Source organism: Lolium rigidum, chromosome 5 (assembly GCF_022539505.1).
Source record: "Lolium rigidum isolate FL_2022 chromosome 5, APGP_CSIRO_Lrig_0.1, whole genome shotgun sequence".
Lineage (NCBI taxonomy): Eukaryota > Viridiplantae > Streptophyta > Magnoliopsida > Poales > Poaceae > Lolium > Lolium rigidum.
In genome coordinates, this window is record NC_061512.1 from 77,544,762 (window position 1) to 77,616,850 (window position 72,089).

The following is a 72,089-nucleotide window of genomic DNA, read 5'->3' on the forward strand; positions in this document are numbered from 1 at the left end:
TAAATTCCTTTTGTTCGTGCTCATCCCACACGGGTACACCTTCGTCACGCCACAACTCTAAAAGTTCTTCAACCAATGGCCTCGGGTACACATCAATGTCGTTGCCGGGTTGCTTCGGGCCCTGGATGAGCACCGGCATCATAATGAACTTCCGCTTCATGCACAACCAAGGAGGAAGGTTATAGATACATAGAGTCACCGGCCAGGTGCTATGACTGGAGCTCTGCTCCCGAAAGGATTAAAGCCATCCGTACTTAGACCAAATCTTAAGTTCCTTGCGTCATCTGAAAATGACTTGAACTCTCTGTCGATTTTTCTCCACTTGCGACCCGTCGGCGGGGTGTCTCGAGCATCACATCTTTCTTACGGTCCTCTTTGTGCCATCGCAACAACTTGGCATGCTCTTTGTTCCGGAACAAACGTTTCAATCGTGGTATTATAGGAGCATACCACATCACCTTCGCAGGAACCCTCTTCCCGGGGGTGGACTCACCCTCAACATCGCCGGGGTCATCTCGCCTGATCTTATACCTCAATGCACTACATACCGGGCATGCATTCAAATTCTCGTACTCCCGCGGTAGAGGATGCGATCATTGATGCATGCATGTATCTTCCGCACCTCTAATCCTAGAGGGCAGACAACCTTCTTTGCTTCGTACGTGCTAGAGGGCAACACGTTATCCCCGGAAGCATCTTCTTTATTATTTTCAGCAACTTTTCAAATCCCTTGTCGAAGTACCATTCTCTCGCCTTCCACTGCAGCAATTCCAGCGTGGTACCCGGCTTTTTCGACCATTTTCGCAATTTGGGTACAACAGTTTGTTGTGATCCTCTAACATTTTCTCCAACTTCAACCTCTCCTTTTCATTTCCGCAGTTCATCTTCGCATCAAGAATGGCCCGACCCAAATCGTCATCCGGGTCATCAAAAATCGGCTCATCGAAAATGGGCTCTTCTTCAGCTTCGTCTTCCCCCATTCTACTATCACCGTCTTCAGTGAATAAGGGATAGTTGTCACTATCCTCTTCTTCTTCGTTGTCTTCCAATATAACCCCTCTTTCTCCGTGCTTGGTCCAACAATTATAGCTGGGCATGAAACCGTTCTCCAGCAGGTGGACGTGAAGGGTCTTCGAGGTAGAGTAATCCTTCATATTCTTACAGGAACTACATGGACAATACATGAAACCATTCGACCGCCTGTTTGCCTCAGCCACGTTGAGAAAATAATGCATGCCATTAATGAACTCGGGATGGCACCGGTCACCGTACATCCATTGTCGACTCATCTGCATTTTATATGTATATCAAAAATCATTAAGTACACAACATCGTGGATATATGAGTGACCAACTTAATTAATATTCAAGTTCATCACATAAAACTAAGTTTTTTTATAAAAAAGAAGAGGCTCACCGAGGTTGTACGGTGCCGGCTAGGGGACGACGCTGGCGATCGACGGCGGTGAGGACGGGGATGATACTAATTAAAACCTACAAAATATACCATAATTTCAGCTCAAATTGATTATAAAAAAAGTAAAATCCCTAACTTAGGCATTTCATCAAACACCTTGCTAGCACTAGAAAAATAGTACGAGTTAAACTACCAAAGAAATGAGCTAAATTAGGAACGCCGGAAGAAAGGATGATATTGCTAACCCTTGGATAGATGGAGGTCGTTAATCTTGTTAAAATGGTGGAGAAAAAATGAAAATTTGTTGGAGTGTGAGAGGTGCAAAAGTTTTAGAAATGTGAGAGAGATGAAAAAATGAGAATGGATCGGGGGCGGGGAGGGGCAGTGAGCATATGAGGCACCCTTTAGTACCGGTTGCTAACACAAACCGGTACCAAAGGTCCAACCTTGGCCCCACCCTCACCTGCCATTCTGGCCGAAGACCTTTCGTACCGGTTCCTAACACGAACCGGTACGAAAGCTCGTAACGAACCGGTACGAATGCCTGAGCGTTCGAACCGGTACAAATGCCACCTTTAATACCGGTTCGTAAGGAAACCGGTATTAAAGTCTTAGATGGATGAGAGGTTTTCTACTAGTGCATATCCACCCTTATCATTTCTAACATGGAAGTGTGCATTAATTGGCAGCCTGCGACACCACAATAGTGCTTCGTCATGGACACTTTTCTCTAGTAACCCAGCGGAAAAACACCCAACACCCCATCTCCTCCCGCACTCGCGCGGCGGCGCCGCGCCGCACCGGGCGGTCCCCCCAGCGACTCCCCTCCTCCTCCTTCCCAGCGGCTCCCCTCCTCCCGCCGCCGCCGCTTGAGGCGCCGCCGGGCAAAGCCCTGGAGGCGTGGCGGCGGCGGCGGACTTCCTCGGCCACGACATCCGTGGGGCGCGGATTCGCGTCTCCAGTGGCGGCATTCCGCATCGGGCTGTCGACGGCGGTGCCATGGAGCAGCGGCGACCAGAGGAGGGAGAGGATCTCCATCGTTTGGCGGGCGGCGGAGGTGGTTCGGGTCCGATCTGGGTCCTGGCGGGCTCGGGTGGGCTGCGATCTTACTGCTACGGTCACAACGATGCCGGATTCGTGCAGGTTTCTTGGTTCGTTCCGAGGCACGAGCACGCGATGGGCGACTATCCTTGGCATGGTGGTGGCGGCCTCCTCCTTCACCGGAGGTGGTCAGCTGGTTGCTGGAGTGGCTGATCACGAGATCCGTCTACTCCGGCGATGAAGATCTAGTCGACGACGAGCTAGCGGTGAAGGGGCCACCGGTGAAAACCGCGCCTTGACATCGTTCTTGGCGGATGATGGCGGCGGCTATTGTCGTCATTCCCTTGCGAAGGCATCATCTTTGCTGGCCTATACGTTGGCTCTTGCCGAGTTGGGGACTAGCGGCTGTCGGTCAAAACCGTTCCACGATTGGCGGGCGATGGCGGCGTTAAGCATCGCTTCCTTCTTGAAGGCATCGTCGTCGCAGTCTGCGGCTACTCACTCGTGCTGCTCCGGGGGAAGCCCTAGATCCCGGTCTCCCGGATCGGATGATGACGGTGCTTCCTGCGTCGTTCTACCTCTTGGGGCATCATTTTTGGAGCAGCGACTGAATGGAGGTGGATCTTTGGTGGAGTTGTGTTCATCTACCATGTTGACGTTGATTATTCTCGACGGCGTGGAGCTGTAGGGTATCGAAGACGGGCGCGGACCACAGGACACGTGCAGGATGGTGGAGCTGTCTGGCATCATGGTGACATCGACGGCAGGTCTGACAAGGTCAATGCGGTGATCCCTCTTGAAGATGGGTGCGAGGAAGACAGCGGTAGCGATTTCTATGGCGTATGTGTTGGCGTGCGCTGAGAGTCTGCTTGACTGGATGTGCTTCTCAACTACTATTGAGCGGATTCGGAAGGCATTTGGTTGTTTCAATGATGTGAGTTGGTGTATTGTCACCCCCTTATCCATCTGTAGGTTTAGCGAGGTGGCTTCGAGTTTGATCTTCTGTATTGCTTTTGTAAGATGTTTCAAATAAACTAATAAAAAAGCCGTATACATCCTTTGGATGCAGAAGCTGAAACGATTTTTCCCCATTTAAAAAAAAAAAAAATTGGCAGCCTGCTGGTCTCGTCCTACATCTCGTTGGTGTCTTTGGCAAATATTTTTTCAGCGTCGAGGCTAGAAAAACCTCGATCGCCACTAGTGCAGAATGAGTCTGTTGACACGGGTAACTGATGTGATGGGCTCTTGAACACGAAGTTAATATGTGTTTCTGATGAGGCCATTATTTAGCAACGATGTTCCGCGTTTCTTTGTTTTATTAAGAAATAGCTCATTAGTTACAGTTTTTCTGGGTCTATCGGTTGCATACTGTGCTTTTTTCATGTGTCCATAGCAGGGATATAGGTGCCAGTTCACATTAAAATCTCAGAGCACAAGCACTTAAACGATATCAAGTTACATTCATAACATATACAAAAAAAAAATGAATTAGTGCTAGGAGGAACTAGACACTAAATGATACTCCCTCCGTTCCATTCTATAGTGTCTATAGTTTTTCGGCACGGAGATTAGCGCAAGAGTATTCTTTACATAAGACCCCACGTCTTAACGATATAAGATCAGAGTAAGATGAGGGAAATCGATAACTTCCTAAATTAACATAACAAATCCCACAAATTTCTTTGGTTGACTCTCCATATATGTGCAGCCAGATTCTACTATTAAGGAAAAAAAACAATGCTTCCTAAATCTAAGGAATCGTTGGGGTCATGCATTAGGAATCTCAATTAATTGTTTTCCTTTTGTATGGATTTTTTTTCAAGCATGTCGTGTGGGAGCTGACCGGTAGAGGTGGTAATTGAAAAAAAAAGCCAAGCTACAACCTTATATTCTGAAACAAATGCTAAAAATCTATAGGTATTATAAAAAGGAACTGAGGGAGTATAGTAGAAGCGGGACCTCGGTGTGAGAATTCCAAAAATTCGTTCCTAATAGGATTCGAACTCTGGTCGTTGGGGTTCACCACTGCAACCCCAACCACTGGGCTATGCCCACGTCCTCATTATATCTCTACCACAGTATGACAAACTACTATTTATCATGGCTCACAAAACCTATCATGCAAAGAAGATGTGTCATAGCTTTGTTTAATCTCACTATACATCAATCATGCAAAAGGGTTAAAATATATATTGTATTCTTCATTAGATAAGGATATAGCCACGAAGGAGTATGCTATACTAAGAACATCCAACATTGTAGATCCCCGCGACTCTATGCATCGATCAGAGAATAAATAATAAGTAAAACATGCTTAGAAATATAATCAAACTGAATTTATGTGGATTGAAACAAGAAGAAGTCAGCTCACTCACGATACGCGTTGACGACAACAAAACTCTCCATGGGTACCAACATTTGCTCTAATATTTTTTGTTTTGTCACCAAAATCTAATCTACTCCCTCCCTCTAGTAGATGTCTTAGATTTATCAAAATTTGGATATATGAATAGAGGTAGTAATATATATCATCACTAATGTGACATTTCGGTACACTGCAGAAAACAATCTTAATTAAAATTTAGTTTATGTAGTGCACCATAACATCACAATAATGGTGGATTGATCCTTATATGGAGCTCCGTGTAGGGATAGCTTGGTATCCCTGTTTACATGCAAATAAAGAATTAAGTTAGTTCTATGGTAAATTTGTTAACAAAAAATCAAAAATAAACAATAACGTTGAGCTCCCATGTAGCCTAATTTGAAACAAGCACCACTGAAGTAATCACTGGAATGACTTCATCCGACCAATCATTGATGCCTTTCTCCTTTACTTGAAACAAGGAAGTCCATGATGGCTCTAGCTCCTCTAGATAGCAATTCTGGATGGCCGATACGTACGTCAGACTCCTATGTCACCAAAATATACTTATTTTTTAAAAACTTGTTTTAAGTTAGCCATTAGAACTAATCGCATTTAGTGAAAATGTCAAAACAAAAGATCGCTAGGACTAGCAGATCAGAAGTAACACCGTGACCACAATCACCGTGACGTAGGTTGCTTTGACCCCTCTTTCTCCGAAGAATAGTGCTTTTATACGGTGTAACCGAAGTGGAGTTCTATATAACCACATAATCTAATTAATCAGATTGACCACTATACCAAATTATTCTAAACAGATCATTCACAATAACGTAAACATAAGATTGATAAAAACCAAAACAGAAAAAACAATGACAATACCATAAATAGAACATATCAGATTAAAGAATAACTCTAACTACGAGGAAATCCTAGTTTATCGGCACCATGGCCGGTCACAGAAGATTTATACCTTCGAGTTGGCGGAAGTTTGTCGTCGTTGTCGTCCTCAGGTACGGACAGTTCATCATTGGTACCACCTCGATCAATGTGCCATGGAATGTAGTATACCTTCGAGTTGGTGCGAGCCTCTTCCATGCGGATGAGCAGGCCGAAGGGGAATCCAAATGCGCCCGAAATCAGCCGAATCCGCCCACATTAGGCGGGTTTCTTCTTCGATCTCTACTCCTGGTCCACCTCCTACCAGGCGGAACTAGATCTGGTTAAGTGGAAGAAGGGGATGACCAGGATCTGGCGTGGCTTGAAACTACGCATGTGCTCTCTCGCACCAGATGGGATGCGAGAAACCCGCAATGTCTCCTCTGTGTTGCGTCCATGTGTGGGGAGCAAGTGACGAGAGAGGGTTCAATGCTTTTTTGTAGAGGCCATGAGCCATTGGCAACAAGATAGAATTTCTACCGTTAGCATAGAGTTAGATATTATGAATAGAGAAATATTTTCCATTTGCAATATAATGGTAACGACCATTTTAAGATAACCGCAACCATGTCAGCTCCAATTTTGCCAGGCCCTGTTGGCCACATACGATTACGAATAGCAATAGGCTTTTTGAAGTAGTTTTTAATACGAGTATCAACATTGCTCTCTATTAGTGTTCATTACCTCACATCGTAGAATCGAGACCAACCTGAAGAAAATCAAGACAATCACACATATGGAGTCACTACCAATATCTTCTGAGAACTACAGATTCATTTCACTGTTGGGAACTGGATATTGGGCTTCCTTCTTCAAGTTTCTCTAGTAGCAAAATGGTTTCATGTGCATGAAAGAGGTAGAAACATTTTGTGTAAGAACTTAAAAAATATGTGATGAACCTGCCTATATATTCTAGTCGCCCAGAACCCAAGAGTCGCTCCTGCTCTACATGGCATGCATGTGGCCCACCAGATGTGTGCACACTACTTATGATCGAGTCATCTGAAGAGGGAATTCATAAAATTTACTATACATCCGTGAAGTCCGTAATGTTCCAAAAGAACAGTACCCGGATGACGAACCCACCCGTGCTAGCTATTCACTCAAAAATTGAACTTAAAAGTAAATCCTGAGAAAGCAAAATTGCATGGATGTCAAACTCACCGATCAACCATCTTCGCACTCAAATGTTGTTCCTGGAATTTTAATTGAGAATATCACAGAGCCAACCGCGTCAGTCATGGATGAAGCCAATATGTAACCCTCCCTACAGGCAATAAGTTGGAGGATTGGACCATTGGTACTCAACATGCCCGTGGGACAAGCGGGTGAACTAATTGTTCTACTGGAGGAAAGGGGGATACATGGATGGATCTCATCGGAAATTCCTTATATCCACCAAGTAGCCTGGAGAGGAAGCACAAAAATCAAGTGCAAGGACCTGCACTATAACATGATCGAAGGCAACATTTATCGCAATGGTGGCAACAACGTCATTACAGGTATCACCCTCGAGCAGCGAAGAGAGTTACTCGCGGATATCCACAACGGCGCCTGCAAGATACAAACATCCTTCTCGGTAAGGTATTACGGCTAGGATTCTACTAGCCTATAGGATGCCGTTACCAGAAATCCTGCCTTTCACCTCGGCAATGATAATTCTCGGTGTGTTTTGTGTCTATGAACTTGGCAATCAATTTACCGTGTGTATTATGCTGTTAGTCGGAAGAAAAAAAGGGATTTGTGGAACGGTTGGACTAACGGAGCCCCATACTTGGCCGTGTGTTGGTTCAGAGCACACGGAAATATTTAAATCATTCACATGTGTTTTCTTCTCCACTAGTGCATCGCGGTGTGTCAATTATTCAACATGAAGATGCATTAACCAGCGCAGACCTTACATGTGATTCCATTGTCCCGGTCATTGACAACTCGGGGAATCGACTTGTTCCAACCTTTCTCAACTGCCACACATGCAAATTTGATTGAAGCGGAGAGACCCTCCGAAATATCACCGTAGTACCGCAAAGGCATTCACAACGAAAAATTTATTGATTTGGCGTCAGAAAAAGAATTACGACCAACAACGGCGCGCAGTTTGGAAGCAAAAAAGTTCATGTGATTTGATGAGAAGATTAAAATATATCTAAAACTTATCTATTGGAGTATGATGAAGTATTTTGTAGCAAACTGGGCGCCGTTGTTAATTCTGCCAAAATGTTCATGTGATTTTATGAGAAGATCAAAATATACTCCAACAAGAAAATGCAATAAAACTTATCTATTGTTGCACTCGATGAACTTCCACAACTTCATACCAACATGTAATGTCTATGGGCAACATGTCTAAAATATAACTATAGGACCTTCGAAGAAATATCATAAATGAACCTGTGAAATACTAATTATTATTGAATTGACATACTGCAAGTGCAATGAAATATTTATCTAAATATTTTGTTTAATGATATAAGCTTAAGATATGAATCTATCACCGACATGGAGCTTCAGTACAATATTATATCAACAATGATAGTATCACATTAAACACTGTAATTCTAATTGGAAGAATTCATCTTTAGTACATACAAACCGTAAATAATTCTTCTGATGTTTCAACGTGGTGCCATGAGATTATTTACAGAAGAGGCCATGTGAGAGGGAACAGATGAGAATCCAGAAGCCTTATAGAATTCGCAAGACAATTTTTTTTTAAGAAGAAGAATCTACAGCAGGTTTCCCCACTACTTATTTTTGTATTGATTTTTGGGTTTATTTTTTTGCTAGATACAACAGAGACGGTGCTAGAGAGAAGCACCTAAAAAACCAAACAAAACACTATATAAAATTGTCCACCCATTACTTCAGACCAGAGAACTTCTTTCTCTTGGCTCGGTGAATGAGAAGCCCCATCTCCATTTTGGAAACAACACGAGCCTTGTACTAACTTGGAGAAATGCCCTTGTAGATGAAGTTGTTCCGAACAGTCCAAATAGCCCAACACACTAGCATAATTACTTCAAAGATGTAACTTACTTTCAGTAGGAAATCGTCGAACAAACTTATTATCTCCCCCTGGAGCTACTGTGCTACATCTGAAAAGGACATATAATATGATGAAACACATGAATTGGAAATTTAAACCTGCCTCATGTGGATTACGTACCATACTTCATGTAATTGGACCATAATATGAGCAATATTTTTTTCGAACCATGCAGGAGGACTGCATGTAATCATATTAGAAGGAAGAAAAGGCCATAAAGAAAGGCCAGAGTACAAATTTCATACAGCTAGACGACCTAAAAGTCGACCCAATAAAACAACAAAGAACCCAAAAAAAAAAGTAAACATAGGAAACATGGCTCCTAACAACCTACAGAAACTAAGACCTGTTCTCAGGTAGAAGAAAACGACCCCCACTTGCAAAAGCCCACTGCCTTGCTTCATACTTTACCTTGTCGATGATTTGCTGAATAGGATTGTAGGTACCTTAAAAAATTCTCCCATTTCTCTCTCTCCAAATGCTACATGCAGTTAGCATTATAATTGAATTTAAACGCTTCTGCTCCTTGCTCTGTAATGGTTCTCTCAATTATTGCCACCAGTTGCGGAAGTTCAAATCTACCGCATGAATATTCTGGGAAAAGCCAGCCCCGTAAGGATTGAACACCAAATAATCCTCACTATCGTGCAGTTAACAAATAGGTGCTTAGAATCTTTTTTGGCCAAATTGCAGTAGACACAACGTTCATTGTGCGGGAGGCCTCTTTTTTTCGGTCGATCCGCCGTCCAGACTCTTCCGCGCACATTACAATACATGGCCCGCCAACTACTGGTCTATACATTTTCTTCTCACATTCATGCCGGATATACCTGCAATATTTGTGCTATACCTGCTAACAGCAGAAGGGTTGTAGAGCTAATTAGATCAATTAATTGTCTTATCCGTGTTAAGACTTTAGATGGTATGTACCAGACCTTTTAGTCAAACCACATAACAGTTTTTTTTTTCTCGAAAAGGGGGAACACCCCAGCCTCTGCATCATGCTGATGCACACGGCCTTTATTAATATGTTAGAGTACGTCATGGGCCTGGACCCGTTAGTCTTATGGTTTGCTTAGGGAACAAGTAACTCTTGCTTGGGAGTCAAGTAAACCTATCTATATATGGAGAGGAGATGTATCAATCTAATCAAGCAAGAATTAAAAAGGAAATCTCTTCCCTCTTGCCACCGGCCGTGGGCAAGGCCCCCGGCCGGCCCTCTCGCGCCATCCCTCCATAAGACTAACGGGCCCAGGCCCATGACATACTCTAACATAATAAGTCTCAAAGCATAATAGTACTTAATACAAGAGTCACGAATTGCTCATAATCGATACATATATCAACCAGCGAAACATCAAAACTCGAAAACAAAGCCAGCTAAGCTTCATGTAGTCGACTAGTGTGACACCATCCAGCCTGAGATAAGATATGCTGAGCAACCGTCTGGAGATGGTTGCATCCAGTATCCATAAAATTCCGTTGGTCCTGAGGTAGGAGCAACGCCCAGAGCTACACCCAATGGACCACCATATGAATAACCTGCAAAATATTGAAAGAAGTTGATCTGTTAAACACAATATTATTTCGGCACCTCCATATTGACCAGCACAAGGCCGACACACCAATGCGTATCCGATCTTTTGTTTTTTTCAACTTCATTCAACCAATTGCCAAACATATTAGTAATATTAGTTGGAGGTGGGAGATCAAAAGCGAAGTAAACCATGCGCTACAGTAATTTTGCGCACCAAATTACAACAAAGGACAAGGTAAAAAAGGTGTTCAATAGATTCTTGTGCACCACAAAAACAACACTTTGTACACCATTTTCAATTTCTTTTTGCAAGATTATCTTTGGTTAACAACACTTTATTATTAAGAAACCACATAATTTTTTTATCTTGAGTGGGATCTTTAGCTTCCTTAAATATTTCCGTACAAAAAGAGTGTGGTCATTCATCAAGTCCTCATATATAGACTTAACAATGAATATTCCTGAGGTTATAAGATTCCAAACAAAATTATCTGGTGCATTACCAAGATTAACAGTCATTAGGCGTCTACGAAATGCAGCCAGGCCGTCCATTTGTTTCCATTTAACACTCTTCTAAACTGAATGTTCAGAGGTGACTGAGCTAACACATCCGCAACCACGAGCGCTACCCTGAGTTCTGACTCGCAAAAATCTGGCTGCTTGGAGGCCTGGACATAAGTCAATGGCCTCCTCCCTGCCCCGTCCAGGCAGAATCCAGCAGCTTGGACACCGCGGCTTGTAGGCAATCTTGAGGCAGCGACGATGCTTCTCGTGGCGGCAAAGAAAGGCTCCTCAGTGTTAATGATTTCTTGCACAATGTAGACGGGCGCACGGACATCGCTGACATCACAGAGAAATCAGAATCACAACGTTCTGCGGCTATGGGAATCATGGGAAAAGTAGCTGAAGTTGTACAATTAGATCACATCTGTTAATTGTCGACGTTTCCTATGGTTAGAATAGAAACGATTATTTTTCGTGGGCATCCATCACATAGGTGTTGTTACAAGATTCTCGCATACAGATCGTGCTAAATAGATAGGGTTAGAGCAGAAATGTATTTTCGCACGAACTGAAAAAGATTACGTTTTTTTTTTTTTTTTTTTTTTAGACCGAAGGCACAAAGTGCCCGACTTTAAATTAATAAAGCCCTGAGGCACAAACAGGTACAAAGTTTAGGGTACACCCCACATAACACATAGGACGGAAGATTTAGGCCACACTGGTCACGAAAGTAGCAAATTACAACCCAGGACGATAAAAAGCGAACAGCTAAGTAGGCCTGCTTGGCTGGCGAGGTTGAGGTGGAGGTGGAGCACAGGTCTGATCAAAGAGAGCTTTAAGCATTGCCTCCAGCTGGGTCAACAGTGGTTCGTCCTTGTCCCTTTGGAGAGGTCGCCATAGCTGCAAGTTAAGTCTGGTTAGAAAAAACAGTTTGCTGGTTGTTTGGGAAAAACAGCTTCGATTGTGAATTTATTTCGGATTTTCCAAAGCGCCCAGCAGATTGCCGCGAAAAGAACTCGCAGAATGCGTTTAGACTTGCTATTCAAGTTTTGAATACAGCTTTCCCAGGTGGTAACACAGGAGGGGTTCCATGTCACTCCGAGCATGTCCCTAACTCCAGCCCAGACAAATTGCGCCAAGACGCATTGGAAGAAGATGTGATTAACGTTTTCGGGGAGCCCACACAGAGCACACAGCCCATCGGAGGGACCTCTGCGCTTAAGGATCTGGTCATTGGAGGGTAGGCGGCCTCTGGACAACTGCCACAAGAAAATTTTAATTTTTGTGGGAATCCTGTCTTTCCAAATCGCCAAGCTCAACGGCGACACTGGACCCTGCACCAAAGAGTTGTAGAGGGACTTGACCGAGAAACGGCCAGCGGCTTCCAGTTTCCAGAGCACTTTGTCTCCTCCTTCCGACGGAACCACGTCCTCTAATTCCTGAACCAGTTGTAACCAAAGGGTGGTTTCTTCCTGACCAAAAGAGCGCCTAAAGAAGATGCGCCAACCGTCACCTTCATAGGCACGCTCAATTGTGATCTCTGGATCCGCACAAATTTGGAACAGCCTAGGGTACCTCACACTGAGGGCGTCTTCCCCAGTCCAGTGATCAGTCCAGAACCGGACATCAGAGTTGCTACCAGGGAAGAATCTCGCACCCTGTTTGAAGACAGCCTTAAGTTTGTGTAAACTGTGCCAGAAGGGCGAACCTCCCACCGCTGAAGACGAGAAGAACTGGTCCACGGGGTATTTGGCCTTAAGCAGCTGCAGCCAGAGCAGTTTGCTGTCATCTTCTGTGAGCATTCTCCAGATCCATTTTGTCATAAGGGCGAGATTCAAAAGTTTAGTGTTTATAACGCCAAGTCCACCTTGGGCCTTGGGTTTACAGATGTCCTCCCAGGCCACCATGTGGTATTTCCTCTTGTTTCCTTGTCCTTCCCAGAAAAATCTGCATCTGTGTCTGTCAAAACCATCATGTGTACCATCCGAAAGCAGGAACAATCCCATGGAGTAGATCGGGAGGTTTGACAGACAAGCGTTGATTAGAGTTAGGCGGGCGGCGGACGACAAAAACCTGCCCTGCCAGGGTTCCATCTTAAGAGCCACTGCGTTCACCAATGGCTCCATCTCAGCCATAGTAACTCTGCGATCACACAGCGGGAAGCCGAGGTATTTGAAGGGAAGGGTGCCTCGTGTACAATTCAGCAGGTTGGCCACCCTGGCCTGTTCAGCATGTGGCGCCCCCAGCACCAGTACTTCACTCTTGTGAAAGTTAATCTTCATGCCAGAGAGCAGCTCAAAGCAGATGAGAAGGAATTTCAGGTTCGTGATGCCCAACGGCGTGTTCTGAATGAGGATGATGGTGTCATCCGCGTACTGGAGGTGGGACACTCCCCCCTCAATCAGATGAGGAACAACCCCTGCAAAGTGACCAGCTTCCTTTGCCCTGGTGAGCATTCCATCAAGCGCATCTGCCACCAGATCAAAGAGTAACGGGGAAATTGGGTCCCCCTGCCTTACTCCACGCTTATTACGAAAGAATGGGCCAATCTCTCCATTAATCGAAATGGCAGTCTGGCCACCACTAACCAGCTGCAAGATTCTATGCATGTAGGCCCCACTAAAGCCTTTCCTAAGGAGCACTTCCTTCAGAAGTCCCAGTTCACTCCTATCGTAGGCCTTCTCGAAGTCCAGTTTAAGCACTATAGCCTGCAAATTCTTGCCGGTGATCTCATGAAGGATCTCATGGAGCGCAAGGGCTCCATCATGAATGAATCTTCCTTTAATGAACGCAGTCTGGGTTTGGGATACAATCCTGTGCGCTACAGGAGAGAGTCTTGTAGCATACGCCTTCGCCACAAGCTTGAAGATTACATTGATCAGCGCAATCGGGCGGTACTGCTTAATCGAGTCTGCTCCCACTACCTTTGGGATAAGAGACAGAACTCCATAATTCAATCTGGCAACATCCACCGTTCCCAGGGCAAAACCGTTAACAATCTGTAGGACCAACCCTCTGAGTCCAGGCCAGAAGTGTTTGAAGAAGCTCACAGAGAAGCCATCTGGGCCTGGGGCTGTGTCAGTTTTGGTGTCCTTGAGCACTTGTTCCAGTTCCTCCATGGAAAAGGAACGAAGCAACGCCTCATTCTCCTGCTCCGTGACCCTGGTCCCTGCTGCCCAGAAATCTTGCCGTAGACACAGCATTTTTGGCTCCTCAGCCCCCATCAAAGCTCGGTAGAAGTCATACACGTGTTGCGTGATCGCCTGCTGATCAGTAATAACCCCATCCTCTGTTCTCAGGCTAGAGATGTGGCACCGGCGCCTTCTGCCGTTGGCCACAGCATGGAAATATTTGGTATTTGCATCCCCTTGGAGGATCCATCTCAATTTCCCCCTTTGTCTCCAATATTCCTCTTCCTCACTGAAAAACTGGATCAGTTGGTCCTCCAAGTGGTAACGCAACGCCCAACCCCCTTCATCCAAACCCTGCTCGTCAGCAATTCTATCCAGACTTTGAATGCGGGCTAGGACCTCCTCCTTGATCACCCTTCGCTCCTTTCCCAGGTTGGCACTCCAGCCCTTCAACGCCTGGCGCATCCCACTGGCCTGCCCATGCCACATGTCGATAGGATCCCTAGGATTCGTATTGGTGGCGAGCAACTCCGCCCACCACAGCTTCACCTTCTCCGAAAAACCTGGCACCGCGAGCCAGCTGTTCTCAAATGCAAACCTGGCCGTCCTGCGAGGCGATTCTCCCCTGAATCCAGAATCAGCGGCGTATGGTCCGAACCGATCCTGGTTTCAGCGGTTAGGCGTGCCAAAGGGAAACGAAGTTCCCACTCAGGGGCGACAAACGCACGGTCCAGGACACTCCTCACCGGGTTTGTTTGCTTATTAGTCCAAGTGTAGGCAGCACCCGTTCTTACCACTTCTAGCAAGGCCCATCTGGCGATCGCATCATTGAAAAGGTTCACCAACGCCCAGTTGATATTGCTATTATTCTTGTCTTGGGCATGGTGGGTAATTTTTTCCAACTTTATTGTCCTAAATTCTGTTATTAAGATCGAGCGGATTGTAGCTCGCTGATACTTCAAATAAAGGGTAGGTATTTTACATTATCTAAGAATTTCTAGCGTATATATTTAATTTTCATCCCTACGTTGCGTTTAGTATACAATAGATAGGTAGTACTGTTACGGTACCAGAATGTTTGCAATCAGAACAGAAATTAATTAAAATAGTTGTCGATTAAGATATGGAATTAAAATTTACTTTAGAGCTGCACCTTCTCAAAGATACAGATATCATGACCACATGTGTGAAGAATCAGCCTTCAGAAAAGCGTGAGATGAGTTTCATATATGAGTAGTGAAAAGTATGAAACTAATTTGACACAACCAATGAGAAGCACAGAACACTGATGATGCAGATCCATATGCACATATGAAATTCTTAGATAAGACACGAAACACAGCATATGAAACTGGTGTAAGTGAGTAGAAAGGCAGAGTTTTCATTCATGATTGAAACAGGTACCACATTCACAAGAACTAAAATAAACAAAAGCACTGCAGCGGTCGATCAGAATCCTGAATTTGAAGCCATATATGATCGGATGCAAATCATACGATACGGCCGAAATTTATTTATTATTCCCCAATAGTTGTCACTAGTCGACCTTAATACCCCAGGGTTCATGGAGATAGAGGGGGTGGCTGCAAATTACCGTCCAGCCACTGGATATCTATCTCTTCTTGGGGTCCTGGAGCGGGATCGACGGTAGGTAGTCCAGTGACGAGCTCGTCGAGTGCCGCCATGATCTCGGAGCGTGGCACCGGGGGCACAATCATCAGTTCCAAGTCGAGCAACGCTCCAATGGCCTCCAACCTCTGCATAAGTGGGTCCGCGTAAATATGACGACCTTTTCGGTAGGCCCAAGCCAATGCTTCTCCTGCGAGTGGATGTTCATGTTCTGGTAGAGAAGAAGGCGCCGGCGGCGCATCCGCCGTAGAGGCGTTCGTCAGGGGTGCCGTGTCCACCTTAACCAAGGCAGACGCATACAAGCAAGCATCGCTGGACAACGGTGGCAACGGTGTTAGGAAATATACAAAGATCTGATGAGAGAAATAAGAATAAGTAACTTAATTTAGCCAACCTCTCGACCTCAATCTCAACGTCGGCGCCGGAGAGTATAACCTCGAGATTGGCATCGGCAGCAGCAGCACCGAGCCGTGGCTTCTTTCGGGGATCCATTCCAAAGCTAGCATGTGGAACGGAACAAATCAGTCAACAGGCGGGACAAATCGGGGAAATGAAATCAAGAGCAGGAGTATTCGGTACGGCAGCTAACCTCGAGGTCCTCGACATGCCGGCGGTTGAGACGAAAGGCGGCGGCTGGACGCTGCAGATGGAATAGAAGAAGAAGACCACAGCGAATGCGGCGGCGACCGGAGGTCTCATGGAAAACTCGGGAGGCTAGGGTTGGCAAACGCAGCGCAAGGAGATTTATACTAGAAACGTACGCAGGAAAAGGAAAGGAGCTAGCTGCCCACACCAGAACTGACGAAGAGATTTCACGCAGCCACACAGGACACGACAAAACGATTTAGACAGGATTTAATGTGGCTACAGCTGTGTGTCAATTCCTGTGCAGTGTGTGTGCATATACAAATCGGAAAGAATACCAATCAAAGTAGACAGCGCAGAGCATTTAATATCGTATATATTTGGAAAGAAATGCTATGCTTACATTGCCTGGGCGCCTGTACATACTCGGTGCAATGTACAGGTTCACTCGCTGGGGCGTCTCGCTAGGACGGCTGCACCAGGCTTCGTCGTACTTGCCTCCCTCCGTCCTGTCCCATTCTTTTTTTTTAATAAGGTTTTTTGAACAAGGTGCTACAATTTGGTCTTGGGCCTTAGCCCATATCCTAAGTACAAATTCTGAAATTTTCTTATCCCATTTAGAAATAGCAACGGTGCGACTAAAGTTTAGTCCCACATTGTTAGTTTAGAGAGAGTTAGAGGGATATTCATTTTGGCTCATAGGAGTATTTGCTCTTGTTATGTGAATCTATATTTCGAACTATCAAAAAAATTCTAAAATAAATTTTCCCATTTACATCTACATATTTTATGTTTGTATACATACAAGTTTTCAAAAAAAAAATTAAAAAAATTGTGGCTCCTTAAAAAAGGCAAATTTTGATGTTATAACTCGACTACGTACATGACATTTTTTTTGTCTTTTTCGTACATGCCACGTAAAATGTTGTTTCTCCACGAAAATTTATGCACTAACATAGAATGTCACGATGTACACCAAAAAATTTATGTCATAATTTTTTTACATTTTAAAATTATTTTTTAATTATTTTGTATAATAGGAGCATTTGCTCCTATGAGCCAAAATGGCACCTCCTTAGTTAGAGTGCTATATAAGGTGAGTTGTTTTACTCCTTGTAAGTGAGTGAGAAGAAAGAGAGCCCTCGTGCACTTCTCCTCCTCCGACGCCCACCTAGTCACGCACGACCCGACGCGGGAATCTCGCCGAGCCGAGCTTATAATTTTGTTGTTCGGGAAATTAATCGTGTGATTAATTACGATTCATTAACGAACGCGTTAACTCAGTCATTTCGTTTCAGTTTTCCTGGATCGTGGTTGTGCTTGTGTGGACTTGGATGTGCACTGCGCCCCACGACCTTACCAAACCGCACTATATAAGCGCGGACGTGAACCCTAGCCTGCACAAGACACCATATACGACTACCTCTTTCCAGTACATTACGTCGCCGCCTTCGTCTTCCTCATCCCGTCCTTCGGCGTGCACCGAGCGGCGGGATAGTAGGCCTCTGGAACCCTGCCTCTCGTAGGCATGTACGTGTGAGGGGCAATCAGGTTTTTGGTGAGCGCTTGTGCTCGCCTACTGCCAACACGACATTGTCCGAAGACGAGTTCCCGAACGACGACTTCTTCCCGAACATCGACGACCTCTTTGGCAATCTCAACATGGGGACACAACGTGGATCCTGCTGCTACCGCCAACATCGCTGTTGTTGCTGCAGCAAACGCTGGATAGTATGTGTTTCTGTTATCCTTGTTTCAGATCTTGCTAGAGTAGATATGATAGGTTTATCTTGTCTAGATGCTATATGTTCATCTACTCTGTTGATCTGCATGATTAGTTCATCTGTTGTTTATGTAGTCATAATTTGTCAACTAGTAGTTCGGATTATTTCATATGGTAATTTTCTTATATATTCAATAATCCAAAAACCTGGTTATAGGAAAATGAATTCAAGTGGCATTGCCGCTACTACTAGGCCGCCTCTCTTTTGATGGTTCGCACTATAAGAGAAGGCGCACGAGGGAAGTTCTCTGGTTTCAAAACATGAACTGTGATAGCGCCCTTCTTGGCAAACCTGAGGGTGATCTTCCTCCTACTCAGGAGGAAGCTTACAAGAAATTCGATGATATGTTTAAGGCAGCTCTCTTCTTCTTTTTTTGAGGTATAAGGCGGCTCTCTTCAGTATTCTTGCGGACAACATTGTTGACTCGTACATGACTTTTGAGCATGGTAAGGATGCGTGGGGTGCACTAGAGACCAAATTTGGTGTCTCGGATGCTGGCACTAAGTTGTATGTCATGGGGCAATACTATGACTACAAGATGACTGGTGAGCGCTCCGTTGTTGAGCAAGCTCATGAGATACAGTCGCTTACCAAAGAACTTGAGCAGTTTACGTGTACCTTTCCGGACAAGTTTGTGGCTGGTGGCATTATTCCTAAGCTTCCTACTTAATGGAGGAACTTCTCTACTTCTCTGAAACATAAGAGACACGAGTTTTCTGTTTCGGATCTCATTGGGTCTCTTCATGTGGAAGAAAAGGCGATAGCAAAGGACACACATGTTTGAGGATTTGAGGGAGATTCTAGTGCCAATGTGGTACAGAAGAAAAACTTCCAATCCGAAAAGTTCAAGAACAAGAACAAATCTAAAGGCAAAGGCAAGTTTGATGGCAAGAACAAGGCCTCGAATTCAACCAACTTCAAGAAGAAGACTAATAAGGAGAAAGGGGCTAACCATGTCTGTGGTGAGACTCACCATTGGGCTCCTAATTTCCCTAATCGATATCATAAGCGTGGGAATGGCGGGAAGACCGCTAATATGGTCATTGGTGGTGATACTAAGAGGAAGGACGATGGGTACGGTATTTTTCCTATTGTCCTTTCAGTATGTAACTCTCCTTATTGTTGGACTGATACGGGTGCCAATACACATGTATGTTCTGATGTTTCCATGTTTTTCTTATCAGGTCGCAAGGACTTACTCCGTGCTGATGGGAAACGGCTCACCGCTTCGTTCATGGTGTTGGTATGGTAAATCTGAAGTTTAATTCGGGGAAGACCATCCAGCCGAAGAATGTGCAACACATTCCCTCCATCAATAAGAATCTCATCAGATCGCTTTTATGTCAAGATGGTTTTAAGTTGGTTTTTGAGTCCAATAAAGTTGTATTTTCTAAGTATGAACAATTTGTTGGAAAAGGTTATGAGTGCGGAGGCTTATTCCGCTTATCTTTATTAGACTTATGTACTCAAATTATTAATCATGTTTGCAATGTTAGTGAGTCCAATATTTGGTATTGACGACTTTGTCATACTAATTTTGGGTGCATGATGCGGCTAGCCAATATGAATTTAATCCCAAAATTTACTATTGTCAAGAGTACCAACGGTCAAGTGTGTGTGCAAGCTAAGCAAACCCGCAAGTCTCACATAAGTGCTGAGGTAAGAGATTTGTCACCGCTAGAACTCATACATTCAGATCTTTGTGAGATGAATGGTGAGTTGACAAAAGGTGTAAAAAGATACTTCGTGACATTAATTGATGACTCCACTCTATATTATTATGTGTACCTTCTAAAATCTAAAGATGAAGCTTTTAATCACTTCAAAATCTATAAATTTGAAGCAGAAAGTCAACTTGATCGAAAGATTAAACAGTTTAGGTCCAATCGTGGTGGAGAGTATTTTTCCAATGAGTTTGATTCTTTTTTGTGCGGAGCATGTATTATCCATGAGTGGACGCATCCCTACTCACCTCAGTCTAATGGGGTGGCCGAAAGAAACAACAACACTCTAATTGATTTGGTTAACGCCATGTCAGATACATCGGGTCTATCCAAGGTATGGTGGGGCTAGGTGATAATGACAGTGTGTCATGTCCTAAACCGTGTTTTCACAAAGAACAAAACCATTACTCCATTTGAGGAATGGGAAAGGAAAAGTCTCTCCTACTTACGTACTTGCGGTTGTTTGGCGAAAGTGGCCAAGAAGCGCAAGCTTGGACCAAAAACCGTGGATTGTGTTTTTCTGGGATATGCATTTCATTAAATTGGCTATAGATTTTTGATAGTGAAATCTGAGGTATCCAACATGCATGTTGCTATAATTATGGAGTCGAATGATGCGACTTTCTTTAAGGACATCTTTCCCATAAAAGACATGGATAGCTCATCAAATCAGGAGATGCGTAGTTCATTAGTTACAATGCCTGAACCTACAATTGCGATAAAACACTATGATAATCATGTGGAGGATGACAACGAAGCTCACAAAAGGAGCAAGAGACAGAGGACTGCAAAGTCCTTTGGTCATGATTTCATTATGTACCTCGTGGATGATACTCCCACTTCTATTTCAGGAGCCTATGCATATCAGGATGCTGACTACTGGAAATAAGTTGTCCGTAGCGAGATGGATTCCATCTTAGCTAATGGAACTTGGGAGGTTACTGATCGTCCTTATGGGTGCAAACCTGTAGGATGCAAGTGGGTGTTCAAGAAAAAGCTTATGCACGATGGTAGTATTGAAAACTACAAGGCACGACTTGTGGCCAGGGGTTATACTTAGAAAGAAGGCGAAGACATCTTTGATACATACTCACTTGTAGCTCGACTAACCACTATTGGAGTACTACTTTCCATGGTTGCCTCACATGGTCTTCTTGTTCATCAAATGGATGTTAAGATAGCTTTCCTAAATGGAGAGCTCGATGAGGAAATCTATATGGAGCAGTAGATGGTTAGGAAGGAAAGGTGTGTAAGTTGTTGAAGTCCTTGTATGGTCTTAAACAAGCACCTAAGCGCAGTGGCATGAGAAGTTCAAAAGAACCTTAACCGCTGAAGGTTTTGTTGTAAACGAAGCTAACAAGAGTGTATATTATCGCCATGGTGGGGGCGAGGGAGTTATCCTTTGTCGCTATATTGATGACATATTGATATTTGGGACCAGCCTTACTATTATTAAGGAGGTCAAAGAGAGTTCCTATCTCGCTGCTTTGAGATGAAGGACTTAAGAATAGCTGTTGTAATCTTAAACATCAAGCTTCTCAAGGATGACGATGGTGGGATTACATTGCTTACATACCACTATGTGGAAAAGATATTGAGTCGCTTCAGGTATAGAGACTGCAAGTCTTCTCCAACGTCTTATGATCCTAGTGTGCTAATTTGAAAGAACAAAAGAGCTGCTAGAGATCAATTGAGATTTCCTCAAATGAGTGGCTCGCTTATGTATTTAGCAAGCACCACGAGGCCTGACATCTCTTTTGTTGTAAAAAAATTGGCTCGATATCTATCAAGACCAGGATATGTTCATTGGCATGCTCTTGAGAGAGTGTTGCGCCATTTGAAAGGCACTGCGAGTTATGGTATTCACTATACTGGGTATCCAAGTGTACTTGAGGGTACTTGAGGGTTATAGTGACTCTAATGTGGGCATTACCCTTTGTGTAACCAATATTAGGCTACCTCCACCGGCCCAACTGGAGGCCCATGAAGATTGCCTAACATCCGAGATGGGCCCGCGCGTCGACGTTGGAAAAGGAGACTCATCCGAAGGAAGATTCTTGATGAACAAGGCAAGAAGATGCGATAAAAGGAAAGATTAGACTATACCTCTTTATACCATAGTCGAGTCCGGACAGATCTCTTGGACCTGGTCTGCTATATAAAGGCTAGGAGAGGATCTGCCGGAATAGAACTTACACACGTAAAACCACCGCACGATCAAATCTAGAGCTTAGAACCCTTGCCTCTCGGCGAGACCACCACCATAGCCTATCGGCTACCCCATTGTAACTTGATACACTTTCGATAATCAAGATGAGATAAGTAGGAAGTAAGGATTTTTACCTCATCGAGGGCCCGATATTGTGGGCATTGCCGGGGAGCACCCTCGACAATTGGCACTGTCTGTGGGAAATCTGCTGGTACAAGGCACTTCATCGGCTGTTCCGATTTTGTCGGCTACCTCAGGGCCGGCATCGCCGGCATCGCCGGCATCGTCGTCAACTCCTTCATCACCAAGCTTGGGGAACTCGATTCGTTTTGGGTCCTTCGAGTTTACTCCGCACACTGACTCATCGCGTTCGGCCTTCTTGGGCTTATGCGATGGGCTAGAGATGGCGTCCGGGAGTGTGCACTACTGCGTCAATGCCGAAGGAATCCTTCAGCTGCCCGATCTGGTCATCCCAAGGGCATCAAGGACTGTAGTTTCATCGACTGTTGCATCATCTGCTTTGTCCCCGATCACAGTTGATTATCGACTGCGATATCGGGGCCATCTCCAACATCTTCGCCATCAACATCACCGTTCTGTTCCATGTCGTCCATGTCCGTCGGATCTGATGACTCAGGATCATCGGATCTAACTTCGTACTACTGCCTCAACTGTGACACCAGGCACGGGATGGGTTTAGAAGATACACCTTTTTTGCAGCGTCGGGTGCTCCTCTGATGAAGAAAGTATCGGTTGTATCGCCAGGGCAGTCACCTGGGAGGCGGCCCGTCACCAAGTTTATGATATCGTCAAACCTGTCACAGGAAACGAAATCTCAGAGGGTGAGCACACCCCGCACGTCAATCGTAGTAGACGTCGCAACGTTGAGACTAGCGCCAGCAATGACGATAGTGCGTACACCATTACCAGGGAAGAGTGGGAGATAGCTCGCAATGTTATAGCCAATCGTACTCCAATCCCCACTGGTGCTTCGCCAAGAACCCTCAATGCGTAGCACGCTATTCTGGATAAAAATCGAGATCGGTTATCCAAAGAGCAAACTAACCTCGATCGACATCGGCAGGCAGCCGATCAATCAAGCGAACGGCGAAGGGGGCAACCCTCACATGGAAGCGCGTCTCGAAGCAACCAATGGCAAGGAAGATTTAGACCGCGAAAGCCTCGCCTTTTAGAAGACAATGCGAGGGAAATTACTTCGAATCTCTCCAATTCTTTCATGACCATGGACACCGCAGGCATGATCGGGCCAAAGACTGTTGAGGGGGCAACCGCAAATCTCACAGCTTATTTGATCAATCATCAGCCGACACCTAATGATCCGATGGCGCAAGCTCACCGAGGCACTTTGGAAAGCCTCGCGATACTTGTAGAAAAACTCACCCCTAGGAAGGAGAGGAGTACACATCAAGGCAGTGGATCTAAATATCATCCGAAGGATGCCCGCGATGATATCACACAGAGCAAAATCGACAAATCTCATCGTCAGCGCGCCGCAATAGAAGGCTAAGATAGCGAGGACTCTGAAGAAACCCAAGAGTATGATGGTTAACTACGAGGTGTTGATTGTCTAAGCCAAAGGATTCGGGAGTCGATGTCACCAAAGAGATTCAAGCCTACGCCCACCGACGCTGCCAAGTACGATGGTCAGCAGGAGCCGAGATCTTGGATAGACGATTATCTGCAAACGGTGATCTTACACAAGGGAAACCAAGTAGTAGTAATGCAATGCTTGCAGCTCAAAGGCCACTATTAATTGCAGAATCAAAAATCTTATTGGCAGCAGAGGGGCAAGATTAAATGGGTCAAGCTTGGAGATGCAAACACAAAATTCTTTCACTCAAAGGCCACTATTAATTACAGGCATAACTACATCTCAGTGTTACAAAATTCAGACCAAGTGGAAATTGCTGATCATGAAGGAAAAGCATCAATTATGTGGCAGGCTTTCAAAGACAGAATGGGTCAGTCTGATAACCCTGCCATGCAATTCAATCTTCAAGATTTCATTGGGTCAACTGTCTCTGAGGAAATGAACAATATTTTGCAAGCACCTTTCTCTGACAGGGAAATAGAAGATATTATCAAGCATTTACCAAATGATAAGTCTCCTGGGCCTGATGGCTTTAACAATGAATTTATTAAAAACTGCTGGTCCATAATTGCTTTAGATGTTAAGAAATTTCTTTGTGACTTCCATGCTGGGAATATTTCACTGGAGAGTATAAATTCTTCTTTCATCACCTTGATACCAAAGACAGACAATCCAAGCTCTCCAAGAGATTTCAGACCCATATCTTTGCTGAACTCTGTGCTAAAGATCATCACAAAATTGCTTGCAAATAGACTTCAAGATATCATCCTTTCCTTAGTACACAAAAATCAATATGGGTTTCTAAAGAAAAGATCTATACAAGATTGTCTTGGTTGGGCATTTGAATACCTTTACCAATGTCATCAGTCAAAAGAAGAGATTCTAATATTGAAGCTGGATTTTGAGAAAGCATTTGATAAGATTGAACATTCAACAATTCTTCAAATTCTTAAGAATGTGCCATTTGCTGTTGAGATTATTATGTTGACATCCTGGTCCATATGGATTGTCAGAAACAGGAAGATCTTTGAAGGACAAGTACCTTCGATTGTTGCTTGGAAAACAGTATTCAAGCAACAACTTCATTTGCTTTCCTACAGAATGAAAAAGAAATGGGCTGCTCAATTCAAAGTCTGGGTTCAACTTTTCAGATGATGATGATGGCTTAGATTAGGTTTTGTTTTCTTTTCCTTTTCTTTCTTTCTTTCTTTCTTTTCTTTCTTTCTTTCTTTGTACACCTTGTACAACTGTAACCTCTTTTATATATTAATAAAAATTGCAGTGGGGATTTTTCCCCACTGTTTGATCCTAAAAAAAATGCTTGCAGCTTTACCTAAAAGATTCGGCACGGGCTTGGCTAAGGGGTCTGCCGAAGGGATCCATCAGATCCTGGGACGACCGAGTCGACGCTTTTGTCAAAAACTTTCAGGCCACGTACAAAAGGCCCGTTGAAATCGAAGAACTACGACAGTGTCATCAGAAACCAAAAGAATCGATTCGCGCGTAGATTGGGCATTTTACTAAACTCCTGAATGTTGTCGAAGATGTCTTAGTCGATAGGGCAATTGATGCTTTCAGCGACAGCATCCGATGAGAATTCTATATCGAGGAGCTTGGCTAGAAGAAGCCGAAGACCATCACTAGACTTATGGAGATCGTCAACAGTTGGGCTGATGGCGAAGACCCATAAGGAAACCATGTCCATGAAGCGACGACGAAGACGACAACCAGAAGCATGATTCGAGCCATCGACGTGATCGTCGGAAAAAGAGAAGAGACCGCGGGTATGGAGACACCAATATTGTAGCTGCAGGATATTCCGATCAACGTGATGATCGGTATGATGATCAGCGCGGGGACAAGCATGATGATCGACGGGATGGAAACCGCAGTGGCTCTGGAGGAAATCGTGGCAACTACAGGGAACGGCCACCTCGGGTCCTAGAGCTACCGTTCGCCGAGCAGTTGAACGCTCCTTGCTACATACACTCATACTTCGACCCCAATGATAACATCAAAAAATCAATCCATCTTCTCAGGGACTGCCGACAGTTTCTTGATATTCAGAAGTTCTACGAGTCGGGGAAGGGGCAGGCACAGCTCCCGAACCCACCGCCGCCACCACAACATCAAGTTCAGCAAGTTCAAACTCATGCCTCTAATGAATCTTTTCCTCCACCTCGAGGACAGATGAGCATGATCCATAAAACTGGCGTTTCTAGAAATGAAGAATCTTACGCAAGAAATAAACCTTGCAGAGAGTACACGTCCTGGTGTTCCCGTGCCAAGCAATCCAGAAAAACATCCGGACTTTCAGAGGAGCAAAATTCTCCCAGTTGATTTCCGTCAACGGCATGCCCACGCCCGAGGAGTGGATGACGCGATATGCAGCTGCCGCGGTGAACTTAGCTCCCCCCGGGTGCAGGCGCGAGTCTGGCTCCTCAGCCAGGGCAGCATGCCGGAGGGAGGCCTCTAAGGCGCCCAGCTGTCCTTGTGCTGTGATGGTGAGCTGGTCCTGCAGCGGGAGAGAGAGTCGAGCATGACGGAGGGCGTCCGCGACGGTGAGCGCCGGGTCCGTGCAGTGGGTCAACAGTGCGGGCACGCAAGAGAATAGGGGCCCGCAGTGTGCCAGTTGTTGAACCAGAACGAGGTGGTCACGCCATCGCCACCCTGGCGTTGGTGAGCCCACGGTAAATCGCGAACAACCGCTTGAACCCACAGCAAGCCGGAGTGTCTGTCGGCGACGACGGGCTGGAGATGCCGCTCACGCCATACCTGCAGCGATCCCACTGTGTCCAGGGCGTGTCGTCGCCACAGATCAACTTGTGGATAAATTTTAGAAGGAGGCTGACATTGTGACAGTGGAGGTCACAGACACCCAGCCCACCCTCAGCACGAGAGTGGCAAACATCGTGCCAATCCACCTGACAGTCACCACCCGAGCACGACGATTTCCCCTTCCACATCAGGCCTCGTCGCGGCATGTCCATGTGGTCAATTGTTGTCACCGGCATCGGAATAACGCTCATGGCAAAGGTGGACAAGGCAGTCAGGACGGCCTCGGTAAGGGTTAAGCGAGAGCCAAGGTTTAGGAGGGAGCTCTTCCAGCCCGGCGCTCGTTTCTCAACCTTCACAACAAGATGTTGGAGATCCTGAACGCGAAGCTTGCGCGCCGTGAGTGGCAAGCCAAGGTAGGTTTGAGGGAAGGCCGCAGGTGAGCACCCAATCAAGGACGCAAGCATCGTGGTGCAGCCATCAGGGACATGGATAGGCACGAAGGCGGACTTCTGGAAGTTTATCTGTAAGCTGGTTGTACGCGAGAAAGAGTCGAGGAGCTCCTTGGCACGGATAATTTGGTCTTCATTCACACGCAGGAGCAGGAGGGTATCGTCAGCGTTCAGGATTACCAGACAAGATAGGTCATCAACGAGCGGGTGGAGCAGCCGGCGGGGAGAGGTGTTCCCCGCAATGAGCTCCTGGAGGACGTCGTCCACGATAATGAACAGATATTTCGATAGGGGCACTAGTGGAAAACAGGCCTTTTGATCCGGGTGGTTAGGGCCTTTTGTCGCGGGCGGCCAGCCGCGACAAGCAAGGCGCGATAAAAGGGTGGCCTTTTATCCCGGGTCACTTACGACCCGCGACATAAGGTCCACCACGTGGCAGCCGCGGGCGCGCAGGGCACAGGCCCTTTGTCGCGGGCGGTATTACCACCCGCGACAAAAGGCCCTCTACGTGGCGCGCGCACAACGCTTCTGCTTTAGGGTTTGAGGGGTGCAGCACCCCTCCCCCCGCCACCGACCGCCTGTTATTTCATTTTTTTCGTCCGAAAATAAAAGTTGCATATATTTGTACGCTACTAGAAGTTGTACACATTCATTCATTATATATATATAGATCGATCAAACAAAGATTGGAAGCAGAAGTCGATTCCCCTTACACATATTCGTAGGTTCCCTACATATATACATGGAGCTCACGATCGACAAACGGTACTAACGACCGTCTATTTGGAGGTAGAACAACTATCTGGACTAAACAAGCCTTTGTTGTTTATTACTTCTCTAACCAAAAGTCCCGCCAGTTCCTCCGCGATTCCTAGTGCGTGTTCCTTTGGTTGGAGTCTCGTCCCGCATGAAGTCGACCTATATACGAAAATGAGATGAGTATGACTATATCGGTCTTGATAACGAAATATTGATGATAATAAATAAAGTTGTGAATGTTATTGCTTACGTTGAATTTATTTCTGTTCGCTTCTCGGTGGTTAACATGCGAATGGACTCGCAAACGTAGTATCCACATAGATTCGTCCCTTGTGGCTGCCGGGGGCACGGTACAGGATTAAATGTTAGCTTGTTTGCAAAGGTAATCTCCTTATGAACATTCTTCAAAGCTTGCCAAGCCCTGCCATGCAAAAGAATGATTGAATGAGTGGATAATTAATTGATATCTCACGAAAGATAAAGCGCGGCGATGAAGGAAATTACACTTGGAGCAACTTCGCAAGTCCTGGAACCCGTCCGGGCCTCTACTCAGTGGGTCTTTTACTTCAACTATTCCCTTATCGAGGTTGAATGTCTAGTAGAATCCAATGGAAGCTGCACATGTTATGCATATACGTCAGGAATTACACTTAACATCGAGTAAGAAAAATTGAATGTGCATATATAAAAGATCATTAAGACTCTCACTCGTAGTTGTAAGGAAACAATATTGAATCACAGAAATATTGCTGCCCCAAAAACCTTAGTAGGTTTCCCCCCGTTTCTTCGCGTTTATGCTTCACCGTTTCAACATGTATTTTATCCGGGTCAACAAACCCAACATTGATAATATTATTACTTTTGCACTCACCGATCTTCGATCCGCAAAAGAGAACCCATAAGATATAATGAGTATATATATGCAATGAAAACGAACATGAACTGAATGAAAATGAACTTATATGTAGTTAACAACTTACAAGCAATAGCAACTCATGAGAGATTTGTCGAGGGCTTCTAGATTGAATAACTGCCGTAGTTCATTCATCTCAATATGGATCTCCTCCTTTCGGTAGTAATATTCCCATGGTATACTCGCCACGATGTACATTTTTTCTCCTTGCATGCATCAAGGTACCACCGATGCAAATTCCGCATATGTGTTGGTAGTTTATGCAGCTGCTCTCTGCTGACCAAGTCGGCCCCGTAGACAAATTTAGGAGCTATATCAGCAGTGGGTAGTGCAGCATCTCGCTGCAAGTAGCAATTCCTCCACGGAAACTTTACGTGCAGCCGCTAGGCTAGCAGCTTCTTCCATATCGAAACCACCATGTTCCTGGTATACCTTGGGAACATTAAACACTTTGAGTGCTCGGGATCGATTGTTTGGGCTGAGCACCGAGGAGGGGAACTTCCTTTCTCTTTTTGCCTTTTGTCGTTTGCTTGGCCTTGAGGGGTGCACTTGTTGAACTTGACCTTTTCTCATCTGCACTTCTAGTCGATGATTTGCTCGTGCCAGCAATGTCCTTCTCCTTAGCCTTTTCATCCTTCTTTTGGTCAATTACCTTCGCAAGAGTGCGTGTATAGTCATCCTTCTTCTCGTGTAACTCATACTCGCGATGGTGTGTTCGTAAAACTAGTAGCATATTCTATTTGCTTCTCCGTGTATGGCTCGGCGCCGGAGGTTTTGGCTTATGGAAATGATCATAGTTGTGTTTCGCAGCAGCGGCCGCATTTTCCTCGACGAGTAAGATCCCAAGGACGGGGGGGAGGAACCTTTGGTACTTTTGGGAGGGGCGACCTCTTGGGGACAGGACTCTTGAAACGCTTCCGGCTGGGTGCATTCCGAGTCTTAGTGGGCGGAGGCGGCGGCGCTGGAGATGGAGATGGACTACCGATGTCGTGGTCGACGTCGTACCCACGGGGTGATGGTGGCGACATGTGATCAGTAGGAGGAGGTGATGGTGGCCTGCGATCACCCGGAGGAGGTGATGGTGACCTGCTGGGACGACCGGTACTAGGTGCTACCCAGCACCGGCAGCCTCGATGTTCTTCTTTTCCCGCAGAATGATTTCTCCCAAGACACCTCTCCGAGTGTAAGCCCCCCATCACCTCCAGGGATATGGAGCTCCAATGTCTCCCACCGCGGGACAACCGAATCCACCCCGACACGAGCATAGCCACTGGAATCGGATTGCCATGCCATGTTGCCGGCTCACCTTCGAGTCCAAATGCCGGTAAGACATAGCCGACCGCCACCTTAACGTAAACCTTCCCGAACACCTCATGGAGATCACAAGGTGTTGTCTCCTTGATTCCATCCAAGGGGTCGCCAGGACCGGCATCTATCATCATCCGTGTAGGAGGGGCCTCCGAGTCGGCCACGCTCGCTGTCTCGTCGCCGAGATATTTCAGCGGTATTATCCGGCGGGCGCTGTCCTTTTAGTTCATTTATCTCCCGCCGCCGCCGCTGAAGCTCCCGCCTGCTGCCGGTCAAGTCGGCGTTGGAACTCGGCCATCCGGTCATTCCGCACCTCCACTCGCGTTGTTTAGCTCTCGCTCGGCTTCTATAAGTCTCCGCGTCGGCCGGAAACCCAAGCGACCACGGAACACTAGGGCCGAAGCCTCTTGTTCGTCCTCCCTTCTCGGGATTACCGAGGACAAGCGTCAGCAAGTCTTTCTCTCTATCGGGAGCAAACTTTAGTTTTCCCGCCTTTATTTCTCGTCGTCACTTCAATCCATTTTTGCCTGGGTACCCTAACCCCGGTGTCACTTTCAACAATGTTCCCTGTCTTCATGTCATACTCACGGCCATGCGCGAGGAACCAATTTCGAGCCCTTATGTCCCATCCTTCTCGCGTGGGTTCGGAGTGATCCCGTTCAGCTCCATCTCAGCCTCTTGTGCATCCCACTTAGGCATGGCTCTTCCGTAGCCCCCTCGCCCCGTATGATGGTGATATTTCTTCTCGCTTGCATTCTTCTTGTTTTTCGTCGACGGAGTTCACGGCCTCCTCCGATTCTTTGTACCTCACAAATTCTTCCCGCTTATGCTCCTGCTTCGCTAGGTAGTTCTCGAATACCGGAGGCTTCTTGTCTTTCTTATAATTTTTCCATAACCGGTTCTTATACGCCCGGAAAAGTTCCCCCATCTTCTTAAGAGCCCATTTCTTCACTAGCTCTCGCCGCTTAGCATTCTCGGACTCCGATCCCAAATCTGGCAAAGTGAAATGTGCCATGAGGTCTCCGAAAAGTGTGTCCTTGTACCTATCGGCAACCTGATTTTCGGACACATTCTTCGTCTTGTTCCATTCTCGACAGTGATCGGGACACGATCTCTAACCACAACTCCGCACTGATTTTTGAACTTCACTCCGACATTCTCGGGTGCCACCGGTTGGCCTTCCGGTGATATAACTTCAATTGTGAAGTGGTCTTTCTTGGTCAACTTCTTTGCCGGGCCTCGTTTCTCTATCTTATCTTCGGAGGCCTAAGAGAATACATATAGAATTGCATTAATGCCTCTATACTAATGCCTCAATACATATGTACATATAGAATTCCATTAATACCTCGTCACCGGAGCCGTCGTCGGCTTCTCCGTCACCGGAGCCGTCGGCTTCTCCGTCACCGGAGCCGTCGGCTTCTCCATGACCGGAGCCGTCGGGTTCTCCATGACCGGAGCCGTCGGCTTCTCCATCACCGGAGCCGGCTCGGTCGGCTTCTGTACCATCGCGTATCATGTCCTCGAATATGTCTTCTCGTTCCAAGTCCCGTTCGAATTGATCCATTGTTTCCGCAAAAGAATTAAATCGATAAGTAAATGTTCAAACACAAACCAAACCCTAACCCTAATCAAACACAAACCAAACCCTAACCCTAATCGGCGACACGTGTTTGCGAGAGGGAGAGGGGTGTCGGCGACGCGTGTTTGCGAGAGGGAGAGGGTCTCGGCGGCGCGTGTTTGCGAGAGGGAGAGGGGTGTCGGCGCGTGTTTGCGAGATGGAGAGTGCGCGTGTTTGCGAGAGGGAGAGGGGTGTCGGCGCGTGTTTGCGAGCGGGAGAGGGCGCGTGTTTGCGAGAGGGGGAGGGTGTCGGCGACGGGTTTTTGCGAGGGGGGAGGGAGTCGACGTCAGTTGTTTGCGAGAGGGGTCTCGGCGGGTGTTTGCGAGAGGGGTGTGTTTGCGAGAGGGGTGTGTCGGCGGGTGTTTGCGAGAGGGGTGTGTCGGCGGCCGATCCGAATTTGAACTAACTAATCAAATTTAAACTACAAATTTGAACTAACTAATTACATTTAACAAAAATAAACTAACTAATTACAACAAAATACTTACAAAATTTAAACTACAAATTTGAACTAACTAATTACAACAAAAATAAACTAACTAATTACAACAAAATACTTACAAAAATGAACTAACTAATTACATACTAAAATGTCTATATACAAAAATGAACTAACTAATTACATACTAATTATCTAACTAATAACTAATTACTAAAATGTCTATATACAAAAATGAACTAACTAATTACATACTAATTATCTAACTAATAACTAATTACTAAAATGTCTATATACAAAAATAAACTAACTAATAACTAATTACAAAAATGAACTAACTAATTATACAAATTATCTAACTAAGAAAAAAAAAATTAAAAAAAAAAGAGGGCCGGCCGGGGGCGCCCGCGCCGGCGCTCGCGCACATGGCCGGCGGCTTGCACTGCGGAGGGGCGCGGCGGCGCGCGGCGGCGGGCCGGCACGGGCACAGGCGGCGGCGGCGGGCGCGCGGCACGGCGGCAATCGACGGCGCGGGCGGCACGCGCGGCGGCAATCGACGGCGGCAGAGGGCGCGGGCGGCAGAGGGCACGCGCGGCAGAGGGAGCTCGAGGAGGCCTACGGCGGCGACGGCGCGGCAGAGGAGATCGACGGCGGCGACGGCGCGGCGGATCGACGGCGGCACGGCAAAATCCGGCAGCACTGGCGGCGTGAATTTCGCTAAGTGTTGGCCTCCGTGTGTCGCGGGTGGGGGCTCCGCCCGCGGGGCTAGGTGTTTATACCTAACCCCTTTTGTCGCGGGTGGTGGCACGACCCGTGATAAGAGCCCCCTTTATCACGGGTCGTGCCACCACCCGCGACAATGGGGTCCTTTATCGCGGGCCGTGGCTCGACCCGCGACAAAAGGGGGTGGGAGGGGAGGCGGCCGATCCGCGTGAAGCGCATCCAACGGCTCCAGGCCGTTGGATTCAAACGGCCTGGAGCCGTTGGATGCGCTTCACGCGGATCGGGCTCTGAACAGTTTTTGTGTTTCTGTTTTTTCTGTTTTTTGTTTTTCTGTTTTTTTTTAATAAAAACTATTATTTCAATAACTTTTAAATGGTAACTCAAAAAGAAAAGTTTTATATATGAAAATTGATCAGAAAAATCCAATGAACATGAATATGATATCCATATAACTATTTGCATCTCGCATCATATCCACTCGTGTCGCGTCCCCGTGCCACGTGTCGCCACCTCTTCCACGTGCCTCGCCCCGCCGACGCCGGCGTGCGACGTGTAGCCACCGCTGCCACGTGCCTCACCCCGCCGACGCCGGCGTGCGACGTGTAGCCACCGCTGACACGTGCCATGCCCCGCGTGCGCTATAGAGAGCGACGAGGGCGGGCGCAACCACACGTCGCCACCGCCTCCGCTCATTCATCTCCGGGATGCCTCCATGTCGTCGAGGGCGTCCGGTTTCCGTGGCGTTCGAGTGCATCCGAGCGGTAGGTTCACCGCCGAGATACGCGCCGGTGGCTTCCGCCTCACCCTCGGCACGTACAACACGCCGGAGGAGGCGGCGCGCGCTTACGACGCGGCGGCGTGGCGCTTTCGGCGGCCAGGGCACGACATCAACTTTCCGGATGTTGAATCGCTAGAGGAGGCGGAGTTCCTCGCGCCACCGCCGTGCCTCGTCACCGACGAGGACCGTCGCCGGCATCGCCGGTGCAGCGCAGGATCGCCATCGCCGAGCGCGACGAGCAGCTTGATGCGCCGGTGGAGGGCGCGGTCCCCGACGCGTTCTTTGCTAACCTTAGGGCACAACGCAGGTCCAACAGGCGCAACCGTCGGGCCGTCGCCGCCTTCGAGCTCGAGAACTCGAATACAACTTGGACCGAAAACGACCCTCGGTGGGATGACCTTTGGACGGAGACAACCTCCGACGACGAGTAGAGACTAGACTAGTAATTTATCTATTTTATTGTAATTTCAATAAAGTCGTTGTCGGTTCTATTAGTTTAAATTTAGTTTATAAAGTCGTTGTCGGTTGTTTTTGTTCAATAAAGTGGTTGACACGAAATTTATTACGATTGAACTGAAATTAAAGTACGGAGCTCAGCCGAAAAATAAGATACATGGCTAGATTCGAATGTTGGAGCCATTCAATCATAGTCGTGCCTAGTCCTATACACGTCGCCACTGTAGTCATCAAAGTCGCCGACGTCATCGTCGCTAGCATCGGGGTCGCGGTTGTCGAACCTCGGCGGATGACCACGCGGTGGGCTGGGATTGAGGGTAGCGCAGGCGGGGGCCACGATAGGCCGGGACGCTGCGGAGAGTCCGGCCGCGCCACCACATCCGACGGCCGGCCTCGTTGAAGTTCGAAGCGAGGCGGGCCGTCCTCCTCGTACACGGCAACCGCCCTCTCACGCCGATTGATGAAGAAGCTGTCCCAAGTCGGGCTGTAGTCGGGATGCCACCGGGGATTCCTCCGCTGCTCGGGCGTGAGCTCGAAATAGTAGTGGTTCGTGATGGCCATCTCGCGTGGCACACCTACAGGGGATAGGAGGGACCGGTGACGCCTCCGACGGCTCGAGCAACCAGCCGGTCGGGACGCGGTAGCCGGGCGGGCGGGGGTAGTTCGAGGCGCAAGCGCCTCCGCCTCCGGGGTGTTAGACATACGATGGAAGCCATGGGAGAGAGTGATGAGGTTTGCAGATATGAGAGTCCAAGCCTACATATATATAGTGGAAAATGGCGGGAATGCGGGAAGAAAATAGGCGGGAACGAGTGGCGCGCGAAACCTTCATCCCGGGTGGAGGCTCAAACCGCGACAAAAGACTGGGGAGGCTTATCTAGGAGGGCCTTTTGTCACGGTTGGTGGCTGCAACCGCGACTCAAAGATGTCGGCAGGATAATAAGGATGTGTCGGTAACCTTTTGTCACGGTTGGTGGCTGCAACCGCGACTAAAGCTGTCGGCAGGATAAGGATGTGTCGGTAACCTTTTGTCACGGTTGGTGGCTGCAACCGCGACTAAAGGTGTCGGCAGGATAAGGACGCGTGGGTGGACGCACCTGCTCGATGAGATAAAGCATGTAGCGCACGACGGCCTGTCGAAGTAATAAGACAAAGTAGAAGCGGTGCCGTGCCTATAAAAGGAGCATCGATACGCCTTGCCAAGCGGATCAACAAGCCAAGCACGGTTTAATCTTCATTATTACATAAATGTAGAGATTGTCTTGGGAACTATATATGAAGAATACATTATTACATCGCCATCTAGTGTTGTGATCTTCTACGCCGTAGCCATGGAGAATCTTCATCATTTAGCAAGATGCTTGGGTCAATTTTCACCGTGAAGGGCGGAATTTCTTTAAACTTATTATAATCTTCGACATGTCTCGTCTTGTCATCCACTCCCACGATGTTTCTTTTCCCCGAAAGAACTATGTGGCGCTTTGGCTCCTCGATTGATGTATTCTTTTGTTGATTTCTTTTTCTTGATTTGCTAGACATGTCCTTCACGTAGAAAACTTGAGCCACCTCGCTGGCTAGGACAAAAGGCTCGTCCGGTGCACGCAAGATTGTTGGGATCCACTTGTTATCATACCGTACTTATCGTCAATATGTATAGCGCTGAGCTTCACCCATTTGCACCGAAACAAAGGGACCTTAAAAGTGGGACCATAGTCAAGTTCCCATATCTCCTCTATGTATCCATAATATGTGGTGGTCTGCCCATTCTCGTCTGTTGCATCGAAGCGGACACCGCTCGTTTTGGTTGGTGCTCTTCTTATCTTGGTCGATCGTGTAAAATGTATTCCCATTTATCTCGTACCCTTGGAATGTACATATGTTTGAAGATGGTAACTCGGCCAACAAGTACAGATCTGCTCCACCGCAGATGGGTCATTAATGAGATGTCTTTGCAACCAACCGCCGAAGGTATTCATGTGTTGACGTGTAATCAAGGACTCGGGCTGGCCCGGGTTTATTTCTCGTAAAACATTCTTATGTTTCTCGATGTACGGAGCCACCAAGCTGGAATTGTATAGAACCGTGTAGTGCGCTTGATTGAAAGAAATCTTGTCCCTCCACACCGTTGCTTTCCTTCCTAGTGTGCCTTTTCCAGTCAGCCTCCCCTCATACCGAGATTCGAGAACACCAATCGGCTTAAGGTCGGGAAGAAAGTCAACACAAAACTCAATGACCTCCTCGGTTCCGTAGCCCTTTGAGATACTTCCTTCCGGCCTAGCTCGGTTATGAACATATTTCTTTAAGACTCCCATGAACCTCTCGAAGGGGAACATATTGTGTAGAAATACGGGACCGAGAATTCTAATCTCTTCAACTAGGTGAACGAGGAGGTGCGTCATAATATTGAAGAAGGATGGTGGGAACAACAACTCGAAGCCGACAAGACATTGGACCACATCTTCCTCGTAATCTCGACAAAGTTTCGGATCCATTACCTTCGAGAAATTGCGTTCGGGAATGCACATATCTTCACAATGGCTAGTCGAACATTTTCTGGTAGAAGTCCCCTCAATGCAATCGGAAGCAATTGTGTCATAAGCACGTGATGACTCATGGGACTTCAGGTTCTGGAATTTTTTCTCCTTCATATTTACTATCCCCTTTATATTCGACGAGAAACCAGACGGAACCTTGATACTCGAATAGGGCTTCAAAAAGATCTCCTTCTCTTGTTTGGTAAGAGCATAGCTGGCAGGCCCTACAAACCGCCCTGGATGATTGCCGTTTCGTCCTTTATGAAGTTCCTGGTCCTCCCGTGCTTACGTTGTATCTTTTGTCTTTCCATACACGCCCGGAAAACCTAGAATATTCACACAAAGATTCTTGGTCGGGTGCATCACGTCGATTGCGGAGCGGACTTCCAGGACTTTCCAATATTCTAGCTCCCGAGAAAATAGATTTCTTCTTCCACATGGGCGCGTGTCCGTCATCGTCTTTCGGAACAGGTCGATCTGCTGGACCCTTTCCAAAGATAACATTTAAATCCTTGACCATGTCAAATATATCGAGCACCACTACGGGACAAGGCTTCGGACGGCGGTCGCCTCGCCATCGAAATGCTTGCCTTTTTTCCTTAAGGGATGCTTGCGCGGAAGGAAACGACGATTGAACGGGTACACAACTTTTCTCGCTTTTTCCCAAATATTTACTTTCAGTCTCATCTAAACAAGTGTGTGCATGCATTGTATCCTTTGTTCGTCTCGTCCCGAAATGTTATCGAGAGCAGGCCAATCATTGATGGTTACGAATAGCAACGCTCGTAGGTCAAATTCTTGCTCCGTGTGCTCATCCCACACACGTACACCTGGTTTGGCCCACAACTCCAAAAGTTCATCGACTAATGGCCTTAGGTACACATCAATGTCGTTGCCCGGTTGCTTTGGGCCTTGGATAAGCACCGGCATCATAATGAACTTCCGCTTCATGCACAACCAAGGAGGAAGGTTGTAGATACATAGAGTCACGGGCCAGGTGCTGTGGCTGCAGCTCTGCTCCCAAAAGGATTCATGCCATCCGTACTTAGACCAAAGTATAAGTTCCTTGCCTCACCGACAAAATCCGGAAACTCTCTCCCGATGTTTCTCCACCGCCGACCATCAGCGGGTGCCTCAACATCGCGTCTTTCTTACGTTCTTCCATGTGCCATCGCAACAACTTGGCATGCTCTTTGTTTCGAACAAACGTTTCAACCGTGGTATTATTGGAGCATACCACATCACCTTCGCAGAACCCTCTTCCTGGGTGGCTCGCCCTCAACATCACCAGGGTCATCTTTTCTGATCTTATACCGCAATGCACCACATATCGGGCATTTATTCAAATTCTCGTACTTCTCACCGCGGTAGAGGATACAGATCATTAATGCATGCATGTATCTTCTCGCACATCTAATCCTAGAGGGCAGACAAGCTTCTTTGCTTCATATGTACTTGACGGGCAATTCATTATTTCTTGGAAACAGCTTCTTTAATATTATCATCAATTTCTCAAATCCCGAGTCAGTCACACCGACCTCTGCCTTCCATTTCAGCAATTCCAATATGCTACCCAGCTTTCTATGCCCATCTTCACAACCTGGGTACAACAATTTGTGGTGGTCCTCTAACATCTTGTCGAACTGCAACCTCTCCTTATCCGTGTCACAGTCTCTTCTTGCATCGGAAATGGCCCGACGAAGATCATCATCAACAGGATCATCTGATGCCTGTTCTTCACCTCCTTCTTCTTCATTGTCGTCCATTGCGGTATCAAAGCATTCAGAGAACATAGATCGATAATACTTCTCATCATTATCTTCTTCCTCATCGCCGTCTTCCATCATAACCCCTTCTTCTCCGTGCTTGGTCCAAACATTATAACTCGGACATGAACCCAAACCGAAGCGAGGTGGCTCTTAATATCTCTTGAGCAAGAGTAATCCTTCTCGTTCTTACATTTTAGACATGGACAGCACATAAAACCTTGCTTCGACTTGTTGGCCTCGGCCACAAGCAAGAAAGAATTCACGCCCTCTCTCGAAAGCGGGAGCACATCGGTTACCGTACATCCATGGATGACTCATCTGCATCATAAGCACAATTATATATGTATCAGATGCAATCACCTTGCTAAAATTAGTATTGTACGGACTATGCATATATATATAGTCAAGAAAATAGTTGCTAACCTTTTTGGATCAAAAAGAGGAGAAATCTTATCAAATAAACCAAGTGGCATCCCTCTCACAAGCATTCCATCAAACACCTCTTGTGCACATGTAGAAAAAATGAGCTAGCATACACCTCCACCTTCACCACCAAGGAAAAAATGAGGTGGGGGGTGGCTGGCTGCTTCTATATATAGGGCGGGGACATTTTGTCGCGGGCCGTATTACGACCCGCGACAAAAGGGGTGGCCACGTCGCTCCTACCCCTTTGTCGCGGGTCGTAATACGGCCCGCGACAAAAGGCCGCGACAAAAGCCTCCGCGCGCTCCACATGGTTTCGGGGCGACGTGGCCAGGCCATTTGTCGCGGGTGCAGGCGCGCCCGCGACAAAAGGCTCCCACGGAAGCCCTGTTTTCCACTAGTGGGGGTCAGCCCTTGCGCAGCCCCTGCAAGGCTTGCAGTCGAACCACCGCCCCGGCACGCTATTTAGGAGGACAGCGGTGCAGCCAGATTCCAAAATAGCGCGTATCCAGTTGCACCATAAATAGCCGAAACCTCGAGCCCTAAGAATGCGATCAAGGGCTCCCCAGTCCACAGAATCGAACGCGTTCCGGAAATCCATCATCACGTTTGGGCAGCAGAGCCATGTACGCCTGGTGGACGGGCTGTAGGTTGGTGGCTCCAGAATGAAAGGTTGCAAGCAGATCACACATGTCCTGTCTGATAACTGGCCGGAAACGTTTGAAGAAACCAGGGCTGAAACTGTCCGACCCGGGGCCGGGATGCGTCCGTCCGCATCCGCGTCAGAGCTGCGTGCGTTTCATCAATGGAGAAAGGCAGCTCCAGCGCGCGCCGCTAAGGCTGGCATGGGCGTGTACATGGGCACGCATCCGCTGGGCACACCGCACACGAACAGCTGCTACCCACTAGCCCAGATCGGGCCGCCGCCCGTCGCAGAGCCCAGCGCCGCGGCAACGTGCTGCCTCCTCGCATTGCGCTGCCTTTGATGATGTCCGGACACTGCCACAACCGCCGGGGAAGCACAAATAGCGGGGGCCTTTTTGGCAGGGTTTGGTCGCCCGCGTGAGCGACCAGCTGGCCGGGAGGCAGTTCTTCTCGTCCGTATCCCCTGATCTGTAACCAGTTAACTTCTATGACGCCTTATCCCAGGCACATCATCAACTGAACACAACTAACATCAAATGTTCCAAACATATGACCGAGTTTCATGATTTTGAGCTTCACGCATACTCCATGAAGAAACAACGAGAGCTCCATGAAGAAACATGGGAAGTCAAATTTACCTGCTGTTCATCCCATATCTCAATAATGGATCATGACCTGTTCATTGCAAAGGATATATAGGTACCAATTAATACAAGATAGCAAGGCTAGTGACTCCCATAAATAGTAATTGTTTGCCAGATCCAGAAATGTTGTTGTTCACTATCGGTGGCAATGCGACCGCTACCTGCTCCTCTAATCGGCAAGATGGGCGTTGCCCAAATGGGTGTAGAGGTGATTGATCATGTCGTACTTCTCACAGCCATGCACGTCGCACAGTCGGCATGAGAGCCTACCATCTGGCTGCCGCAGCACAATGAACTCTTTGCCCTCCACCTGGTACATGACCTCATCCTGATCAGCAGGCACGACCACGATACCATTGGTCTTGACAGCATCCATCTCTTGCATCGGCGAGCTATTTCCTTCGGCGTCTGCTTCATTTTCTCCAACTTTGGCAGTTGGACACCCGACCGTTGCACCTCCATATGGTGCCATGGACTCCGGGACACATGCTCCCATTGCCGGTTTCCCAGGGACAAGAGAAGCTTCCTTGGACTTGGCTTCTACCAGTTCAGATCCACCTATAGAGTCGGCGCCATCATCCATCATCTCCTCCTGACCTGGAGTCTCTGTGATGTGGAAATTGGTTGCTAAAGCAACATCGTTGGTTATTACTTCAGCTTTCCCTACTGCACCCTTGTCAACAGCTGCAGCCATGGCCTTTAGTTTCTTGGTGTGGATCTTCCCGGACAAATGAGACTGCATGACGCCTTGCAATGCCTCAGGCACCTTCACATCGCACAACTCACACAGCAGTGAGCCGCCCACCCGGCGCACGTTGTGTGGCACGCCGTTGATCCTCATAGCTACCATTTGTGGATCGCCATTAGCAACAGAGGTAGCAATGATAACCGTCTCTGCTGGTGGCTTCCTAGCTTCCTGCCGGGCCTTGGAAATGTGCTTGATCCCTTGGAGGTGGCACATCATAGTGACAATATCGGCGGTTCTCACATTGCACACCTCGCAAAAAACGTAGCCATTCATCTGCATCACGTCGTGGATCGTCCCATCCTTGGTCATCATCGTCTTTTTCGTGGGAGTAAAGCTATCTTCCTCCTCTTTCTCATCTATCTGCATCACGTCGTGGATCATCCCATCCTTGGTCATCATCGTCTTTTTTGTGGGAGTAAAGCTACATTTCTCCTCTTTCTCTTCCTGCACATGCTCTGTCGCCTCACGCACCAATGCCATGGCTTTCTTCCTGTGGGACTTCCCTTTGAGGTGATCTTCCATGGCCTTCTCACTCGTCAATGGGATGCCGCACAACGTGCAGCTCAAGTTCAAGTTCTGCTTCTTGTCACTTTCTGCAGCCGAAAGTATGGATGCATCTTTTGGCACATTTGCTTTTGAAGGAAGCTGCATTGATAAGCCAGTGTACAAAAACACAGAATCGTTTAGAATTTGGTGAGCTGAGAAGGTAAAGGTAAATTTTGATACTTGCCACATCAAAACAATGCGATTAATTCCAAATGATGTATTCAGGAATATGCTACTATTAGTTTTCTTAGCTTTGGTAATACAATTCATTTTCTTTTCTCCTATGCTCTCCTCTTCTGACTACAGTGAAGTTACGTTTTTTGCTTTGTCCCTTTTATCACATCACACCAACTATCAAAAGAAATGCATACTGGCTTTTTCGATCCAATCAAAATTAGAGGGAAAAGGTAGATCATCATGCACAGAGAAAGGATAAAAGTAGAAAACAAATTAATGAAAGAACAGAATAATAACATTAGGTAAAGCTAAAAATAACATGCAGTGACATATTCATGGACATGACATTTGAAGTGGACTCCTCCAATCTCAAGATTTTAAGTGGCATCAATCAAATTTAGCCTGAAAGAGTTGCATTTCAATAGTATATTTAACTAATCACAAACCAAAGAAATCAACTATCACCTTGTACAACAGTTAATTTGTCATATACTTGTAAAACCTAGTTTACATGCAAAGGGCTTCATATAAAGTATTAGAAGTGTCACCTAGTTACGTTATAAAATTAAGTATGCTCATTTTAGTCATGATGTTACATTACTGAATCACAAAATGCATGGTCGCACTAGCATGAACTGGGAACATCTATGTGGCCTTCTCGCTACATTACCAAATAGGCAAGGATTGTGACTGACCAACCATAAATCACAGCATCCATGAAGGTACGGACAGCGATGTAGGCTGGATGCATCGCATCCGGGATGCAGAGCTTGAAGGCACAATTAAAAGATATGAGCTTGGCTCCATGCAATTGTGCAAAGCATCGTACAAGAGACTGACCATCTGGTTAACTGGTTAGCTTGAGCTGGAGTTTAGCCCCGCAACCCACATTTGAGGCTCTTCCTCCGCAAGTTAGTGGCTCACCCCTCCTTTCATTAAGAAAATGCCCTGGGTGCTAGTGCTCGCATGTCTTATTTATAAAAGCAACATATATACAGTTTGAACTATTGTTTCCATTTTTTACTAGACTACCAGGTCGGACACATGCTCATGCGGACAAAGATGTCTGATAATAAGGGGTTTTCTCTCGGCCGGTAGAATGATATAGCTAAGAAAGTTCAATGCAAGTGACATTTTTCTCGCAATTTTGAATAGATAAGGGTATATGTCTCGCTTTATGCCACTATAGTATATCCACGACTGACTAAGAACAATTGCATGACAAAATATATCGATGCAAGCTTGACTGCAATGCAATTCAAGAACTTTTGCAGAATGTGTATCACATAAGAAAGAAAGGCTAAGGATATATCTCCTCATTTCTTAACATAAGCATATAGACATTTTCTTTCTAGAAAAAAAAAACTAAATTCTTGGTCAGTCCAGAAATGTGTTTCAGCAATAACTGAACGAAGTTGTAGCAGATGGCAAATTATAGTTTAGCACGCAGCAACAAAAAACTCCATCCATCCCACAAAAGTTGCCTGAGGTTTTTCTAAATTCTGGTGTATTTAGACACTAAATAGCATCTAGATACATCCAAATTTTGAAAAATCTCAGACAAGTTTGATGGAACGGGGGGGAGTATGTAAATTGTATTGATTTTATGAACGGACTGATAAAGATAAGATATAGGATGGGAAAAATCAAAACCATATTCGTTTTTACCTTTAAAGCAGGCATTGGCTGCGGAAGCTTAGAGACCTTCCTCTTGTGGGCTTTCCCTTCAAGGTGATCCTGCATGGCTTTCTGGCTTGTTGAAGTAATTCCGCAGACCTTGCAGGTCAAGTCCGGCTTTTGCGTCTTGCTTGTCACCGTGACAATGTTAGGGTCTTTCTGCTTGTCTGGCAAGACTGCGAGTACATTTTCTTTTGAGTGAACCTGCATAGCCTGTATGAAAAACAAATACTTTTCTGTCTTCAGAGAGAACCAAACATGTAATGAATCAATAAAAAAATGCAGGCACAAACAATTAGTAAAAGCTCCCATGCTTTTGGCATTACAGGTGATTTATCTTAGATGGACACACGTTTTTGCACCAGATATATCTTTGTTGATAGAGTTAGTTTATTCATGTTAAAACAGCAACAGTTTATTAACATTTATGTTTAAAAAACTGTTTACATTTAAGTTTTGCCACCTATACATGCCAACGATCAGAGAAGAACTACCGGGCCATCCCCTCATCTGGTCCAAAGTTGATACAACTCAAGGATAAATTACTTGGCTGTTATTTGTATGACTGCATGTCCATGTACATACTTGGACAAGTTTTATTCATAGGAATTGAGTAATCACGTTATTGTTTGGTAACCGGATTGAGTGTTTTTTTTTTCGAGTACGCACAGGAGATCTGCGTGTTTTGTATTAAGCTCGAAGGAGAAAGGACATCGTCCAAGTACAGGAAGATACACTCTTACCGGGCAGCCACAGCCGGCGCCGGCACAGCCACCCACACATGCCGTGCTCTACCTAAACCAAGGGTAGAAATCCATAGGTATCTCCTCGAATATGCGAGAGTTGCACTCTAGCCAAAGGCTCGATCCACAGGTATCCCCTCGACCGCCGCCGGCCACCAAACCAAGAGAGGTACCGTCGGGGTGAGGAAAAGAATGCGCAACACAGAGTTGATGCCAGCCCAAACGACCCTAGCGAAGGGGCAGTCCAGGGAGAGGTGGTCAAGTGTCTCGTTGTGCACTTTGCATAGCGGACATAGAATATGCAAGGGCAACCCACGGCGCAGCAACCTGTCCGCCGTCCAGCAATGTCGGCAAAGGGCGAGCCACGCATGCAGCTTATGCTTCATTGGGGCGGAAGAGTTCCAGACGTTGCCCGCCCCAGCCATTGCAAAGGAACCTTCCAACATTGCAAGGTAGGCTGAACGAGCGGTGAAGGATCCCTTCGATGTCCACTTCCACCGGTAGGTGTCGGATCCTACGTCGAGCGCCACATCCCGAACCGCTGCCCAAAGCTTAAGGTATTGGACAATGGCACCAACCGAGAGGGAGCCAGCAATGTCCAAAACCCATGGGTCGCCCGCCAGCCCGTCCTTGACGGGGCGGCTGTTCCGGAGTTTGGGCTTCACAAGGGCCACCACTGCACGAGCTAGGGCCAGCGCGCTCTGCGTTCCTAAACATCGCTGCTAGGATGTTCATCACGATCACGAAGAGGAGAGGGGAAAGGGGGTCGCCCTGCCGGAGCCCGCGGCTGCGGAAGAAGGCGTCCCCTGCGCGTCCGTTTACCAACAACTTGGTGGATGGTGATCGGAGGAGCATGAGAACCCACCTGAGCCACCTTGGGCCAAAGCCTCGTTTCCTCATAACACTAAGAAGGAAGGCCCACGAGACACTGTCGAAAGCCTTGGTGACGTCCAGTTTAAGGAGGAGGGCTGGCACCTTCCGCTGGTGGAGCATCCTCACAGCCTGCTGCACTAGAACGAAGTTGCCTTGGATGCAGTGGCCCTTGATGAAGGCGCTGGTTGGCGTGGACCAGCTCCGGCATCCTAGGAGCCAACCTGGTGGCGAGCAGCTTGGCGATGAGCCTGCCAAAACTGTGGACGAAGCTGATTGGCCTGAAGTCTTTCACCTCCATTGCACCATCGACCTTGGGGAGGAGGGTGAGGAAGGCAAAGTTGAGCCCACCGAACGCCTGATCACGACCAAGGAAGACCGCTTGGAGGGCATCGAGGACAAGGGATGGCACATGTATTATAGAAGAACCATGATTTCTAATATAATGGAATAGCAATATGAAAATATACTTTACATAACCATTGCTAATCGAATACCAACTAAATTACCTATCGTACAACTTTTGTAATGGCAAGATATGATGATACTTTACCATAACATATATAAAGTGCCCAACTGTCGTTCCACATATTTTGTTTCATCTGAAGAACATGAACTCAAAACTGATGTAAGTAAATAGGAATGAATGATGCAATCAAATGTGTATGATGCATTTCTCTTCAGTGCAAAAATTTGAACTAAATTTTCCAAAATAATGATTTTATCAGAAAAGTTAGCTCATTTTATTGAACTAAACTAAATAAGGTAAAGAGTACCCTAATAGTGATCCACCTGCATTTTTAACATTTACTATGGCACAAGTTCAGATGGTGTTCGTTACCTCATCATCATCCTCATGACATGCTTTAGCCATTGGCTGGGCAAGCTTAGCTGCCTTCTTCATGTGCGCCTTCCTTTGAGGTGATCTTGCAAGGCCTTTTCGCTGGTTGCTGGGATGTCACACAACGTGCACCTCAACTCCTTTTTGTTGGTGCTTGTCGAAATTGAAGCAGCAGACGCCAGAGCGACATCAGTGTTCTTCCGCTTCATTGGCAAGGTTACCGACGCATTTGCTTTCGATAGGGCCTGCATTAAGGTGAAAAACAACTATTCATCAGTTTCTAGAGAGCAGAAAAAACTGCGCGGTAAGTAAATATGTTACTGTTAGAAAGGAAAAGTTACTATAGTTATTTTTTGTACAAATGCTTTATAGTCTTATAATTATAATAAAATGTATCATTAACAGGACATCCTTTGGAACATATTTATTGGATCTTTCATAGTTAATTAGGTAAGGAGAGGTTAGACCCTGTGTTTCTTTATACACAACTTAAGCGGTTAAACAGAAAGAAGGATCAGAGCTTAAATTAGCTCAACTGGTCAGATTTGCATTGTTCATCCAGAAAATAGAAGATTTCTCAAAATTTCATGGAACGGAAGTTCCTTGTCGAGTTACATCTGTACTTTGAGATAGCTCATATGATAAACACTGTAACGTTTTTCTCTACTGGTTCCCTAAAGAAAAAGGGAAACTGCCAATCCCATATACAGATTCCGAAAGCATTATACGAAACGAATCAAATGCCGGGACTCATAATAACTCGAGCTTTACGAACAAACCTCGAGCTCGATCCGCGTCTGCGTCCCGGATGGCGCCGGCGTAGGCGCCGATCCAAGGGCCGCGCCAGAGCGCGCCGACCGCCCCAGTCCGGATCGCAGCAACGGGGTGCGCTCCTCCATGAGCTCACGCCTGACCTGCGCCTCGAGCGCCTCGAGCTCCGCCTCCTCCCGCAGGATCCGCTCCCTTATCCTCGCCTTGGCCGCCTGTCGCCACAGCTCATCCGGGTCAGATGCCGGGGGCGGAACAGGCCCGGCGTTCTCCCCGTGGTATCCCATGCTGTGATCGCCGTGGCTATCTCGCACATGCGTGGCTTCACAATCACACAGAGGAGAGAAGAAATTAAGAAAGATCGACATGGGGAAACTTGAACAAACGCGCGCTCACCCGCAGACTGGGAATCCGCCGACGTAGCCGCAGAGTCTGTCGCCGGCGGAGGAGGCCTGCTGGGCTCGTCGCCGGCGCGGAACTGGAATTCCATGGCGCTTTGGGGTTTTTTGGGTTTTGTGCGATGCGAGGCTTTGTTTTGATAAGCTAGGGCCGGTGGAGGAGTGGCGGCGCCAGAGAAACGCGTCCGTTCTAGACTGGGAAACGATCTTTTTAGTCCCAAACGATCATGGGCCCCGCGCGACTGGACAGAGTTTTGGAAACGACTTTTTTACAGTTTATACGTATATCGGAAACGATCCTGATCGTACTAATAAGAATTAGTTGCAGGATACATTCGAGAAGAGGAGTAATGTTTTTGGTTGCAAGGCATCTCCAACGGACCAACGCAAACGGACCGCGGACAGGAAATCCGGCTACACGTTACGCATCGTGTCCGGGGCGTCTGCAGCGGTCCAAATATGCGGCACGTTTGCGTCTTCGCGGACGCTGCGTGATCGCGCCGAGCGTCTGCTCGCTTCCCCCACGAGCCCGCCTGGCAGCGACACTGGCTCGATCGGCGTGAATTAAAGCACAGCAACTGCCGGGGAGGTCAACCGCTGGAGTGGCAACCGCGTCGATCAACCCGCCAACCGCCGGAATGAAGCACCAAACCGCCGCGGAAGAGCTACTACAGATACGCGTCGCCATTAATCCCCGCTGAATATAACCCCTGCGCCTGCTGTAATTCACGTCCAACCGGCTACCATTCTTCTTCTTCTTCTCCAACACCGGCTAGCCACCATGAGCAACTTGTCGTTGCTGTCGGACACGCACAGCGAGGGGAAGCCGCTGGGATGGCGGCATTGGTGGGATAGTGTAACATCCCAAGTTTTTAATTCAATAAAGACAAAGAAATCAATTACTCAAAATTTGGAACTAACAAAAACTTTTCTTTACATATAGTGCTACCATAGTGTGCATGCATTCTTGTATGCATTGCCATGATGAGTGTTGATGTGTTATTCTAATATGCTTAAACCCTAGTACATGATCATAGAACCCCAAATAGAGAGAAATAAAAGAAATGGAAAAAGGCAAATATCACTTACATACACATATGGTCAAATTTGCAAATCATTAACCAAGGCCACCATTGCTTGTGCCATTGCTTGTGAAACACTAATATACCAATGACAAACACATTTGCATCAAAGAAACACAAATCAAATCAAAGGAAATATCAAAATTCACTTACATATGATAATGGTCACTTGACACTTTTATATCATCATGCCCACTTTGAGCCCCTGGTTTGGCAGATTCTTAAACTAAAACCCCTCACTTCTTTCCACCTCATCCAAGACCATATCAAGATGAACATTTCCTGTGTTGACCATCATGGTTGACTCTGTCCGCATTGACCAGTATAAAGGTGACAAGTGGCAACTATGAGACAAAGAGAAGATCATCCCAAATTTGAAACTTTGCAAACCAGCACCATTTCTCCAACCACCACCACCATTCTACCCCTTTAATTATTCAAATCAACTTCACCAAAAAGAATTTCAAAATTCAAACAAAGTGTTCATGCGGCCATACTGTCGAACACCTTGCAGGCATAATTTCAGATTTGACAAACATGCTATTATCCACCAGATTTTTGACTAAACCTCTTTTGATCAGAGATGATCATTGATCCTCTACACCTCTTGCATCACTGCCAGTACTTGCTCTTGATGATTCTCCATGCACTTTAACCTTGTCCGGCAGAATCCCCGGCACCGCTGATGATCACCATGCACGGCCCGGCTCGCGCGAGGCCGGCATTGGCCGGGCCGAGCGTGCCCAAGCACGCCCGAGCACGCCGCGCGTGCGCGCTCACCCCGTACTCGGGCGAGCCGCAGCGGCAGCTCGACCCATCACCTCCGTCCTCCTCTACCCCTCTACTTCTGCATCGAGCACCGCCACCACACCAGCTAGCCACTAGACACACTCGAGCCCCTGCGCGTGCACCGTCGCCGTCGTCCTCGTCGACTTTCCGCCGCCAGTACCGTGACAGAGTCTACATCATCCCGAGCGATCCCTTCACCCTTTTGCTGCGCCAGCTAGCCGTTGAGCATCGCCATGATGCCGCCTACACCACGCCGTCCTCGCCTTGGCCCTTCGAGCACCAGAACCGCTGCGCCATGCTTGACCTCCACGGGCACCCGCCAGTCACCTCCCCCGCTATAAATAGATCCCTTCCGCGCCTCAATTCTCCACACCCACAGCTTCTCCTCCCATACTTGCTTCTCCTCGACCAATCAATTAGTCACCACCTCGCCGGAGCAGCCCCAATTTGAAGCCGGAGCCCGCCAGTACCCGCAGGTCGCCGCCGTCGATTGGAGCTTCCCCACGCCACGCCGCCGGTACCAGTCGACTCGTCGTCCTCGCCAACGTCGCCGCGCACCTCGCCGTCGACCGCCGGAGCAACGGTAGGCTCTCCACCCCCTAGCCTCGCCGCCAGTACGTCGGGATCTCGTCAGAGACGACAATGATCCATGTAAACACCCGGATTTTTAAGTCCAGATGCCTATTATGCCATACATCGCAATCCCAGGAAGATTGTTTTTGTGAGACATAACAGTTGAATATCATAGAGTCATCATTTATTACAACACATAATCGTCTTACAACAATAGATCACATGATCCAATATTACACAAATAGTTGATCGAATGACCAACAACACCATACGTAGCGGAAGCGAAGTAGTAGTGGACTATCTATTCCACAGGCAACGCTTGACGTTAGAAGATGCTCCTAGTTATCGTAGACGTCCTGTTGTCCGTCGTCTTGATACTGTTGCACCTCTTCATAGTCTGGCATTTGAATAGCCAGGAACACAGCCATGAGTACTTTAAAGTACTCGCAAACTAACACTAATGTAATTACTTATAAATTGTAATAAGGGGTGCTAAGCTCTAGGTTCATTTGCATAAAGCCAAGTTTAGTTCATAAACATTTAGTAACGACTCTTCATTTGCTAGACTAACTCAAGTGGGAACATTAGTGTCATTCCCACAACTCCATTGTGATTCAAGTCAATTCACCTTTCAATTCAACAATCCTTTTTAAGACAAAAGTTCTGACAACGGAATAATATGGTCTTTCCAATCGTCCGTAACCGTGGACACGGCTATTCGAATAGGTTAACACTCGCAGAGGTTGTACTCTTGTGCCACAACTTTTGATTACATCCGTCGAGGATAACCCCGAATCATCGTAACTCAGTACGCGGATCATCAACCATAACCTTTCACTTATATACCCTAGTATAGGCACCTCTCCCCATGAGCTTGGCCTCCCAGTGAAGACAAACCGTCAACCTGGGAACTGCACAGGGCTTGGGTCTGACATTCACCTCATATTCACATCATTTCACCTTTACCGGAGGCAGCCTCAAGCATAACCCCTATGATGTTTGTTTAGAGGGAACCCATACTAAGATACACAAACTTCTAGTTAAGCCCTACCCATAATCAGGTATTGTGGGGGTACTTATATAATTGGAAGGGTATCGCATCCAAACCCAATCATCGCTTTTCCTCAAAATTCACCAAGTCATTCATGTCACATTCACTTTCAAATTATTTCAAAGTCATTTCATTTCACATGTTCCCATCTAGAGTAGTCAATTTTATTTAGTTAGCACTAGCAACTAGTCATGAGGGGTGCTATCTAGCTTTGATTGCTCTAGGCTAAATTTGATGCTCTTGTTCTACTCTAGACCCAAGTGAATCATAAATCAAAAGTAAACTTTGAAATACAATAAGCAAACTAATTGCAAGGTAAAAACATGGGATAGGTTTATTAGACATAAAGTGAAACGTGATGGTGCCTTGCTCTTGTAGAGCTTTGCACTTGGGAACTTTGCAAGAGTGTTAGCTTTCCTTGAGTGGTGTAGTGATCAAAGTTCTCTTCCTCCTCCCGAGAGTAGATTTCCTCCTCTTGGTACTCCTCGGTACTAGCGTCTATATACGAATACGAGGTATATAATCACTAAACAAAACTTAAATACTATACTAAAACACACCAAGGGTTCACACAAGTCATTCTAACCTCTCATTCTTATTCACCTAGTGGTTGACTTGATTTTCTTATTTAAGAGAAAAATAATTTCCTCTCATTACAATTATTGATTTGGTTTGCTATTTAAATTCTTTGGAGAAAATAATTTCCTCTCATTGAATCTTATCAAGATTTAAATTCCTCAAATAATACTAAGGTATGAATATATGTTGACCAAGGTCAACACTTCATATCTATTATTTGGGAGTAATGATTTAAATGAGGTGCTACACCTCATGCATTTTTAATAATAGCATGGTAATGATTTAAAATCACTAAGTAATAAAATATGAGGTTCATTAGACTAAGGTCATTACCTCTTATTGAATTACTTAGGATCAAGATTTAAATGAGAGGGTAGCTCTCATACTATTTAAATAAATTAATCCTAAATGAGTTAAATGGACTAGAAATGGCTCCATAGCCATTGTTTTGCTCTAGTCCATGATCATGCAAACAACTAGGCTATCTTTTTGCATAAACAATTAGAGTACATCAAATGTGATTTATGAGAGTTGGAATCAACTCAAAATCACTTATGGTTGAATTTTAAATAAAGTTTGAAGTTTGAAAAGGCCCTGCCTTGTCATTTTTACTATTTGAATTCTACAATGAATCTGGAGGTGAGACCAATGGGATTGTTTAGATAATTTCATAGGCTTTCGAAAGATATAAAATTTGCTGAATTTGGTGCAGTAGATTTGAAACTATTTAAATTTGAAAACAGTGCCAGTATTGAAATTTACATATTTGAAATAAAAGGAATTCAAATTGTGGGCTCTGCGCGGGAAACACAAATGGGCCGCAAAGGGAGAGAAAGACTTGGGCCACGCCCATCCGCGCGTCTCGCGCGAGTGGCCGACTCGACAAGGTGGGACCCACTCGTCCGGCGTGACTTAACGAGCGAAACGGTACGAGCGACGTGAGGCGTAGGATTAGAAGTGCATCGTGCGGCCGTGGAGCATCGTCGTCTCCGACGAGATCCCGACGCACCGGCGGCGAGGGTAGGGGGTCGGAGAGCCTACCGGCGTTCCTGCGGCCGACGGCGAGGTGCGCGGCGACGTTGGCGATGACGACGAGGCGACCGGGTACAAGCGGCGTGGCGTGGGGAAGCTCCAATCGACGGCGAGGACCTCCGGGTACCGGCGGGCTCCGGCGACGAATTGGGGCTGCTCCGGCGACGATTGGGTGTGGGACTTGGTCGAGGAGAAGCAGGGAAGGGAGGAGAAGCCGATGGTGTGAAGAGTTGGGGTGCGGGAGAGCTCTATTTATAGAGGGAGGAGGTGCTGGCGGGTGCCGAGGAAGGTCGAGCATGGCGCGGCGGTTCCAAGTGCGCGAAGGAGCAAGGTGAGGACGGCAATCGATTGGCAGCAGCATGGCGATGCTTAACGTCTCTCTGGCGCGGCAAAAGCACGACGGGATCGATCGGGAGCATGCAATGACTACCACGGTACTGGCGGCGGAAAGTCGACGAGGACGACGGCGACGGTGCCTCTGCGTGCACTTGAGGATTTCTACGGGCTAGAGGTTGCAGTGGAGAAGCTTGATGCAGAGATAGAGGGGTAGAGGAGGACTGAGGCGATGGGGCGAGCTGCCGCTCTGGCGCGCCCAGTACGGGGTGAGCGCGCACGCTGGCGTGCACTGGGCATCCTGGGCACGCTCTGGCCTGGCCAATGCCAGCCTCGCGTGAGCTCCAGCCGTGCACCGTGATGATCAACAAGGTCAGAGGACAAGGTAAAAGTGAGAGAGGAGGATCTGAGAGAGGGGTGGCATGCTGGCCGGCATGGTGCACGACATGGCATTGTTTTTGCCCTCTCCACGCTTTAATCATCGAGAACAAGTACTGGCATGATGCGAGGGACGTAGGGGATCAATGATCATCAAAGATCAAAAGAGGTTTAGTCTAAAAACTGTTGTGTAAAGGAGTGTGTGTCCAAATCTGAATTCATGCCTCGCAAGGTATTCGACACAATGGCCGCATGAAGATAAAGTTTGAATTTTTCAAATCTTTTTGGTGGAGTTGATTTGAATATTATTTGGAGTAGAATGGTGGTGGTGGTGTGCAAATTGGTGCTGGTTTGCAAAGTTTAAAAATTGAGGTGATCTTCTCTTTGATTCAATGTTGCCACTTGTCACCTTTATACTGGTCAAACTAGGCAGAGTCAACCATGATGGTCAACACCAAAAATGTTCACCTTGATATGGTCTTGGATGAGGTGGAAAGAAGTGAGGGGTTTTGGTTTAAGAATCTTCCAAACCAGGGGCTCAAAGTGGGCAAGATGTTATAAAAGTGACAATTGACCATTATCATATGTGAGTGAAATTTGATATTTCCTTTGATTTGATTTATGTTTCTTTGATGCAAAAGTGTTTGTTATTGATAAATTAGGGTTTCACAAGCAATGGCACAAGCAATGGTGGCCTTGGTTAATGATTTGCAAATTTTGTTAAATGTGTATATGAGTGAAAATTGGGATTTTTCTACTTTCTTTATTTCTCTCAATTTGAGGTGCTATGATCATGTATTAGGGTTTAAGCATATGTAGATCATCACATCAAACACTCATCATGGAGAAAGCACACAAGAATGCATGAAAACTATATGTAGCACTATATGTAAATAAAAGTTTTTGTTAGTTGCAAAATTTGAGTAATTGAAATTCTCATCTCTTTATTGATGTTGAAACTTGGGATGTTACAAACCCTTCCCCCTTACAAAAGATCTCGTCCCGAGATCTTAAAGAAAACTAGGTACTAAAGAGATCTGGGTATTCAGTCCTCATGAAGTCTTCTCGCTCCCAAGTGGCTTCCTCTTTGGTATGGTTACTCCATTGGATCTTCAGAAACTTGATACTCCTGGTGCGAGTGGTTCTGAAATCTTCTTCCAAGATGCGAATAGGTACTTCGCGATAGGTCAAGTCTGAGTTGATATCCACAGCTCGGTGATCGATGTTCTTGAAAACCTCGGTCTTCTCCGGCACTTCCAAGCACTTCCGGAGTAACGAGATGTGAAACACATTGTGTACCGCTGACATTTCTTCAGGTAACTCCAGCTGATAGGATACTTCTCCTCGGCGACTCAGGACTTTGAAGGGTCCAAAATATCGGGGTGCAAGCTTTCCTCTAAGTTGGAATCTCTGCATTCCTTTAAGGGGCGATACCTTGAGATACACAAAATCTCCAATCTCGAAGGTCATCTCTCGGCGTCTTTTGTCAGCGTAGCTCTTCTGTCTTGATTGGGCTATCTTGAGGTATTCTCGGATCTTGTGCACCTTCTCTTCGGCTTCTCGAAGAATATCTGGGCCGAAGACTTGGCTTTCTCCGACTTCCGACCAATTCAGAGGGGTACGGCACTTCCTTCCGTACAAGGCTTCAAAGGGGGCCATTTGCAAACTGGCTTGATAACTGTTGTTGTACGAGAATTCTGCGTAAGGCAGACAGTCTTCCCACATGGATCCATACTCAAGCAGACATGCTCTCAACATATCTTCCAGTATCTGATTGACTCGTTCAGTCTGTCCATCAGTCTGCGGGTGATAGGCGGTGCTGAAATTCAGCTAGGTTCCTAGTCCTTCATGTACTTCCTGCCAAAATCTGGAGGTGAATTGGGATCCTCTATCTGACACTATTGACTTCGGGGTTCCGTGCAGGGTGACTATCCGTGAGATATATAACTCGGCGAGTCTTGGTCCTTGATAGGTGGTCTCTACGGGGATGAAATGGGCTACCTTGGTCAATCTGTCGACCACTACCCAAATAGAATCATTTCCTTTACTAGATTTGGGCAATCCGGTGATGAAGTCCATTCCTACAGAATCCCACTTCCATTCGGGAATCTGCAGGGGTTGCAGCAATCCTACGGGTCGTTGATGTTCGGCTTTGACTCGTTGACAGATATCACACTTGGCGATGTAGCTTCCAATCTCTCTCTTCATTCCATGCCACCAAAATTGTTCCTTCAAATCTTGGTACATCTTGGTTCCTCCGGGATAAATGGAGTAAAGGGTGTCATGGGCTTCTTTCAGGATCACTTGCTTCAACTCGGAATCTGACGACACACATAAGCGTTTGTTGTACCACAACACTCCTTCTTCATCTTCGGTGAATTCTGGTGCCTTCCCCGCAGCTATTTGGCTCTTGATCCCATCAATGCTAGCATTTCCCTTTTGGGCTTCCTTTATCTGACTAATCAAGGTAGGTTGGAGTTAGATGCTGGCTAGAAATCCTTCACTAACTAGCTCCAATATAAACTGCGCAAACTCTTGATGCAAACTAGGTTGCTCTTCTGCGATCATGGAGTTCAACTGACACGGCAGTCTAGTCAGGGCATCCGCTACCACATTGGCCTTGCCGGGGTGATAGTGAATTTCCATATCATAATCCTTGATTAACTCTATCCATCTTCTTTGCCTCATATTTAGTTCCTTCTGAGTGAAAATATACTTCAGGCTCTTGCGATCCGAATAGATCTCGCATTGATTACCCATGAGGTAATGACGCCATACTTTCAGGGCCAAAACTACTCCTGCTAGCTCTAAATCATGGGTTGGATAATTCTGCTCATGTTGCTTCAGTTGCCTTGACAGGTATGATATCACTTTTGCCTTCTTGCATAAACACACATCCAAGACCAATCTTGGAGGAATCACAGTAGACGTCAAATGGCTTGGTGATGTCCGGCATGATCAATATTGGGGCTGAGGTCAATCTGCTCTTGAGCTGTTGGAAGCTTTCTTCACATTTATCAGTCCATTCAAACTTCTTATCTTTCTTCAATAATTGGGTCATTGGTCTTGCTATGCTGGAGAATCCTTCAACAAACCGGCGGTAATATCCCGCCAATCCGAGAAACGCACGGACTTCAGCCTGAGTGGTTGGGGCTTTCCATTCTTCAACGGTTTTGATTTTAGAGGGGTCAACGGCAATTCCTCCTGCAGACAAGATATGTCCCAGGAATCCTACTTCCTTCAACCAAAACTCACATTTGCTGAACTTGGCGTACAACTGATGCCCCGAAAGGGTATCTAGGACCACTTCCAAATGTTGTTCATGTTCTTCTTCGGATTTGGAGTAGATAAGGATGTCGTCGATGAAGACAACGACAAACTTATCCAGGAAGTTCATAAAGATCTTATTCACGAGATTCATGAAGTAAGCGGGGGCATTGGTCAATCCAAATGACATGACATTGTACTCATACAATCCATATCTGGTGGTAAAGGCAGTTTTGGGGATATCGGTGGCACGAATCTTTAGTTGATGGTAACCAGTCCTAAGATCAATCTTAGAGAATACTTTGGCACCGGTTATCTGGTCAAACAGGTCGTCTATCTTTGGCAAAGGATACTTGTTCTTGATGGTGACATCGTTAAGCTTACGGTAATCCGTACATAAACGAGTGGCACCGTCCTTCTTATCCACAAACAAAACTGGGGATCTCCAAGGCGACGCACTTGGTCGAATCAGGCCTTTGAATAACATATCATCAAGTTGCTTCTTCAGTTCCACTAACTCTGCCGGGTTCATACTATAGGTTCTCTGGGCTATAGGTCCTGTTCCAGGGATTAACTCAATGATAAACTCGATATCACGATCTGGGGGCATACCGGGTAAATTATCAGGAAACACATCGGGGTATCGACAGACGACCCAGATCTGATCCAAGGTTGGTTTGGCTAGACTTTGATTGCAGGTGAATTTTCTGGGCAGCCTTTCAGACACGTTTTCTACTAACACTCCGGTGCTACTAGTCATGGTGATGGCCTTCTTGGCACAATCAATCAGTCCATGATCTTTCGACATCCAGTCCATACCCAGTACTACTTCCAAACCTTTTGTTCCCAGAACAATCAAATTTGCATAAAAATCTATTTCATGTATTCTGATTGGCACATCTTTGCAAATTTTTCTAGCTTTAGTTGTTGAACCAGGTATTTGAACTATCATGGCATGCTTCAAACTGATGGGTTGAATCTTACTAGTGCATGCAAAATCTTCAGTAACAAACGAATGCGGTGCTCCAGAATCAAACAACACTCTTGCAGGTATTGAGTTAAAAGAGAACATACCCAGCACTACATCTGGTGCTTCCTGGGCTTCTTCGGCACTCATGTAAAAGAGGCGGCCGCTGCGGTTGTTCGGGTTGTTCGGGGTGAACTTCCTGCCGGTGGAGACACGGCGTTGCTGCTGAGCAGGGGCAGAGGTGTTGGGGACAGTCTTGGCGAGCCTTCTGGGGCACTTGTTGGAGTAGTGACCCACCACTCCACACTCATAACAAGTGATGGTGGACTTGTCCTTGGGGGTGATGGGAACAGCGTTGCTCCCAGTCCTTGGAGCAGTGTTGGAGTTGTTGTTGGGGGCTCTCATCGGGGCGCGGTTGAAGTGGTTGGTGTTGGCATGGTGGGGGTTGTTGTTGTTGTGGCCTCCTAGCCTAGGGTGTCCTCCACTCCGGTTCTGAAAACCCGGACGTGACATCTGCGTCGGTGGCTTGTTGTTTCTTGGGGCAAACCCTCCTCTTGAGTTGGGGCGATACCTTGGGGTATTGCTGGGCCCACTCTGTGGTGCATCATGCGGCACTTGCGGTTCTCGTTGGCTTGGTTGAGTTTTCCCTCCATCTGGATGGCTCAGTCAACCAGGGCTTCAAGGTCAGCAAAAGGGATGTTGACCAACATAGTCTGCATCTCATCGTGCAGTCCGTTCAAGAATCTCTCCTTCCTCTTCTCGGTGGTGTCCGTCTCATCCGGGGCGTACCTTGACAGAGTGAGGAATCTGTCGCGGTATTCTACCACGGTCAGTCTGCCCTGCTTGAGTTCCCTGAACTCGTCCCTCATTTTCTTGATCAGACCCGGGGGCACGTGATACTTGCTGAACTTGAGCTTGAAATCTGCCCAAGTCATCATTTTCCCCGCATTCAATGCACGGGCACTCGTCCACCAGGCTCGTGCAGGTCCTGCCAAGTAGTGGGTGGCAAACAACACCTTATCATTGACTTCTACTCCGGCAACCTCAAGATTGTTCTCCATGGTTTGGAGCCAATCATCAGCATCAAGGGGCTCTTCAGTCTTGCTGAACACAGGTGGGTTAGTGTTCTGGAAGTTCTTCAGCTTGGAGCCCGAGTGATCATGGTTTCCATGGCCTTGGTTGTTCTGAGCGATCTGTTGCAGAGCAGCGATATTTGCTTGCCTTTCAGCTCTTCCAGCCTCTCTATCTGCCATCATCATCTGCAACATCTGCATCATTGCATCCTGATTTGTGCTGCGAGTTGGAGGTGCCATCTGAACATTGAGATAGATCATGAGACGAGAGGGAATTTTCTATGGCTTATTTTGGGTAAAGTTCAAAATGTTTAACTTGAGTTCTTGACATGTTGAATTTAAACACACTTTTATTCATTCAAGGAGCACACATTACAAACTAACACATCAGATGGTTTGAAGAACCATTTCACCGTTCTACGATACAAGGGACCGATACAACTCACGCCTACTCAAGTGCTCATGTGAAACTACTCTTCATCGACATTGATCGGGAAGGAATTATCCATCCCGGCTTCCAGGTGCTCATAGCCATCCACATAGGGGTGGAAGGCCAGGTCTTCGTCTTCCTCTTCTTCGTAGTCATCATCATTGCTCACATAGGGGTATCCATCTCCCTGGATGTCTTCTCCTTCGCCTTCTCCCTCCAGGTCCTTGAGCTGTTCTGCCTGGGCTTCGATAGTCTCCTTCAGTGAGGCTATCTTTGCTCGGAGGCGAGCAATGGTGTAGTCCTTCTTCGCATTCAGGCGGCGAAGAGTCCTTTGCTCCTTGGCGATGATCTTGATGGTCTCGGCCTGTTGAGCCTGCTGGAGGTAGGTGTGGTTGGTGTAGGCGCGGGAGTTGTCCAGCTCCATGCGAGTCTCGCATAGCATGAAGTCAAGGTGGTCCACATGATTCCTCAGCTCGGGGTGGAACGGCAGGTTCATGGGTACTCCAAGGGAGTTGTGCCTTGCGAGGTGAGCAAAGCATTCCTCTTGGATGGCCATCGCGTTCTGCCCGCACAGACGGGCAAGTTCTTCCTGAAGGGCACGAGCGAGTCCGTCCGCCCAGTTGTTCTCCCTAAAAGAGAACTGGATCCTTTCGGACATGGGAAACTCAAGCTTCCCTCGTAGGTCGGCCATGATGACCCACTGCAGCTGTCCTCCGGGCTGGTCGTTGACTTGACCCCCGAAGAACTCTGGGGGCGGGCGTCCAAGGAACTCCGATAGGGCATGGAGGTCCCTCTCGAAGATCATGTCCCCGCCATTCCCTAGCTGGTAAACCTCGGTCTGGGTGAACTGCTCCATCTGTAGAGGAAATAGATGAGTAAGTTAGAGAAGTGCAAGTGTTCAAAGTATTAAGTAACTTATAAGGAAGAGCATGAATTTATTGTTTTGAAAATATCTCAAAGGTAAGAGTGTGAATATGTTTTCGTAACTATTCACTTCATTGAATTTGAAACTAAGTTTTTCAGACGTCCATTCTAACTAGGGTCTCCTAAGGTCAAACAATGGCTCTGATACCAACTTGTCAACACCTGGATTTTTAAGTCCAGATGCCTATTATGTCATACATCGCAATTCCAGGAAGATTGTTTTTGCGAGACATAACAGTTGAATATCATAGAGTCATTATTTATTACAACATATAATCGTCTTACAACAATAGATCACATGATCCAATATTACACAAATAGTTGATCTAATGACCAACAACACAATACGTAGCGGAAGCGAAATAGTAGTGGACTATCTATTCCACAGGCAACGCTTGACGTTAGAAGCTGCTCCTAGTTATCGTAGACGTCCTATTGTCCGTCCTCCTGATACTGTTGCTCCTCTTCATAGTCTGGCATTTGAATAGCCAGGGACACAGCCATGAGTACTTTAAAGTACTAGCAAACTAATACTAATGTAATTACTTATCAATTGTAATAAGGGGTGCTAAGCTCTAGGTTTATTTGCATAAAGCCAAGTTTTGTTCATAAACATTTAGTAAAGACTCCTCATCTTTGCTAACTAACTCAAGTGGGAACATTAGTGTCATTCCCACAACTCAGTGGTGATTCAAGTCAATTCACCTTTCAATTCAATATTCTTTTTTAAGACAAAAGTTCTGACAACGGAACAGTATGGCCTTTCCAATCGTCCGTAACCGTGGACACGGCTATTTGAATAGGTTTAACACTCTGCAGAGGTTGTACTCTTGTGCCACAACTTTTGATTACATCCGTCGAGGATAACCCCGAATCATCGTAACTCAGTACGTGGATCATCAACCATAACCTTTCACTTATATACCCTAGTATAGGCACCTCTCCCCAAGAGCTTGGCCTCCCGGTGAAGACAACCCGTCAACCCGGGAACTGCACAGGGCTTGGGTCTGACATTCACCTCATATTCACATCATTTCACTTTTAACGGAGGCAGCCTCGGCATAACCCCTATGATGCTTGTTTAGAGGGAACCCATACTAAGATACACTAACTTCTAGTTAAGCCCTACACATAATCAGGTATTGTGGGGGTACTTGTATAATTGGAAGGGTATCGCATCCGAACCCGATCATCAGTTTTCATCAAAATTCACCATGTCATTCATGTCACATTCACCTTCAAAATCTTTCAAAGTCATTGGTTTTCACATGTTCCCATCTAGAGTAGTCAATTTTATTTAGTTAGCACTAGCAACTAGTCATGAGGGGTGCTATCTAGCTTTGATTGCTCTAGGCTAAATTTGATGCTCTTGTTCTACTCTAGACCAAGTGAATCATAAATCAAAAGTAAATTTTGAAATACAATAAGCAAAATAATTGCAAGGTAAAAACATGGGATAGGTTGATTAGACATAAAGTAAAACGTGATGGTGCCTTGCTCTTGTAGAGCTTTGCATTAGGGTGGTTTGCAAGAATATTAGCTTGCCTTGAGTGGGGTAGTGATCAAAGTTCTCTTCCTCCTCCTGAGAGTAGACCTCCTCCTCCTGGTACTCCTCGGTACTAGCGTCTATACACGAATACGAGGTATACAATCACTAAACAAAACTTAAGTGCTAGACTAAAACACACCAAGGGTCCACACAAGCTATTCTAACATCACAATCTTATTCACATGGTGGTTGACTTGGTTTTCTTATTTAAGAGAAAATAATTTCCTCTCATTATATCTTGTTAAGATTTAATCTCCTCAAATAACAAAGTATGAATACATGTTGGCCAAGGTCAACACTTCATAATGGTCATTTGGGGAAAATGATTTAAATGAGATACTCCATCTCATGCAATTTTAGATACTACTATGGAACAATTTAATATCATGAAGTAGTCTAATATGGGGTGCTACATACTAAGGTTATTGCCTCATATTGGACTACTCAAGATAATGATTTAAATGAGAGAGTAGCTCTCATCCCATTTAAACAATTTAACTTAAATGATTTAAATGGACTAGAAATGGCTCCATAGCCATTATTTTGCTCTAGTCCATGATCATGCAAACAACTAGGCTATCTTTTTGCGTAAACAATTACAGTACATCAAATGTGATTTATGAGAGTTGGAATCAACTCAAAATCACTTATGGTTGAATTTTAAATAAAGTTTGAAGTTTGAAAAGGCCCTGCCTTGTTATTTTTACTATCTTGATAAGATTCAATGAGAGGAAATTATTTTCTCCAAAGAATTTAAATAGCAAACCAAATCAATAATTGTAATGAGAGGAAATTATTTTTCTCTTAAATAAGAAAATCAAGTCAACCACTAGGTGAATAAGAATGAGAGGTTAGAATAACTTGTGTGAACACTTGGTGTGTTTTAGTATAGTATTTAAGTTTTGTTTAGTGATTGTATACCTCGTATTCGTATATAGACGCTAGTACCGAGGAGTACCAAGAGGACGAAGTCTACTCTCAGGAGGAGGAAGAGAACTTTGATCACTACACCACTCAAGGCAAGCTAACACTCTTGCAAAGTTCCCAAGTGCAAAGCTCTACAAGAGCAATGCACCATCACATTTTACTTTATGTCTAATAAACCTATCCCATATTTTTACCTTGCAATTATTTTTCTTATTGTATTTCAAAGTTTACTTTTGATTTATGATTCACTTGGGTCTAGAGTAGAACAAGAGCATCAAATTTAGCCTAGAGCAATCAAAGCTAGATAGCACCCCTCATGACTAGTTGCTAGTGCTAACTAAATAAAATTGACTACTCTAGATGGGAACATGTGAAATGAAATGACTTTGAAAGAATTTGAAAGTGAATGTGACATGAATGACTTGGTGAATTTTGAGGAAAACTGATGATTGGGTTTGGATGCGATACCCTTCCAATTATATAAGTACCCCCACAATACCTGATTATGGGTAGGGCTTAACTAGAAGTTTGTGTATCTTAGTATGGGTTCCCTCTAAACAAACATCATAGGGGTTATGCCGAGGCTGCCTCCGGTAAAGGTGAAATGATGTGAATATGAGGTGAAAGTCAGACCCAAGCCCTGTGCAGTTCCCGGGTTGACGGTTTGTCTGCACCGGGAGGCCAAGCTCATGGGGAGAGGTGCCTATACTAGGGTATATAAGTGAAAGGTTATGGTTGATGATCCGTGTACTGAGTTACGATGATTCGGGGTTATCCTCAACGGATGTAATCAAAAGTTGTGGCACAAGAGTACAACCTCTGCAGAGTGTTAACCTATTCGAATAGCCGTGTCCACGGTTACGGACGATTGGAAAGGCCATACTGTTCCGTTGTCAGAACTTTTGTCTTAAAAAGGATTGTTGAATTGAAAGGTGAATTGACTTGAATCACAATGGAGTTGTGGGAATGACACTAATGTTCCCACTTGAGTTAGTCTAGCAAATGAAGAGTCGTTACTAAATGTTTAAGAACTAAACTTGGCTTTATGCAAATAAACCTAGAGCTTAGCACCCCTTATTACAATTGATAAGTAATTACATTAGTATTAGTTTGCGAGTACTTTAAAGTACTCATGGCTGTGTCCCTGGCTATTCAAATGCCAGACTATGAAGAGGAGCAACGATATCAAGACGACGGACAACAGGACGTCTACGATAACTAGGAGCATCTTCTAACGTCAAGCGTTGCCTGTGGAATAGATAGTCCACTACTACTTCGCTTCTGCTACGTATGGTGTTGTTGGTCATTCGATCAACTATTTGTGTAATACTGGATCATGTGACTATTGTTGTAAGACGATTATGTGTTGTAATAAATGATGACTCTATGATATTCAACTGTTATGTCTCGCAAAAACAATCTTCCTGGGATTGCGATGTATGGCATAATAGACATCTGGACTTAAAAATCCGGGTGCTGACAAGTTGGTATCAGAGCCATTGTTTGACCTTAGGAGACCCTAGTTAGAATGGACGTCTAAAAAAACTTAGTTTCAATTCAATGAAGTGAATAGTTACGAAAACATATTCACACTCTTACCTTTGAGATCTTTTCAAACCAATAAATTCATGCTCTTCCTTATAAGTTACTTAAAATTTTGAACACTTGCACTTCTCTAACTTACTCATCTAATTCCTCTGCAGATGGAGCAGTTCACCCAGACCGAGGTTTACCAGATAGGGAATGGCGGGGACATGATCTTCGAGAGGGACCTTGATGCCCTATCGGAGTTCCTTGGACGCCCGCCTCCGGAGTTCTTCGGGGGTCAAGTCAACGACCAGCCCGGAGGACAGCTGCAGTGGGTCATCATGGCCGACCTCCGAGGGAAGCTTGAGTCTCCCATGTTCGAAAGGATCCAGTTCTCCCTCAGGGAGAATAACTGGGCGGACGGACTCGCTCGTGCTCTTCAGGAAGCACTCGCCCGTCTGTGCGGGCAGAATGCGATGGCCATCCAAGGGGAACGCTTTGCTCACCTCGCAAGGCACAACTCCCTTGGAGTACCCATGAACCTGTCGTTCCACCCCGAGCTGAGGCATCATGTGGACCACCTCGACTTCATGCTGTGCGAGATTCGCATGGAGCTGGACAACTCCCGCGCCTACGCCAACCACACCTACCTCCAGCTGGCTCAACAGGTTGAGACCATCAAGGTCATCGCCAAGGAGCGCAGGACTCTTCGCCGCTTGAACGGGAAGAAGGACTACACCATCGCTCGCCTCCGAGCAAAGATAGCCTCACTGAAGGAGACTGTCGAAGCCCAGGCGGAACAGCTCCAGGACCTGGAGGGAGAAGGCGAAGGAGAAGACATCCAGGGAGATGGATACTCCTATGTGAGCAATGATGAGGACTACGAAGAAGAGGAAGACGAAGACCTGGCCTTCCACCCTTATGTGGATGGCTATGAGCACCTGGAAGCCGGGATGGATAATACCTTCCCGATCAATGTTGATGAAGAGTAGTTGCACATGAGCACTTGAGTAGGCGTGAGTTGTATCGGTCCCTTGTATCGTAGAACGATGAAATGGTTCTTCAAACCATCCGGTTTGTTAGTTTGTAATGTGTGCTCCTTGAATGAATAAAAGTGTGTTTAATTTCAACATGTCAAGAACTCAAGTTTTAAACTTTGTGAACTTTACCCAAAATAAGCCATAGAAATTTCCCCCTCGTCTCATGATCTATCTCAATGTTCAGATGGCACCTCCAACTCGCAACGCCAATCAGGATACCATGATGCAGATGTTGAAATGATGATGGCCGATAGAGAGGCTGAAAGAGCTGAAAGGCAAGCCAATATCGCTGCACTGCAACAGATCGCTCAGAATAACCAAGGCCATGGAAACCATGATCACCCGGGCTCCAAGATGAAGAACATCCAGAACACTAACCCACCTGTGTTCTGCAAGACTGAAGAGCCCCTTGATGCTGATGATTGGCTCCAAACCATGGAGAACAATCTTGAAGTTGCCGGAGTGGAAGCCAATGATAGGGTGCTGTTTGCCACACACTATTTGGTAGGACCTGCACGAGCCTGGTGGACAAGTGCCCGTGCATTGAATGCCGGACAAATGATGACTTGGGCAGATTTCAAGCTCAAGTTCAGCAAGTATCACGTGCCCCCGGGTCTGATAAAGAAAATGAGGGATGAGTTCAGGGAACTCAAGCAGGGCAGACTGACCGTGGTAGAATACCGCGACAGATTCCTCACTCTGTCAAGGTATTCCCCGGATGAGACGGACACCACCGAGAAGAGAAAGGAGAGATTCCTGAACGGACTGCACGATGAGATGCAGACTGTGCTGGTCAACATTCCTTTTGCTGACCTTGAAGCCCTGGTTTATTCAGCCATCTAGATGGAGGGGAAACTCAACCAAGCCAACGAGAACCGCAAGCTCCGCATGATGCACCAGAGTGGGCCCAGCAATACCCCCAGGTTTCGCCCCAGCTCAAGCGGAGGGTTTGCCCCAAGAAACAACAAGCCACCAATACAGATGTCACGTCCGGGTTTTCAGAACCGGAGTGGAGGACACCCTAGGCCAGGAGGCCACAACAACAACAACAACCCCCACCATGCCAACACCAACCACTTCAACCAAGCCCCGATGAGAGCCCCCAACAGCAATAACTCCAACACTGCTCCGAGGACTAGGAGCAACGCTGTTCCCATCACCCCCAAGGACAAGTCCACCATCACCTGTTATGAATGTGGAGTGGTGGGTCACTACTCCAATGAGTGCCCCAAAAGGCTCGCCAAGACTGCCGCCAACACCTCTGCCCCTGCTCAGCAGCAACGCCGTGTCTCCACCGGCAGGAATTCACCCCCAACAACCCGAACAACCGCAGCGGCCACCTCTTTCACATGAGTGCGGAAGAAGCCCAGGAAGCACCAGATGTCGTGCTGGGTATGTTCTCTGTTAACTCAATACCTGCAAGAGTGTTGTTTGATTCTGGAGCATCGCATTCGTTTGTTACTGAAGATTTTGCATACACTAGTAAGATTCAACCCATCAGTATGAAGCATGTCATGATAGTTCAAATACCTGGTTCAACAACTAAAGCTAGAAAAAATTGCAAAGATGTGCCTATCAGAATACATGAAATAGATTTTTATGCAAATTTGATTGTTCTGGGAACAAAAGGTTTGGAAGTAGTACTGGGTATGGACTGGATGTCGAAACATCGTGGACTGATTGATTGCGCCAAGAAGGCCATCACCATGACTAGTAGCACCGGAGTGTTAGTAGAGCACATATCTGAAAGACTGCCCAGAAAGTTTACCTACAACCAGAGTTTAGCCAAACCAACTTTGGACCAGATCAGGGTTGTCTGTCGATACCCCGATGTGTTTCCTGATGATCTACCTGGTATGCCCCCAGATCGGGATATCGAGTTTATCATTGAGTTAATCCCTGGAACAGGACCTACAGCCCAGAGAGCCTATAGTATGAACCCGGCAGAGTTAGTGGAACTAAAGAAGCAACTGGATGATATGTTGTTCAAAGGTCTGATTCGACCAAGTCCGTCGCCTTGGAGATCCCCAGTTTTGTTTGTGGATAAGAAGGACGGTGCCACTCGTTTATGTACGGATTACCGTAAGCTTAACGATGTCACCGTCAAGAACAAGTATCCTTTGCCAAAGATAGAAGACCTGTTTGACCAGCTGACCGGTGCCAAGGTGTTCTCTAAGATTGATCTTAGGACTGGTTACCATCAACTGAAGATTCGTGCCACCGATATCCCTAAAACTGCCTTCACCACCAGATATGGATTGTATGAGTACAACGTCATGTCATTTGGATTGACCAATGACCCCGCTTACTTCTTGAATCTCATGAATAAGATCTTTATGAACTTCCTGGATAAGTTTGTCGTTGTATTCATCGACAACATCCTTATCTACTCCAAATCCGAAGAAGAACATAAGCAACATTTGGAAATGGTCCTAGATACCCTTCGGGAGCATCAGTTGTACGCCAAGTTCAGCAAGTGTGAGTTTTGGTTGAAGGAAGTAGGATTCCTGGGACATATCTTGTCTGCAGGAGGAATTGCCGTTGACCCCTCTAAAATCAAGACCGTTGAAGAATGGAAAGCCCCAACCACTCAGATTGAAGTCCGTGCATTTCTCGGACTGGCGGGATATTACCGCCGGTTTGTTGAAGGATTCTCGAGCATAGCAAGACCAATGACTCAATTACTGAAGAAGGACAAGAAGTTTGAATGGACTGATAAATGTGAAGAAAGTTTCCAACAGCTCAAGAGCAGATTGACCTCAGCCCCAATATTGATCATGCCGGACATCACCAAGCCTTTTGACGTGTACTGTGATGCCTCCAAGATTGGTCTTGGATGTGTGTTGATGCAAGAAGGCAAAGTGATATCATATCTGTCTAGCCAACTGAAGCAACATGAGCAGAATTATCCAACCCATGACTTAGAGCTAGCAGCAGTAGTTTTGGCCCTGAAAGTATGGCGTCATTACCTCATGGGTAATCGATGCGAGATCTATTCGGATCACAAGAGTTTGAAGTATATCTTCACTCAGAAAGAACTGAATATGAGGCAGAGAAGATGGATAGAGTTAATCAAGGATTACGATATGGAAATTCACTATCACCCGGGCAAGGCCAATGTGGTAGCGGATGCCCTGAGTAGACTGCCATGTCAGTTGAACTCCATGATCGCAGAAGAGCAACCAAGTTTGCATCAAGAATTTGAGCAGTTTAGACTGGAGCTAGTTAGTGACGGATTTCTAGCCAGCATCGAACTCCAACCTACCTTGATTAGTCAGATAAAGGAAGCCCAGAAGGGAAATGCTAGCATTGATGGGATCAAGAGCCAAATAGCTGCAGGAAAGGCACCGGGATTCAACGAAGATGAAGAAGGAGTGCTTTGGTACAACGAACGCTTATGTGTGCCTTCAGATTCCGAGTTGAAGCAAGTTATTCTGAAAGAAGCCCATGACACCCTTTACTCCATTCATCCCGGAGGAACTAAGATGTACCAAGATTTGAAGGAACAATTTTGGTGGCATGGAATGAAGAGAGAAATTGGAAGCTACATCGCCAAGTGTGATATCTGTCAACGAGTCAAAGCAGAACATCAACGACCCGCAGGATTGCTGCAACCCCTGCAGATTCCCGAATGGAAGTGAGCTTCTGTAGGAATGGACTTCATCACGGGACTGCCCAAATCTAGTAAAGGAAATGATTCTATCTGGGTAGTGGTTGATAGATTGACCAAGGTAGCCCATTTCATCCCCGTCAAGACCACCTATCAAGGACCAAGACTCGCCGAGTTATATATCTCACGGATAGTCAGCCTGCACGGAACCCCGAAGTCAATAGTGTCAGATAGAGTATCCCAATTCACCTCAAGATTTTGGCAGAAAGTACATGAAGGACTAGGAACCCGGCTGAATTTCAGCACCGCCTATCACCCGCAGACTGATGGACAGACTGAACGAGTCAATCAGATACTGGAAGATATGTTGAGAGCATGTGTGCTTGAGTATGGATCCAAGTGGGAAGACTGCTTGCCTTACGCTGAATTCTCGTACAACAACAGTTATCAAGCCAGTTTGCAAATGGCCCCCTTTGAAGCCTTGTACGGAAGGAAGTGCCGTACCCCTCTTAATTGGTCGGAAGTCGGAGAAAGCCAAGTCTTTGGACCAGATATTCTCCAAGAAGCTGAAGATAAGGTGCACAAGATCCGAGAATACCTCAAGACAGCCCAATCAAGATAGAAGAGCTACGCTGACAAAAGACGCCGAGAGATGACCTTCGAGATCGGAGATTTTGTGTATCTCAAAGTATCCCCCCTTAAAGGAATGTAGAGATTTCAACTTAGAGGAAAGCTTGCACCCCGATATGTTGGACCCTTCAAAGTCCTGAGTCGCTGAGGAGAAGTATCCTATCAGCTGGAAGTACCGGAAGAAATGTCAGCGGTGCACAATGTGTTTCACATCTCGTTACTCCGGAAGTGCTTGGAAGTGCCGGAGAAGACCGAGGTTTTCAAGAACATCGATCACCGAGCGGTGGATATCAACTCAGATTTGACCTATCGCGAAGTACCTATTCGCATCTTGGAAGAAGCTTTCAGAACCACTCGCACCAGGAGTATCAAGTTTCTGAAGATCCAATGGAGTAACCATACCAAAGAGGAAGCCACTTGGGAGCGAGAAGACTTCATGAGGACTGAATACCCAGATCTCTTTAGTACCTAGTTTTCTTTAAGATCTCGGGACGAGATCTTTTGTAAGGGGGAAGGGTTTGTAACATCCCAAGTTTCAACATAATAAAGAGATGGGAATTTCAATTACTCAAATTTTACAACAAACAAAAACTTTTATTTAATATAGTGCTACATATAGTTTTCATGCATTCTTGTGTGCTTTCTCCATGATGAGTGTTTGTGTGATGATCACATATGCTTAAACCCTAATACATGATCATAGCACCTCAAATTGAGAGAAATAAAGAAAGTAGAAAAATCCCATTTTCACTCATATACACATTTAACAAAATTTGCAAATCATTAACCAAGGCCACCATTGCTTGTGCCATTGCTTGTGAAACCCTAATTTATCAATAACAAACACTTTTGCATCAAAGAAACATAAATCAAATCAAAGGAAATATCAAATTTCACTCACATATGATAATGGTCAATTGTCACTTTTATAACATCTTGCCCACTTTGAGCCCCTGGTTTGGCAGATTCTTAAACTAAAACCCCTCACTTCTTTCCACCTCATCCAAGATCATATCTAGGTGAGCATTTTTGGTGTTGACCATCATGGTTGACTCTGCCTAGTTTGACCAGTATAAAGGTGACAAGTGGCAACATTGAATCAAAGAGAAGATCACCTCAAATTTGAAACTTTGCAAACCAGCACCATTTTGCACACCACCACCACCATTCTACTCCAAATAATATTCAAATCAACTCCACCAAAAAGATTTGAAAAATTCAAACTTTTTCTTCATGCGGCCATTGTGTCGAATACCTTGCAGGCATGAATTCAGTTTGGACACACACTCCTTTACACAACAGTTTTTAGACTAAACCTCTTTTGATCTTTGATGATCATTGATCCCCTGCGTCCCCTGCATCATGCCAGTACTTGTTCTTGATGATTAAAGCGTGGAGAGGGCAAAAACAATGCAATGCCGTGCACCATGCCGGCCAGCATGCCACCCCTCTCTCAGATCCTCCTCTCTCCCTTTTACCTTGTCCTCTGACCTTGTTGATCATCACGGTGCACGGCTGGAGCTCACGCGAGGCTGGCATTGGCCGAGCCGAGAGCGTGCCCAGGATGCCCGAGTGCACGCCAGCGTGCGCGCTCACCCCGTCTTGGGCGCGCCGAGCGGCGGCTCGCCCCATCGCCTCGGTCCTCCTCTACCCCTCTATCTACTGCATCAAGCTTCTCCACTCGCAACCTCTAGCCCGTAGAAATCCTCAAGTGCACGCGAGGCACCGTCGCCGTCGTCCTCGTCGACTTTCCGCCGCCAGTACCGTGGTAGTCATTGCATGCTCCCGATCGATCCCGTCGTGCTTTTGCCGCGCCAGAGAGACGTTAAGCATCGCCATGCTGCTGCCAATCGATTGCCGTCCTCACCTTGCTCCTTCGCGCCTTGGAACCGCCGCGCCATGCTCGACCTTCCTCGGCACCCGCAGCACCTCCTCCCCTCTATAAATAGAGCTCTCCCGCACCCCAACTCTTCACACCATCAGCTTCTCCTCCCTTCCCTGCTTCTCCTCGACCAAGTCCCACACCCAATCGTCGCCGGAGCAGCCCCAATTCGTCGCTGGAGCCCGCCAGTACCCGGAGGTCCTCGCCGTCGATTGGAGCTTCCCCACGCCACGCCGCTTGTACCAGTCGCCTCGTCGTCATCGCCAACGTCGCCGCGCACCTCGCCGTCGACCGCAGGAACGCCGGTAGGCTCTCCGACCCCCTACCCTCGCCGCCAGTGCGTCGGGATCTCGTCGGAGACGACGATGCTCCACGGCCGCACGATGCACTTCTAATCCTACGCCTCACGTCGCTCGTACCGTTTCGCTCGTTAAGTCACACTGACAGCGGGTCCCACTGGCAGTTAGCCCACTCGCGCGAGACGCGCAGATGGGCTGGCCCAAGTCTTTCTCCCCGCTGCGGCCCAGCTGTGTTTCCCGCGCAGGCCCACAATTTGAATTCCTTTTATTTCAAATATGTAAAATTCAATACTGGCACTGTTTTCAAATTTGAATAGTTTCAAATATACTGAACCAAATTCAGCAAATTTTATATCTTTAGAAAGCTTATGAAATTATCTAAACAACCCCACTGGTCACACCCTAAGTTTCATTGTAGAATTCAAATAGTAAAAATAACAAGGCAGGGACTTTTCAAACTTCAAACTTTATTTAAAATTCAACCATAAGTGATTTTGAGTTGATTCCAACTCTCATAAATCACATTTGATGTACTCTAATTGTTTATGCAAAAAGATAGCCTAGTTGTTTGCATGATCATGGACTAGAGCAAAACAATGGCTATGGAGCCATTTCTAGTCCATTTAACTCATTTGGATTAATTTATTTAAATAGTATGAGAGCTACCCTCTCATTTAAATCTTGATCCTAAGTAATTCAATAAGAGGTAATGACCTTAGTCTAATGAACCTCATATTTTATTACTTAGTGATTTTAAATCATTACCATGCTATTATTAAAAATGCATGAGGTGTAGCACCTCATTTAAATCATACTCCCAAATAATAGATATGAAGTGTTGACCTTGGTCAACATATATTCATACCTTAGTATTATTTGAGGAATTTAAATCTTGATAAGATTCAATGAGAGGAAATTATTTTCTCCAAAGAATTTAAATAGCAAACCAAATCAATAATTGTAATGAGAGGAAATTATTTTTCTCTTAAATAAGAAAATCAAGTCAACCACTAGGTGAATAAGAATGAGAGGTTAGAATGACTTGTGTGAACCCTTGGTGTGTTTTAGTATAGTATTTAAGTTTTGTTTAGTGATTATATACCTCGTATTCGTATATAGACGCTAGTACCGAGGAGTACCAAGAGGAGGAAATCTACTCTCAGGAGGAGGAAGAGAACTTTGATCACTACACCACTCAAGGAAAGCTAACACTCTTGCAAAGTTCCCAAGTGCAAAGCTCTACAAGAGCAAGGCACCATCACGTTTCACTTTATGTCTAATAAACCTATCCCATGTTTTTACCTTGCAATTAGTTTGCTTATTGTATTTCAAAGTTTACTTTTGATTTATGATTCACTTGGGTCTAGAGTAGAACAAGAGCATCAAATTTAGCCTAGAGCAATCAAAGCTAGATAGCACCCCTCATGACTAGTTGCTAGTGCTAACTAAATAAAATTGACTACTCTAGATGGGAACATGTGAAATGAAATGACTTTGAAATAATTTGAAAGTGAATGTGACATGAATGACTTGGTGAATTTTGAGGAAAACTGATGATTGGGTTTGGATGCGATACCCTTCCAATTATATAAGTACCCCCACAATACCTGATTATGGG

General features: G+C 46.2%; 2 protein-coding genes across 2 annotated transcripts; both read right to left on the minus strand.

Annotated features, from left to right (window-relative positions):
* Nucleotides 1–39,860: 39,860 nt before the first annotated feature.
* Nucleotides 39,861–45,426, minus strand: LOC124656128. The gene is made up of 3 exons (XM_047194930.1): nt 45,364–45,426; nt 42,901–43,122; nt 39,861–41,154 (listed from the first exon to the last, which is right to left on the minus strand). The coding sequence occupies exons 1-3, from the start codon at nt 45,424–45,426 to the stop codon at nt 39,931–39,933; spliced, it is 1,509 nt and encodes a 502-aa protein (XP_047050886.1). The 3' UTR covers nt 39,861–39,930.
* Nucleotides 45,427–46,199: 773 nt separating this feature from the next.
* Nucleotides 46,200–46,621, minus strand: LOC124656129 (the record flags this gene model as incomplete). The annotated part of the gene is made up of 2 exons (XM_047194932.1): nt 46,528–46,621; nt 46,200–46,453 (listed from the first exon to the last, which is right to left on the minus strand). Coding segments are annotated over exons 1-2 (348 nt in total), but the record flags the coding sequence as incomplete, so codon positions are not given.
* Nucleotides 46,622–72,089: the final 25,468 nt, after the last annotated feature.

What these genes read in the sequence shown, in the direction of transcription:
- LOC124656128 (XM_047194930.1), bottom strand. Translation starts at nt 45,426, where the DNA reads ATGAAGAAGGCAGCTAAGCTTGCCCAGCCAATGGCTAAAGCATGTCAT. An exon ending in GTCATGAGGATGATGATGAG is followed by an intron (nt 43,123 to 45,363) that starts GTAACGAACACC and finishes TTTTTCATACAG; the next exon opens with GCTATGCAGGTTCACTCAAA. An exon ending in AGCCAATGCCTGCTTTAAAG is followed by an intron (nt 41,155 to 42,900) that starts GTAAAAACGAAT and finishes TTATCAATGCAG; the next exon opens with CTTCCTTCAAAAGCAAATGT.